The following is a 72,089-nucleotide window of genomic DNA, read 5'->3' on the forward strand; positions in this document are numbered from 1 at the left end:
ATTTACACTGTGGATGTGGTAAATAATGTGTTTTACCAAGCAGCTCCAACTGATACAATTGTGTGATTCTGTGATTCTGCGATTGAAACAGAGCTCATACTTTGGAATGCTTTTCAGCCTACATGCTTAAGTGGCTCAGGAAACCTAAACCTTACTCCCTTCACTCTATGTTGATAATAATAATTCAGGGGTTACAGCACTAAAAATAGAAAGGAAAATACCTGAATGAAGGAACTTGAAAAGCTGGTTCAGTAACAGCAAACTGTGCTTTTTAGTAATCCTTGCCCAAAACCTAAAGAACATTAAATATGAACTCTTGGAAGCAGAGTTTCAGCCCCTCATAGTTAATGCACCTCACAATAATTTCACTTTTAAATTAGAAATAGAAGTAGTGACAAATAACATAAAACAGCCTTCATCTGATGATGTTACTAACCTCACAAACAGAAATTACTGGAAGTTGCAGTACAAAACCTCACCTAGGAAAGGTTCAGGAAACTTCACTGAGTTTCAGTTTACTGTTAGATAGCTGTTTGCAAGTTGAACAAACTTGAATATTAGGTCTCTGAATTTTCTTTTATTCATGAAAACATTATTTTTAGATATTTTTATATATATCTTCTAATATGCTATGTATGTATTTAAATAACTGAATCATTGTTTAAGCACAAATTCAGGTAACATGGTAAGTCTATCTTGTTAAAAGGTCACAAAAACAAAAATTGTGTTTACCAGCTCTGGGCAGAATTGAAGGTTTTTCCCTTTGGGGCTTCAATGCTGTTTTCCACACTGTAGAAGAGCGAAACCTCAAAGTACTTCTATAAGGGTCACAAGCCAGCTGTTCCTTTCTATGACATATAAGCTGAAAACATTGGCATGCTCCGCTACTTCAGTAAAACTCTTCTTTCCTCTCTATCATCTGCTTTACTTCTACACGAATTCTCCATATTCCCTAGCCAGAGGTTACATCCAGCTGAGTTCGGTGATAGACATTCACCCACTGGCAAACACAGTCTGCTTGACTGGGATACATTCTGTGAGGTGAGCAGTAAAATACGGTTTTCTTTCTTGTGGTGAAAACTTTGTGTGAGTCTTTTTTGCAGGACTAAGCCCATTAAGAATACAAACTAGAGTCACAATAGCTAATGGGTTTGTAAGCTTGCCTGCATAATGAAAAAAATGTTCTAATGTTGACTAATTAACTTGAAAAAATGCATTAATCCCTTTGGAAATAGTATAATACATAAAAATTCATGTAACTATTGCCAAAAGCAGATGATTATTGGGCCCAAGTTGGAGGAAAAAATTTGCATTTTTTGCGAAGAAATTCTGTAATTCAAAAGAAAAACACAGGTCAAATATCAGGAAACTTTTTCAAAGGATCCAGTAGTATTGTGAATTCTTTATGCAGCAACTTCTATGTTACTGATTTGCATTCAAACACGTCAGAGCTGCAGCTATCAGTTGTGGAGAGAATTCAGCTCACTCAGGAGCAAATGCTGGAAGGGGGAGGTTTCTAAAGATGGATGATGCACAGAGCAAGCACTGATGATGGGCGGGACAGGACAACAGCTTTGATCCCTGCTCCAGACACCTGCCAGCCTCAGTATCTCTACGGGGGGGCCTTAACACGAGTGCCCTGCTGCTTTCCTCCATAAACATAAGTTACACACTGCTAATCAGTGGAGTAATAGCTGCCATGGTACTTGTCCATGAGGACAAAGGTGAGATAATGACAAAATTAGAGGACTCAGAAAGGGCAAAACCAGAAAGGAGGAGTTCAAGCAGCTTTGGAGTGGTTCATTCCAAAATATCCTACTCTTACTGCCCTCTGCCCATGTTAGCTGTGCCTGAAGCTGGCAGACGTGGTCCTTGGCAGCTCCTGGTTGTGCAAAGGAAAGTTCAAAGAGCAAACATCCTTTTCCCCCCACCCAGGGGCAGGCAGCCAGTGTGGCTGCGAGAGAGATGCTCCCATTTGTGGCTTCAGGCATTTTGCTGCCTGACGCATCTCATCTTCTACTGACCTAAATTCACATTTTTGCAGTTCCTTCAGGGCATTCACAGCAGACTGACTTTGCTTTGATGATAGAAATGTAATAAATGTCAAACACTGCTGTGAGTATTTACATGCAAATGTGCATTGAATCAGTCATTTACATTGTAGCAATCAAAAGGAGAAGGTCGGAATTCAGCAAAAAGTCAAAAGTCAGCATTTTCTGCTTGAAAATAATGTGCTACTGAAAAACAACTCACCAGCTCTTAAAATGAGCTCAGGTAGAACAGCTGGTAGATGCCACCCATTCTTTCCTCAGATGTGGGACATGCAACTCGATCAAGTTGTTACACACTGCCTTCCTGTGGCTCTTGAAAATATTTTCACTCCAAGTTTCACCACAGAAAGGCATCACTGCATCACTGTTCCTGTCATCCATTCACAAAGCGATCCTCCTGCCCAGCTCACAGCCACCTGGGCAGTCCCAGCCCACTGAATTCTCTAGATCCTAATGCTTTGTGTAGCTATAAAGCCTGGTCCTACTCATATTAAGCTCAGTGAAAAAAAGTACATTAGTTTTGATGGCACAAGGTCAAGCAGTCAACAGAAATTTATTCTCTTGTGTTTGTACCTTTCTGTTATCAACTTGTATTTTTCACCATTTGGCTGTCTCTTTTTACCCTCCATCCTATTTCTGAATCGTTCCTCAAATCATCCCATATAAAGCCTTGATCTCTTCCTCTTCCCCTTTATTTAAGAAATATGTTGTATCAGAAAATTAGAGGAATCAGACAGTGCTGGTTCTTTTTAGCCTATGTTTCTGTTCTTCAGTATTTAAATTTCCACTGCAAGAATAAAGTCAGAGTTATTCACAAATTAAGCAAGAAAAGCTCTCTCTCTGCTTGGAGACAGTAAGAGCCATTGAATTAAGTAAAATGTATTCACTGGGCACAGGAGTGCATTTTCAGAGTTAGTAGCTGCTCTCAGGGATTTGTTGTAGTAAATTGCTTAAGTTTCATAGGCCAATGGGCATAAGAAGGTAAACTTAGTGGTAACAATCGCAGAAGAAAAAATCTTTCTCCCCCAAGGAACGAAAGATGGTTGAAGGAAAATAATATACAGCACTGGCTCAATAAATATGACTGGAGTCATATTTAAGGAAGAAAATATTTAAAAAAGAATAACAAATATAAGTGGATGACAAAATAGAGGCTTTATCTACACGCACAAAGAAAAAAAATCTGATATTTATGTAGCAGTGTGACCCCAGGAAGCGGCATCCCAGCACCTGTAATATTGCCCACTGTTCTGAGCAGGACTCTCCCTCAAAAATGTGTTAAGCATTATGATCAGTTTAGGGGAAAAGAACATGAACAGGAATTGAAGAGATCACAGTTTACATTAAAAAAAAAAAAAAAAGATAAAAACGACTGATTACACAACGACTACTGGCAAAAAAGGACAAAATCCCAGACTGCTAAAAAAATCCTTGTAGATGCAAGGAAAGGGAGGATCCATGTTGTATGGAGTCAAAGGTTGTTAAAAAAGCCAACAATGCAAAACACTAAGAAAGGAGAGAATGTCTGATGAATTGTAGGCTAAAGAGAAAGTTATAAGCTGTAGTTTGCTCTATGAGAATTATCTGTAAAGAATATGGCAAGTAGGGGATATACATATGTTGTTATTTCCTTGGCCTTAAGACTGTTGATACTCTGAGCAACAGAGGTTGACCTTGTTCCTGTAAAAGTAAAATGCGTAATATTTTGTTTAATATGTAAATTGTCATTGCTTGAATTATTTTGGATGCTTAGGAAAAGAACTGATGCATTTTAGGCCATCACAATTCATTCTGCAATTTTCTGATCCCTGCAGAGTGATGCAGACATTCCCTTGCAGCTGTGGTTCTATTATCTGCACAAAGATGCCAGGTTGTTTTGTGTCATCCATCTGAATCCTCCCATCCTCCCGTTGCAGAACCGATGGGAGAATGATGTGCACTGTCAAACACACTTCCATGTGCTGGGCCAAAGTTAATTACACAGGACTTAGGCTGGCTTAGACCTGCTTACTATCCAGCACGTGACAGCTTTCGCTGTGTTGGGAAATGAATGACTGGCGCTATCCCACTAATGCATGATGTAACCATTAACTCAAGGGCAGTCACAGAGAAAGCTACAAGGGACTTAAAATCAGTAGAGCATACACACTGTTTACTAAGTGCCAGCTGGTAACCCAGGGTAGAGAGTTAATTTTTAAAGGAAGAATTTGCTGTCAGAGTGGTGTGTGCTCCAACAGCTCCCAGACAGATTGCACCTTGCTGGGTCCCAGCACCCAGTCTAGGAGCACTGGGGACAGTGCAAGCATTTTTTCTTCCTGAGCTTGCCTGCTGTCACTACCCTCTTTCCTACATTTTGTGAGTCTGACTTCAGATGACAATTTATAGCTTAGCTGAACAATAAAAAAATCAGGATATTTTTTCTCAATGTTTTGCAGATACATTCTTTCACTGTGATATACAACAGTGTATAACAGTACAGTAAATGTATGTTTGTCTCTACGCTGCTGAGAAGGCGTAGGTAATAGACCAAGGTGATTTCTCCCAGACACACTTCCATAGGCGGTGGTGCAGAGCAAGGACAGAAGAATTCCTGGTTCCCTTCCTGTTCCTCCTGTATTATGAGGGGTTGTCCTCATGTGTGCCCCTTCACATCTCACAGCCAGGCATTTGGAAGCCATCCAAATGGACAAGGGTGATACGTGCTGCTGGGTTTCTGCTGAGAGGCTTCTTTACTTTGGTTTGCTTTGACATTTGTTTTTGAAAGCAATTTAATTTGAGAGGGCGGCTCCTTTGCTTGCAAAATATTTTAGGACTGTCTTTGGGTAATCTGTCTGTAATGTGAACTAGTTTTCAGCTGTTCCATTACTCTGTGGTATGAGGCAGTGAACATGTGCTTGGGAATGGCACTCATGAGCACTCAGGACTCCTGAGCCTTCCTGGTTTTCTTGAATATTTCTAGTTCCACTGCTGCAGCTAATAAAACTGAGGGGCTTACATGTTGCCTCAAGTTGTGGCAGGGGAGGTTTAGGTTGGATATCAGGAAAAACTTCTCTATAGAAAGGGTGGTTAAGCACTGGAATAGGCTCCCCAGGGAGGTGGTTGAGTCACCATCCCTGAATGTGTTTAAAAACCATTTGGATGTGGTGCTCGGGGACATGATTTAGCTGAGGGTTGTTAGAGTTAGGGCAGCATGGTTAGGTTGTGGTTCGACTTAAGCTCTTTTCCAACCTGAGCAATTCTATGATTCTATGATTCTATGTATGTGTGAACTCCTGAAGCTAAAGGTGTCTGCATTGATTATCTGAGTCACTCCTTACCGAAATTGCTGTGGCTGTTGCTCAGATCCCAATGATGATGGCTACATCTCACATGTATTGTTAACTGAATTACCTCATGCAGTGTATTACTGCAGCAAGTTGATAATAATTGCTTATACAGTAGGCATCCTTAGAACTAACCTGGAACAGGCAGTGCTTTGATTAAACTGTCTAATGCTGTCTGTATTTTGGAAAAGTAATTAGTATCCATGGTTATTTTCCTTCTTGTAGCTTTTCCCTTCCTAAGGGAGTAATTATTAGAATTTATAGAATTTTAATGAAATTTAGGCTACACATCAAGTATTCAGTCACGCTGTATAAGAAAAAATGTTGGTGAGCTTTTAAAATTCACAGTTCTGCCACAGTGGGTCCCTAGAACACCTTCAGACCATGCACTAATTCTCAAATTGAGTAACTTTTTTATGATGATATTCAGAGCGTCCTTTATTACATGCAGAGCACTGTAATGTAGTGCAGAAAGTGCTTCCATCCCTAAGGGAGAGAAATTCTGTGAAATTACATTTTCTCTAAATTTCATTTTCTCTATGAATAACTGACTGTTTTGGTTTGAATTTATCTACATACTTAGCCTCTCCTGCACTAATTAGAGGCCCATTCTCATTAGGCCTCATATGCAGCCAATGGAGAGAGACAGGCACTTCTGCAGGGTGATTCCTCCCACATCACCCACTGTCTGGGCCTGGAAAAGAATGTGAGAGGTGCCTGCCTGGGATAGCTGCATTCCTCCAAAAATGCTAAATGCCCAGAGCTACCTGGGTAAACTGCATAGTATTCAATTCCTGCAATTTTAGCCATTTATTTTAACCATTTATGTTAAGTCTGTGGATTTGCTTTGTATCCATTTTTTATTCAGTCATCAGAGGGAGAAGGGCAAAGATAAGTCTACTAGATTATATCATATAGAGATGGGATGAATTATGCTCTAGCAGTTTGTGTCCTTTTTTGTCAGTGACAAAGTGTTTGTAGCTACTATCTTGAAGCAGTCACCTAACTTTTAGATGGCTGACAGAAATCCCTTCATAAGTGATAAAAGAAAGTATTAGTTTGGCAGCTCAAAAGACTGTAGTAATCTTTTAGTTCCCAATAGGATGGAAAAAAACAGCAGGATGCTGACTTCCCTGTAAGCTTCTGTGAGCACCATTCAGAGCTAAAGATGGGAAAATAGCTCAGTCCTCATTGCCATTGACTTAATCACTTCCATATGGATGGTAAATTTTATGTCAGAGAGATCAATAGCCACTATACTAATTTTTTTAGCAGGTAGCTGAGATATTAGGACAGAGTGGAGCTGAGCTTTCAACGTTGTTGTGATGATGTAATAGAGGAAAAAATAGATTTCATTGTAGAATACTTTGAATCCTTAAAGAGGATTAAATATGAGATGAAGATTACAAGTTTAATGAAGATTTTAAATTTCTCAAGCCTTGATCACCTATTTTTTGTAATAATGGCAGCAATGGATTTTTACTGCTTTTTATGTCTTTGTTTACATAGCATTTAAAGTCCTTTAAAATCTTTGTGATTTTGTTATCATATTTCATGCAAGTTTGAGCAGCTGGCTGCTACACTGAGAAATTCCTCACAAGGCTGCACACACCAGAGTTAGAGAAGTGGCTTAATGCTGGCTGGTGCAGCCTGGGATGCATTCTGCACTGCAGAAGGAAGATCAAGAGTGAACTGCAAGTTTACTACATTCTGGTGTTACTGGCTGCAGTGTGCAGAAACTCAGTTTGGTTTTGCACAAGGAGGAAATAAATGACATTAAAGGTGATGGTTTAATCCAGGCAATTGGAAAAAAAATAATAATGGGCCTATTTTTTTAAACATAGTTATTAATTCTGGTTGATGCAGGCAGGTATATACCTCCAGGCAGGGATATAATAACCTGTCTTGAGGTAAAATTTCTGAATGGCTGAGGCATTGTAAAGGGCTTGTAATGCTTCTAGAAAAAATATGAGGCACCAGAAAGTGGTGGGCAGCTTTGTAAATGGGGACTTCAGTCCCTGTATCTCCGTGCTGACTTCTAATGGAAAAAGTGTACAGCCTTTAAAGGCTTTATCCAGCAGATACTCCTGCTGTTTGTCTCATCTCTTCAGTTATTATGTTGTCTGATGTATCTGTAGCCAAAAGGCATTTCGGTCCATCTATAAAGAAATAATTTTAAGTCAGAGATGTTTAAATACTGCAGAATTCAAAAAACAGTCCTGAAAGGGCTCCTTGGAGACTGTCTGATTATCCCCTGCTTTACAAAGGTAGGATTAATTACACATTTCTTGAAGGATTTCCCAACTCTTCCCAACTCTTCAAGGCAAGGCATTCTATGTTTTATCTACCCTTACTGTTAAGAAGATTTCTAATATTTAATTTAAGTCTTTGTTAATTTGATTGAAATTCATTAATCCTTGTCTAATTCCTAGTAGACATGGACAACAGGGGCTTTTAAGTACTTCCCCGCAATCATGCCTATTACAACCATTACAGCACTTTCCTAATATTCTCTTGTAAAGACTAAAGAAATGTTCTTCATTCCCTCAATGTGGGGGGCTTTATTACATCTTTCTAGTACCAGTCTGCTTGTCTGATCATTTTCTAGTGTGGAGTTGTGAGGGATTTTTTGGCAACAAATTACTCCAGCACAATCCTTTTGCTCATATTAATCAGCATGGAAATATTTACAAGCAATAATGCTGTAGGCCAAAGGAAAGCTGCAAATTAATAATTTCATACTCCAAATGAGTGGCACATTTTGGTTTCAGAACTGTTACTGTAGCCCAAAGAGCCTCAACTGACAAAAATTGAATTGGTAGCTCCAGACCATTTCTTACCAAGTGACATTGAGTTTTGGCTCTCCTATCTGCACCACCTGCTGCTGTGGATGAAGTGCTGTATGCTTTAGCATCCTCCAAGGAAGCACCTCCTCCTGTGCAAAGCTTCAGTGGGCATTCAAGGCAGACGGAGCATCAGAGTAAGGAATATAATAATTGATTGTAAATCCATTCCTGAGGTATCCTGCATTGGGTTATAGATAATTATGAGTTACAAAACTTTGAAGTAATGACTAAATGGTTGACTGCCAAAAATACAGTGAAATGGCTGTGTAAATTCTATGGAAATAGAAAGTGATTGACATTTATGGTACTTCGGATGGAGAAGGGTCTAGAGGAACAGCTCAGAACAGGGAGGCAAATGTTCCGGTTACACAAAAACATTCCTATAGCAGTCTTCATTTTATTGGGCTCAGATGTCTGTGAAATAACTTTGAAAATGAATGATAATTTCCCTTATCTTTCCTGGAAAAACTATTACAATAAAGTCCCACTGTAAAGAAACAGGAGCCTTTAATGATCTTGAACATCGAGGTGCTGGAGCAGGTCCAAAGAAGGGCAACAAGGCTTGTGAAGGACCTGGAGAATATGCCCTATGAGGAGAGACTGAAAGAACTGGAGCTGTTCAGGCTGGGGAAGAGGAGGCTGAGGGGAGACCTTATTGCACTTTTCAAATACCTGAAATTTGCTTACAGCGAGGCAGGGTTGGTTTCTTCTCACTGGTGATAGGTGACAGAACAAGGGGAACTGGCCTAACGTTGGGCCAGGGGAGGTTTAGGTTGGATATCAGAAAAACTGTTTGAATGTGGTGCTTAGGGACATGAATTAGTGGAGGGTTGTTAGATTTAGGGTAGTATGGTTAGGTTGTGGTTGGACTTGATGATCTTTGAGGTCTTTTCCAACTTGAACAATTCTATGGTTCTGTGATCTTCTAATCCATCATCAGGTTCTTCCTTTATCTGGCAACAGATGAATTTGGCAATAACGTGACGAGAGAAAAAGAGATGTTTGTCTAACATACATGCACTGCTGATGTAACACCGCCTTAGTTTCTGCTGGGAGGGAATTGTTTTCTTCACGGTGCCTGGTATAATGCTGTGTTATTGGTTCTAGGAGAAAAACACTGTTGATACCACACCAATGTTTATAGTTGCTGCTAAGCAGTGTTGTACAGAGCCAAGGCCATTCTCAGCAAAGGGTCAAGGAGCTAGGAGGAAACAGGATTAGGACAGCTGATTGAAACTGGCCGAAGGATATTCCATAGCATATGACATCATGTGGAAGGAGTTTTGAAGGAGGTGGGGAAATTCCTGCAGTTTGCAAAATCTTCCCTTTTTCAGTAAATTGATCATTTCCTTTATATTCACTGAAACATCTGTTGAAGATTATTTACTCAGTGTTTCATTAACAGAAAGAAGAAAACAGCAAGAAATCCACCATCTACACAACTCTGCAGATTAATAAGTTTGAAAGCTTCATCTTGCTTTCACATTCTGTTTGTTTCATAATGACTGAATTACAGATAGTTTTCTTAGCAAGTTCAGATCTCTGTAGTTGGGATCTGAAAGACTGAACTGGAATAATGGATTCATTCCATTTTATACAAGTGATCCAGAAGTTTATATATCATCTTTATATAAGTAACAGCAGAGCAAAGTAGAGCATAGAAAAAAACTGTAATGGTGCTCAAATGGTGTACTGAATAGCAAAAATACACTTCAGAAAATACGTTTTTATATTGCAAAGAATTAAACTATTGGAAAAAGACACGCAGTCTGGTTATGGAAGTGCCATTTCCTAAAGCTATTTCTTCAGGGCCTATAAACTATGGGCAATGCCATGTCGAATTGTGGTGTAATTTTTATATTCTACAACAGTATTTTAGGACCATGTATGAGAAATAACCCCTGATTGCTGACACTGCTGCCCAAAACCACCATTTCACTTGCCGTGGGTCTTCCTGAATTTGTTTTGGTGCTGGTCTTTATGACACAAAGCAGTCTTTTTATGTCTTTAATATGTAGATAGGTAGCCTGAGAAGACACTTACTGCTTCTATCCTGCTTTGCAATCCAAATGCACTGCTACCTTTGCATGTTTCAGAAGTCGTTTAAATTCGTTTCACAGGCAGGTGAAAGACTTCAGAGGCATTTTATAATGCAGATTCTCTTTAAGGCCACATTCCAGCTGTGTTCGAAGGTGTGGAAAGTCACTGCTGTTCCAACAGCTTCTCCTAGCTGGTAAGCAACTTCCTGTTCCAGCCGCTGTGAAAAGCCTCGCGGTTCCTTTCTTTCTTTAATTCAAATTCAGGTAGTCATCCAGACACAGAACATTTATGACCTGCTTTAATTAGCACTTTTCTCAGCAGGCTCAGTAAATTGGACTTTTTCTTTTATTTTTTTATTTTTTTATTTTTTTTTCAAGGTAACAGCTGGATCTGTTTCTTCAAGCCTCCTAGTAAACGGAAGTTCCTAATAATTGAAATAATTCTTTTTTTTTTTCTTTTTCCAAAGTTATTTTACAAGTGCTTAAAGGCCTAATCAGGCTGAATTTGTAATTGCTTGTGGTATTGTTCTGAATATAGAAATTACAAGGAAAAGATCCCTGGGTCTGATTCCTCTTTCCTGGCAGAAACAAATCAGGAATATCCTCTGGTGAACTTCCGCCAGACAGATCCCTTCCATATTAATTCAGTCAGAAATGGATCTGATTTCTGCAGAAGTTATGTGTGAAATAAAACCGTAAGAGAAGCCTGTGAAGCACCTGAACTTCTCTTAAAGCAGGGCAAATATTAATTAGGACCTCTTAGTATCTACGTCTCAGAACTCCTTTCCAATGCATGAATAGTTATGGCAAAGCTTTAATGAGTTTTTACTCTCCTTAACTTCAGGCAGGGTGGTAAAAAAGCAGACTCAGCAGGGAAGTTCTGAATGCTCAGGAGAAAGAGCTAATTTAACTGCAGGAAACTCTTGGAAGAAAATCCTTGAGATCAAACTCCTAATCAAGTTCAATACATACCAATGTGAAAAGAACAAAAACCTATCAGTCAAACACGCTGTATAGCACTGCTGAATGGGAATTGTTTGATGATTTTTTTTAAAGAATATTCCAGTCTGTTCAAAAAATAAACCGCAACCATAGATTTCTTAAAGAAATTTGTGCATGTGCACATTACCTCGGCAAATGTTCTCACAGCTTGAAATATGCCATGGAAAGCACTCATGTGCCTCTTTCTGGCTGCTGCAGCCTATGGGCCTGCTGTGTTATGGTGAGATGGTGCTGACAGTGATTTTTGGCTGAGGAATGCTACCCACATCTGCATTTCCCATCTCTGCTGCTTTCTTTGCCTGGGGCAGTGTTGTCACTGTGTTTGGGGTGGAGGTCAGTATTACTCAACAAAGATGGTTTGCTCCTGGCCAGGATCACAGGCGATACATTCTACTCCATGGCATTCTCAGTAATTATTGCATGGTTAGCAAGAACATTAATATTTTAGAAAAATGAGAATAGAGAATATTAATTTGGATTTTGCACGACTTCCACATAAATGATTTTCATATGGGTTGTATTTTTATAACAGGGGAAACGTTCTGGCCTGCAAGATGTGTGTTGGCACCAAAAAGTAAAGTCTGGCAAATGACAGTGAGAAGTGGGATTTACTGGGATCCAGAGATGTGTGTATCCCAAATGGCAAGGATCTAGGAGCATAGGGAAGACTATAAAGTTCTCTTTTGCACTCTTCATTCTTTTCAATTGAAAGGATCCATAGGGGTTTATTTCATTTTCTCTGCAAGGGTGATGAGGATGTCTGCTTCTCTTTCTTTCCACATATACTTTGAGCCAGTCTGTATGCAAAGGATCACTTCCTGCATGCTCATGCTAATGTGCAGGCCAGTGGGTTTATTCATGCTAAAGACAGGATCCCAAGCATCCATTATATACTGGTGAGTGTTGGCACACTGACATCAATTCTCATAGGTGCATGAGAGCTATATGCACTGCGGTGAACTTCAGCAGAGAGAATGTGGGACTGGATGCACTTCAGAAGGATACTGTGCTAATGCTGTTGCTGTAAGCTGCAGCTGAGTTTCCTAACCCTTTTTGCAGTTGGAATGGAAAGGGAAGAGTGTCAATGTCTACTATTCTTTATTAAAACTGCAGCTTTCAGTATGTACACAGGGTACATGGGAATATATATTTCTTGACATAAAACCATTTCATTTAGATTGCTTTTAGCTTCCACATCTGAGGATATAACTTGAAAGTGGCTTCGCATAGAATGACATAAAAGACAATGAGACATGAAAGGCAATCAGGTAAATAAGAAAATTCTTATTTACTAATTTTTGTAGTGCCTTCTGTCATGGCAACTTTGCAAGGTTTTAGAAAGATGTATATTAGAAATGTCATTCCAAAAGGAAAGTTATAATGCAAGACTGAGAAAAAGAAGCAAAATAGCCTTCTCTACAGCCTTCAAAAGCTTACATCTGAGTCCAGGAAGACATTAAGGCAAACCACTGACGCTGTGCTGCCCATCAGCCTGCACAGAGGAACACGAGGCAGGCTGGCTGTGCAAACCTACCAGCCCCAGAACAGGAAAAACCCAAACTCTAGAAGTGTGGTGCTGTTCCCAAATAAAAGTTCTATGGAGGCAGCAACAGGATAGCTGCCCTGCAGCGCTGAATGTGGGACAACAATCTGCCAGTTCAGTCATGGGGCCTTTAGGATCAGAAGGTGCAGTGCTGAGCTGTTGCATGAAGGGAGCTGCTCAGGCCCTAAAAGTACTCCAGACAAATTAAACAGATCTGTACCAAACAGAACAGTGCTACACATGAAAAGGTGACATGTTGATCTGCTCTGCTGCTTTCAGGGCCCTTGCTCATGTTTCTGCACTGGATTGTGCTGTGTAGGTAAGCCGTTTCATTTGGAGATTACAGAAGAAAATCTTCCCTGGGCTGCATTACATAAAGCAGACAGACAAATGGTGAGAGTTTTCAAAATGACTATAACTGCTGTAATACAATAGAGGGCTCTGTGCTTAGACAACCTGACTTGCCAACATTCAAGAGGCATTTCCGCCTGGAGATTTTATGCATGCATAGGAAGGAAAATATTGCCTCAGTTTAAATCACAGTGAGCTCTCAACATTCCTGCTTTTGTTATATGTGTCACCTACAACCTGGGGCAAGGTATGGAGGTGCACTGCTTTCTATGGCTCTTCCCCAGCGCCCTGGTTTCTGTCACAGGGAAACGTGTGACAAAGGCCAGAAAGAGACCATATGAATGCAGGTCAAATTTCTAACCTGGATGGTCAGAAAGTGAGATTTCAGGATGTTCATATGATACACCTGTTGGTCAGATCTCATGCACCTCATTACACCTCTAGGTCCTAGATAATTTTAAAACTACAGCTTCCCTCGAACTTGCAGTGGTTTTGTTGCAGAGCAACAGAGAAGGCAGTTGGCAGTAGCTATGATGGATGGCCCAGCTCAATGAGCAGCTACATACGTGCTGGGGGCCTGGGCAACAGGCACAGTTCTTCAAAAAGCAGTGGCCTTCCAGGCTGCAAGTGCACACTTTTGGCTATATGCAGCTTTTTGTCCTATGGTTTGTTCTTAAGGCAGCAGAGTTCAGTTTTGCTTACACTGTTTAAAAGCTTTGGGCCACTTTTGCCTTTGCACACTACATGTCTGGACTTCTGCAAGGCCTTTGACATGGTTCTACACCACATCCTTTATTTCTAAATTTGAGAGAATTTTTTACTGAGAATGTGGCTCTGATAGAGGTTTCCCAGAGAATCTGTGGATGCCCTATTCCTGTGTTCAAGGTTAGGCTGAATGTGGCCCTGGGCAGCCTGATGCAGCATGTGGCAACACTGAGCACAGCAAGGGTTGCAACTAGGTGGTCTTTAGGGTGCCTTCCAGCTCAAGTCATTTTATGACTCTGTACTTCTATGATATTCCATTATTTTATTTGTAGCATTCAATGATACAGACTGTGTGGTAGATTTCTGTATCTTTACCAGTTTTTCTTCCCATCTGGCTTCAGACATCTCCACCCTTATTAGTTACCAGCTGTTGCTTTTCTGCTTTTTATTCTTTTTCCACTGTCCCTCAGCCAGCACATACACCTTCCAATTTGTGTCGTATCAAATTGAAATCAAGAGCCACCTAACAGCCACGCTCTTACAATTTGGAGGGGCACAGAGACATTTACCACCAGATTATTGGGTTGAATCCAGCTCATTCAGTAGCAACTGGAAATGGTGACTGTCTGCATACTGGTTGGCATCTGTGGGGCGTGACACTGGTGGCTCTTCTCCAGTTGCTAATGGACAGATGTTCACATTATATGACAGAAAAAGCATTAGCACTTCTTCTGGCAGCCTCAGCAGGGGGGCTGACATGTTCAGCGGCCATGGGGCTGTTTGTAACTCCCAGAAGTGGCCACAGAGAAGCCCTACAGTACTGCAGAAAATAATTTGCTGACCCCTGTAGGGGATGGGAACCTTCTGTATTGGCAGCTGAGCCTCTTGCTTTGGAAGAGTTTGATGGTAAAAGTCAGAGAGGATGTAAGTGAATGTCTTAAAAACAAACTGGTAAGTTAATGAGGCATGAAGAATGGTTTGGTCAAGGTTCCCTGCAGCTCTTCTTTAAATTTTGTTTCCCATAGTCCTGCAGAACCATTACCATGTCTCCTCAGCTTCCTCAATTTTCATTCTATTCCATAAGACCACTTCCACCATGCATACCAATGCTTCCTTCCCATTTTAGGAACTGCCTGGTATTTAACTTCTTTATTTAAAACTTCTGCCAGCAAAAGCCCTGTTCTGGGAGCAAATTCTTATTTGATACAAGTAATGGATGGCAGATGACAGGTGGTAAATGTGCAAGCTAGGATTCTGGCTGTTAGACCCCTGTGAGGTGGATCCTGTACCAAAAAGATGAAGTGTTAGAGGAAAGAAAACCACTTCTACAGGTGAAGTGGCAGAGCCTTGCAATCTGTAGCTTGGGCTGAAATAGCAGCGGGTTTCCGAAAACAGCAACCACGAGTTTCTCAACAGTAAATCGACCTATGAGGTCTCATTATTGTGTATCTCTCTTTTCCTTGCTCATCTCACACATCAAGCTAAAACATAAAAGATAAAACAAATGTATACATACATATAAAAATTCTATTCCAACTTGTTCCTTCACCACAGAAAACTCTTTGCTTTAAAATATTTTTTATCATAATTTTAGAATGGTGTTAAAAACTATTATTTTCTAAATAATAATTTCTAGATTATTTTTCTATACATTTATTTAAAATCAGTGTAAAAAATGTAAGTACTAAATAGTGGCTGATTTTAATGATTGTAGAAAATAATGGACTATTTTGACTCTTATCATTTGGGGATTTATCATTAGATCTATTTACTCACACATTTAAGAAGGATGTGTCATGTAGTACAGAAAACAGTAAACGACAGTACACTAAGAAACCAGTATGTGTGATGTTTGAAAGGTTTTAATATTGTAACAAAAATCTTGACACTAAAGTCAACTCCAAAGACAAAGCTGTTTTTCTGCTGAGGGAGAAATGTATCCATTAATGAACTTCCACATTACAGGCATAAGTGAAGTTCTGCAGCTCAAAACACGGCTCCAACCCATGGCTACCTGCCACCCCACTGTTGTGGGAAGCCCTCAATCTACAGGGCTATGTGAGTGTCATCACAGTGAGGAGTTTAATGACATAGTGGGAGGTTGTTTCAGTACCTCCATATGGCTGGTAACACGCTCTGCATCAGCATCCACCAGAAATGCTCCAGTGCTCCTGCCTGAATATGAGAACAATCAGAGGGCACCGTGCTGCTCAGTTGGCAATCCCCAACCTAGCAACCTCGGTCTCTGCTCCCCAGTGAGTAATTCCCCCTGCTGCCTTGTTTGGCACACAGCACGCATGCAGCTCCTGTTGGCTTTTTATGCTTGAGCACCAGAGAAGGCAGTTCTCTTCCCCCACCTCATAGCAAACCCATGACAAATATTTTACCTCCACTGGTCAAACCACTGGTGCATCAAAAAGTAAAAGCTGAAATATAAAGTATTTCTTACTTTAGGAAAAAAAAAAGTTTCAATTTGTTTTTGGAAATTTTATATGACAAAACTAGTTGTAAGACCTTTGACGGATAATGTTTTGTCACAGTAATTACTGTGATCAGCTAAGGCAGAAGACACCTTTAATCAACTACCCTGTAATTATGCTAAGGTTTACACCAAATGACAAATCCCAATTGGCTGGGCCAGAGCCCTGCCTTTCCAGACAAGGCTAATTATATTGTCAACTCACTTGTTCATTCATTCCAGCAAGTCCTGACCTGTGGTACCATATAGGTGAGTATTTACTGTTTATTTCTATGATGTTTGGTTTTTACTATTTTGAAATTTAAATCTCCATAAAGGAAAGGTAAATTTCAGCAGTAATTTCCAGCAAGATTGTGAATACTCATGACACATAGAAACCTATCTCTGCTGTGATGAACCATGTGTTGAACTTCTGCTGTGTGATACTATCAGCTTCTTCTCTCTCACTGTTCCTGATTTTTTTTTTTTCATTCCAAGTGATTCCTTGACTGTTACAAACACAAAAGATTGCTTACAAGCAGTAAATATACAGTTGTCACAGTTAAATCTATGTGTGCATATCAACAAAACTGCTAAAACCATCTCATTTTAAATTTCAAACCCTTTAGGTTACATTGCTAGTCTGGGCGATTTTTTGAGGTGGTGGTGAGAATAGATTTCATTTACAGGCAGGGGTATGCTGAAAGGGAATGTTGAGTCAACTGAAATAAACTGACATTTGGGGAAGTTTAGTAAGAATCTATTTGTCCATAGTGAATGTTTCTACTCAGAGGTAAAAGAGATGAGACCTTAATGTGTTTAACCACTCAACTCAGGTAAATGATACGCTGCAGTGTAATAGTTATTTTTTATATGCAGCTACAGGAGGGCGAAGCAAACCACAAAATATCAAAGGCAACAGGTTTGAGTCAGAGCTGCTTAAGGGCAATAGAGCCAGTGACAGGCAGCTCCTGCACAGGTACAGGCTGTCTTGGGTTTCCCTGAAGCCATCCGAGAGTAGAAAGCCTAGAGAGGGAGGTGTGGATGTGAGGCATCTCCACACTGAGAGCAAAGCCTGCGTGGCCTGTGCCATCCAGGGCAGAGAACCTGTGGCAAATGGTCCAAGTTGACTTTCTCAGCATGTGAGACATTAGATCTTTCGTCCTAAAAAGCAGTGACATTGTCTCTCAAATTGTCCGCTTAGCCAGGATTTTAAGAGTTTGCAGGTTATTTCAGCTAGAAGAAAAGCTGATGCTGAGCTTAGGTACCCTAGCTGTTTGGTTCCAAGAATCACACATGTTTTAACCTCCTTAGCACTGGCAGATCAACAAATTGCTGTCTATGGAGAGCTGCAAGCCTCTGCTTTCCAGCTCCCTTACTGTAAATCCTTCTTCGTAGGCTTTCTTTAAGGCTTATGCTAATGTGCTTGCTCAGGCAGGTCCAACTGCCTTCTCTTTCTTTTCAGATAAAATTGTTAATTCTTTGCATAACCATTTCCCCAAACAGTGCTCGATAATGCTAATTTCTCCTTTATAAAATCACCGGTGTTCTGCATAGCTTTGTACTCACCTTTGTTTTGAGACTTTGACATCTGCTTACCATCTCTCTCACTTATCTCCAGGGATGGGTGGCAATTATGCTGGCTCTTTGGTATTAGGAGGTTTATCAAAATAACAAAAGACCAGGGGGACTGGATAGAAAAAGAGTGAATGGAGACACAGTACGAAACAGCAGGAAAGAAATTATTCTTGTGGGAAGGTTTATTTCTTTACTTCAGTTTCACATTTTCCTCAGATTATATATAGTCATATGGAATAAAAGAATACAGAATGAATTACAGTCCCAGAAGAGGAAGTTTTGAAAGACAGAACATTAAGGTATAGCACAAAAGATCTTGAAATCACATACTGTGAAGACAGATACTAATATATAAACTGGTGCTGAGGTTTATAATATTTATTTCCAAGGCTAATTCCCACTTGAGGACCCCCTTACCTCTCCCTCCTGTGGCTCTAGTTATAAAGCATTGTTACTAAAAGCTGGGAACGATTTCATCCATTCAGGTAGGGTTCACTCCAGCGGTACATCTGCTCCCTTGCTTTCAAAAAAGAATGCTGCTATTGTCTCTCCTGTTGCATCCCCTCCTTTAAAAAAGAGGGCATGATTTTGTGACTAAAACTGCTTCACATTCTGAATGTGTTAATTTTAATTTTTCTGCTGCGTTAATTTTAATACTGCATTACTTAACACCAACTAAATGAAAGCCTATACTGACTCTTCCTGAGATGTCTACAACAGTACATTCCACCTACAAACACCTATTTCAAAGGCACAGATACTTTTGTACAGCGCAGATCATTTTTTCGTATTAATTACTAGGACAGCGTAATGATTTGCTAGAGGGAAAATATTCTTAACACAGATGTGAAATGCCATCTGCTTTGACCGAAAGTGTACTGTAGTTATATTTCCATGCTGCATGCAATACGTAAGAGGAAAGAATATCACGTGTTTTTCTGCCCAGTTCAGATGTCTGGTTTTCAAAAGAATATTCCTATGAGAGATGATAAACATACATGTTAATGGCATATTATAATCCTCTAGATTGTTGTCTCCCTCTGAGACTAGCCATGAACTTGCAGACATAATGTTGTCTTGTTTGGAAGAGCTCACCTGCAACATCCAGTAAGCTGCTTTGAAAGCCTATTTATGAACTGCAGCTCCAAGTACATGGAAAGCTCTCTTGCAAAGACTGCTGTCCAAAAGAGTTCAAAATGATACTGGAATACAAACAGGATTCAGCTGCAAAGCAAAAGATATTAGACATCTTAGGTGGAATTGCAAAGCATTATTTTGATGAAAGTATTCAAAGATTATTTGATTTACTCAGTTGTGTCCCCATAGGATAGGAGGAAAATCAATGAAAATTACACATACAACCTTGTCATGTAGTTAGAGGGAAGAACAGGTAGAATATGTGAACTAAAACAGAGAAAATGTGTTGACCTTTTATTCTGAAGGCTCCTAATTAGAGTTATTCAGTAGGGTTCAGTGGGATGTGTGGGATGCAGCAAAGAATATTCAACTAAAAATTGGCCAAATGTAACCACTTGTTGCATTTTGAAATGGAGCTGTGACTTGCCCAATATTCTATATATTTTTTTCATACAACATTGATTAGTATTGCACATCTTTAATTATTTTAAATTCCGCTACAGGGTTCTCCACAGAGTGACAAGTGACAGATTCTTATTTCGTCTTTGATTTCCCTGCAATAGAAACTGTCATTACAGAATCTGAGTTCTGACAAGTCTAATTATACACAATACAGCAAACAAAATGTTCCAGCTAGTCTTGAAAATGTGTTCAGGCAGCTTATTCGGCTACCTCACTAAACAAACTCAACAAATCAGAACATTAGTAAAAAAAAAAAAGCTGCTAGAATATTAGAGAACTTTACAGAGTTGGGAATTAGAACTTTCAAGAGAAGAAACTGAGAAATTAAGAGGAGAAAAGAATTTTTCTAATATTTTCAATTAGTCAGGGAACACAGGAGCAGTGATAGTAAGACTTTGAAAACCAATTGGAAAGATTAGCAAAAACATATAGTGGAGTCACAGATAAATAATCAAATATTATAAGACTTTTTAAGGCACATTTTTAAGGCAGGCTTTCCAGAGCTTGGATGCTAAGCTACTGACCTTTAACAATATCGACATATTTTGATTTCTTCCGTGGGCAAATTAACTTCTCTCAGCTGGGAATGTCTGTATAGAAATTTGTCTGGAGGTTTTCTCAGGTTAGAGGTCCTCATGCAACCATTGCCCTATACTCAAAACCAGAACTCAAGAATGAGAGCAAGCAATCACATAAGAGCTGGTTTGTCAGTCACTGCTGATAAGGACAGCTGCAGCACTGGGGCGTAGTCTGACAAGCACTTCTGAAATCATTGGTGCTGGCTAAACTAGCCAGTTTTGCTGGTTTGTGTACTTGGAAAAAAAACCTTCCTCTCTTCACTTCTGGCTGAGGCATTTTTTAACCTCAACGACTCATTGCGTGGCCCCAAAAATGGTTGTAGTAGTTCAGATGAGAAGATTATATGGAAGTGAGGGTGGAGTTTTAGAAACTATTATGCAAATAAATGCTTACCAAATTCTGACTTTACAAACAAGTGTATTTCAGTACATTTCTGACAAGGCTAAATCCTACTATGCAAAGGCTTCGTGCTTAATGTCTGATCTTGTTCAATTTCCCATCAGCTGTGCACACATATAGCTCATGTTTGCACCTTCTTTCTGAGAGGCTACCTAATCCTCACAAGTGTTATTTTCACAGCTCCTACGTATGTGTTAATTGAGTATCACCGTCTTGAATTTTAGAAAACAATTCACCTTGGGAGTGCAATGCAGCTGCACGATTATTCTTCCCTTTCTTCTGTGGCTGTTGTATGTCTCTATCTATGCCTGTGATACCATGGTCTAGTATTAGATATGGAGGTTGGTGGCCCTGCATGTGGTAGAGGGGGTTGGAACTTGATGATCTTTGAGGTCCTTTCAACCATTCTATGATAAGCAAACAGCCTCCTGCCCAGGTTCCTTCCCTTTAGAAGTGTTTAAATCATCTCTAGGTCACAGTTCCAGCAAAGCAGGTGCTTTCATACACATCAGTAGCACTTTTCCCTTCTTTCAGACTCCTCCAGACTAGAGAATAAGACAACAGGGCCATTTTTCACATCACTACCTGAGGCAGCCAAGAACAGAGCAGAAGGAATTTCAAATACATTCAGTATTTTCTATCAATCCCTCAAAAGTAGAGGTGTCCAGCAGTGTGAACTGCTAACAGTATGAACTGCTTTGATCCTATTTGGGGAACCATGAGTCAATGGACTGCATTGGTATTGCTGATACTTTCTGGTTTGTCAACAAAAAAAAAACAAAAAAAAAAATCCACAACAAAGTCCTCTGTACTCTACTTCAAGTTCTGAGTTTAAATACATTAACACACAATTAAACATATTCTTAGCACTTCTTAGTTCCTCTGCTACTTGGGAATCATGGAAATTTCCTTCTACTTAAGTGTTACTCAATGGTGCTTTCTTTCCTGAAGATAAGTCTTTAGACAACTTCATATTTTCCTAGTGTTGAGATAAGGAAGATGCAAAGCAAATTGTCCCAGGCACTTATAAAGCTATGGTGTCAAGATCTCTATCTTCTCTATACTGTTTGGAGTCATCTATTTTAAGTAATTCTTATAATGCAAATGAAAGAATAGGAACTAAGTATACAATACTCTGGTCTCATTTGTGTATTTGACCACATTTTTTCCACCACAGCCTCACAGTGATTTAAAGACAAGCACTGCTCTATCAGGAGCAATCAGTTCCATGTGCAGACTTCTAGCTGTATTTTCCTCAGCACAGTGAAAATACTGATTTTCATTATCAATAATTTGTTATTATTTTATATCATTAATAAGTATGAATATTATACATGTTTGCAAGGCAAGAAACAGATAATAAGCTCTTGAAAACTATTATAATTAAATTGATGATCTCAGGCTTACTCTTACACACTGTTGTAGAAGTGTAGATATTGTATTCCTATTCTTTTCTAACTGTCTTTGGCCAAGAGGGGCATTTTTAAACAGGACTGTGTAGCTTGACCCAAATCTATGACAGTGCAGCTACCAAAATATGGGAGCACACTTGTATTTTCAACAATGTGTGTTTCTGCAGTCCAGTTTATGCTGTGGAAAAAAAAAAAAAATAAAAAAAATTAAGAAAATTCCCATGATTCTCTCTAATATGTAACCTTTACAAATGCCAAATTCAGGAAAATCTAAAGCAGAAATTATTTCCCTAGACTATGGGCATTTAGCTCCATCAGTATGTATTTCTAGTACATAGCTCTAGCCCCAGAGCAATTAGTGTTAATATATTGTAAAGATATTGACTTTTTGACAAAGACAAGAACAGCTTTATTATTCAGCTCACTTAGGCTGATATTCAAGGAGACTGAAAAGAGTAACATTTATTAGAGCTGTCATCGTTAGGCTGGACCAAAGACAATTCCTTTAACTGGAAGCCATCACATAAACTAATCTATCAGTTTATACTCAGCAGAGTACATTACAGCAGGATTTGCAGGAGAACTATTTCCCAACAATGTTAAATCAAACTTTTTAAGATAAGTCAGTAATAAATGTGTTCCAGCTGAACCAGTAAATACAGTATTCAAAGTGATAACTTCCTCTTTATCAATGGCTTGCTATTGAAATCCACTCATGAAAAAGCTTACAGGAACAAAAATTTCAGTCCTGTAGTTCTGACTTCTGCGGAGTCAAGAAATCTTTCATAAGCAAAATAGAGGCACACTGAAAACTTAACTCCACCCTACAACTCCTTTATTTAGATGACCCCTATTATATGAAGGATCCACTGTCTTGGCAAATGCCAATGTAGATCAGCTTCTATGTGTGATCATTCCATTAAGTTGTATTTGCATAAGTCAAAAATACTTTTTTTAAGTGTTTCTCCATGGAATTATTTTATTTTGTCCTGAAGTCTCAGTTTGTACCGTATCAGGAAACGTAACTACATTTGATAATGTAAGAGTCAGCAATGAGAGACAATGTTGGACATAGTTACAAACAAGGAAGGTGAAGACTGAGGTTTGCAGCCGCTACACAGGGACTGGCTGCAGTGACCATGAGATGATAGAATTTAGAATCCTGAAAAGCAGGAACAAGGCAAACGACAGGACTGACTTAAGGACAACTAACTTCACTTACACTTTATAAGAAACTGGCTTGGAAACTTTCATTTGAGACAGCCTTAGGTGGAAGACAGATCCATGACAGCTATTTAATCTTTAAGAATCACCTTCTCATGAATGGTCCATCTCAACACATAGAAAAATAAGCTAAGAGACACCCTGTATGAATAAATAGGGAACTTCACAAAGCTAAATCCCCAAACGAAGCACACATCAGTATGATGTCATATGGTATGGAAAATCCCTTTGGCCAGTTTGGGTCAGCTGTTTTGGTTCTGTCCCCTCCCAGCTCCTTGCATATCTCCAGTCCCCTCACTTGCAGGACAGTGAAAAGCTAAAACATTCTTCTCTTTGTGCAGTGCCACTCAGCAGCAACTAAAACATTGGTGTGTTATTAACACTGTTTTTCTCCTAAAGCCAAAACATAGCATCATACCAGATACTATGAAGAAATAAAATCTATCCCAGCTGAAACCAAGACAACCACCACTGCTACCATTATGTTCTTGACTAGAAGTAAGTGTGACTGCTCACTGCATGCGTGACCTCAGGTTTCCTAATGCATTATGTTCCTGGGCACACTTGGCCTTTTGGACACTTAATCTGTAAATGTGAACCAGCCTCAGGAAAAATATAGATAGCCATATGCCAAGATGATACACAGCTTTTGAATCTGTTTAAGAACTTCTGGACAGAAGATAGAGTGCCTTTCATATTTCAGATACCTCACTGAATTAAATGAGTTCATATGGATTGTTTTCTTTGATGTGTGCCAACATTCTGGTTCCAATTTTGTGTCATCTTGGATCTTTCCTTAAGAGCTCTGTAAAAATTAATCAATTAGGACCTAAAACTGTTTGAGGCAGATGAGAAGTATTACTTACAGGTTACTGTTGATTAAAAGAAGACATTGTGAGAACGCTCATGTTTACAGACACCAGTCACAGCCACAATCAGAACTACTATCGAGCATATTCATTCTAATCCATGACTCATTCGGTACCACTTCATTGACAATTTTGTATCTGTTCTTATGAAGCTTATTTCTTCTATGATTGCACATTGTGCTTTTCCTTCAAGAGAGTTTTACTCAAAGATAACAATATATTCAAAACCAAAAATAGTATTTGTTTCACAGTTAGAAAAGAAAGATTTATCACCTCTTATTTATCTTTTTTTTTTTTTCCCTCTTTTTTTTTCTGCATTAGGTCTTAGAAATTGTTGAGAAATTTCCTGCAGTCAGAAATGGTAGAGAGAGTCACATAAAGGACACGTCCATTCTGCACCTCAGAAATACTGCTTAATGGCTTTAACCTGAAGAACATTATTGTATGGTACAGCTTCTAACAGGCTACCAAACTTCTCAGCAACCCAGAGAACATTTAATTTTTGTCTGATCACAATCACCTAATGCCACTGCACATGCTACAATGGAAACTCTAAGACAAATACAAAATTTTGGTATCTGTGTTACTTGTACATATCCCATAGCCTCTGGCATGGTGTTCACCATTCTTCTAGTTTCTTGCTGCTCATCTCTGAACATGAGAGCTCGTCCACTTCTTTCTAATTCACCTTTCCTTTCCATCTGGAATGCTCCTACAGAACTTTGTACTGAAAGGACTGGAGTGCAGCTGGACATGTCATTTTTTTCTCTCATTGGAAGCACACTGAAGACATCCATTGGGCAAAACATCACTCTATTCTATCCAGACAGGCTTGGTTACTATCCATACAAAAATGAAGTCACAGGAGAAGCATTCAATGGAGGACTCCCTCAACTCGCGCTGCTGGAAAATCATTTAAAAAAAGCCAGAGAGGATATCCAGTTCTATATTCCTTCAGATGAACAGTTTGGATTGGCTGTCATTGACTGGGAAAATTGGAGACCTGTGTGGATAAGGAATTGGGGATCAAAAGACATTTATAGGCAGGAATCTATTGAACTGGTTCAGCAGAGAGACGTAAGTCTATCAGAAGCTGAAGCCAGGACTATTGCTAAAAAGGAATTTGAAGCTGCAGCAAGATCTCTTATGTTGGAATCTTTAAAACTGGGCATAGCAATGAAGCCAAATCGTCTTTGGGGCTACTACCTTTACCCAGACTGTTATAACTATGATTACAAACAAAATCCACATAATTATACAGGAACCTGTTTAGATATTGAAATAGCAAGAAATAATGAGCTTAATTGGTTGTGGGAGAAGAGCACAGCACTTTATCCATCTGTCTATCTAGAAACAGCCTTAAGGTCTTCCAGAAATGCCCAACTCTTTGTTCGCAACAGAGTTCAAGAAGCCATCAGAGTTTCCTATGTCTCTAATTCTACTCATCCCCTTCCAGTTTTTGTATATACACGACCAGTATTCACAGATCTCTATGAGGAATACCTCTCTCAGGTGAGTGGAGCTACGCCTTCAGTATTTCAAACTTAAATGGAAAGTAATTATCACAGGATGCTTTAGAAAAGATATCACTTTGTATCAGAAGTATATAAAAAAAAGCTACCAACTACATTTGAGCAAACTGAACAGAAAGAAGTCTATTTTCAATCCTACCTCGTATTTATCAACTTATGTTTTACTCTCTGAGCAGTCCTCACCTGCAGCAAAATATTAGCATCTAGAGAGCATATTACATTATGCTCTCTAGTACATTAGTACATAGTACATTAATCCAGAAGAAAGAATAACCTTTTCCAAAGAGAATTAATAAAACTAGGCTGGTCTAACATCTACTTCTTAACAGAAAAAACAATAAAAGAGAGTTTTTCTTTTTGTTTTACAATAAGCGTTTCCTTCTCCTCGCTTTTCTCTTTGGTAAATGTGAGGTGTATCCCTCCTGATTTTGTTAGAGGAGGCGGAGGTACCTATGGGTGACTATTGTAAGATCTTATACTTTCATACCTCTCCCATTCCTCAGCCTCCAGTTGAAAAATGAGAGGTCATTCAACCATCACTTCTTTGTCCAAAATGTTCACTTTTTCCTTCTTTTGGAATTCTGTAGTACATATTAAACTAAATAATTCCTGTTGCAGAAATTCTTAAATGGTAAATCACCATTTTTCCACTCCCAGTTATCTGATTTTTATGATGATATAATCTAATTAGTTTCTGGAATTGAAGAACTTTCTTGCCTGTTTAGGATTTGAAGTACTGATGCAAAAAAATCAGTTTGTAAAAACCAAAACAAGGACAGAAGACTGCTTTGAATTCTTTCTTCGGTTGACGGGTTTTAAGGCTAGTGAAGAAATTCTGTCCTTAGGTACACTATGCTAGCTTCCTAAATGTCATTTCAGCAAATCACGGGTTTGCCACGGTTAGGATCTAAGTTCTAATCATCTTATTACAGTTCTGGCTACCTTTTTCTGAATGTTCTTCATTTACCTGTACTATCTTACATACCACCAAACTGATGAATCTCCTCCAGGGCACAGGGAGGGGGAGGTTAGTAACTATCTGGTAACTATAACTGTGTTTTGTACCCTCCCAAATACTGGACAGAGCACTACTGAGCATGGCTCCCAGCTCTGTGCATACCTGTGAGGAGCAGGAGGTTCTGTCAGTTCTCCTGGGTTCCTGGTTACTCTCTTTAAATCCTCCAACACTCACATATTGCCTTCTCATGTTGTGCCTCTCACAAAGATTTTTTTTCCCCCTGTTCTTTTTCTGTCTATAGCCCTCTCCCATTCCAGATGGGCTTAAATGCTTTATTAGGACTGGGCTAATAGCTGACCCTTAGAAAGAGAAGTGAACAGAAACAAATTTCCCTGATCAATCTATGTAAAAGGTCAGAGGCATTCTCTTGAGAAAAGAGATTCCTGTTGGTGAAAGCTCTGCTCTTGCTACTTTTCTGCTCCAGTACTTTCTGAGAAATGAAATTAAATTCAGTTTAAAAAGATCATACATCTGTGCTTTCTAGCTTGCACTTCAGGCAGCATTACTGAAACTGGTTCTCACCAGCTCCAAGCAGTCAGAAAACAATACAGCAGAATAAAAATTAAAATGGTTGGTGGGGTATATGGGCTTTCTAACCATATACATAGGTTGCTCCAAAAGCAATGCTTCCTGTTTATTTCCATGGAAGCCACAACAGCTGTAAAGAGCACAAAAACACTATTTGGTAGACCAAATTCTTAGCTACAAAACATTATTTTTTCAACATAATCACCACCAGTATTTGTGCATTTGAATGAATAAGAGCCTGCATGCTGAGCTCATAAATACATGCACCAGCAGAGGTGACCCACTGTCACTGTTGCCACTGCTGAAACACACCACCCTCCACCTCACTGTGCTCACATCCACTGTTTGGTCTCCATAAATGCTTAGCAAGCATCAGTGAATGTCAGTGGGTACAATTTTTTTCTGTGTGGGGAAATCCAGTGACACACCTTTGCTTCACATGCACTTCAGTGTCAGACAGCACTTTGTCAGACTGCCCGTCTGCTGCCATCCGTCACACAGCAACAACATCTAATGGAATATTACTGGGAAGGTGCAAGCTCTGCTGCCATACCACCAGCATCTGCCTCTGATATCATGGGCCACCATAATAAAGTAAGAGGCATTACTTTCAGAGCAGAATCTTGTATAAACTGGTAACAGTTGCCAATATTTTCCAGTATTGCCTGCTCAACTCCATCCCAGAACAAAACAGTGTTATTGTGAGCAGAATGTTTGCATAGTGTATAATTGCTAGCTGTCTTCAGAGTAGTTATTTTGGCTATGTAATTTACTACATGGATTTTATCTTCAGCCTGTATGTTATAGCTTACATACACTGGTATGATTCTTTCCTCATTTATTCTCAGGATGACCTGGTAAATACCATTGGCGAGTCTGCTGCACTGGGTGCTTCTGGAATTGTGATTTGGGGTGATATGAATTTAACACAAAGTAAGGTATGCGAGGTTAGTTATTATGTGGTATTTTTAAAGAGCAATAAAGTGAAAAGGATACAGAAAAGGATTACAATTATTTACATCATATCTTCTACTTTAAAAGCGATGACTTCATATTGTCAGCAGATCTACTGTCTTCACTAACCAAAAACCAAGCCCATCTGAGGCTAATGAAGATTGCCACTGACTACTGAGAATAAGGCTTCAGTTTTTTGTACTTTTTGTGTTCTAAGATGTCAAGCAAAATTTTCTAGGCAGGCTTTTCATCTAAAAGAAAAACAAACAACTGCATATACCTCAGATTCACTGAGATGATGTCTATCAGTGTAAATATTAGCTTTATCTGTCTGCTGATGTGTTGTATTAGACAAATGCCCTAAGAGCATACAGCTTCAGAAACAAACAGTTCCCCAAACCTCTGGTTTGACAAGCATATACAGCATACATGCCAGCTTCGTGGTCAATTAGATGTTCTCTTAGTATACATTTAATTTGACCATACTCCCAAAATCCTTTCCATTCAAAAATGCAATGAGAGCTCCCCATTCCTGCAGCCCAGCTATTCAGAAGAAAACTGAAGATTATCACAAAGTGAATTAACAGAAAAATTATTTGCTTAGGCTGAAGGACTGTTTTGTGAGTTGGTTTTATTGTTTATTTTTCCCTCAAGATATTCAAAACACATAAAAAGGGACATTGATCCTTCATACAGCTTTTTAAAATGCATCTGATTCAAAAGGCCACAGGGAATCTCACACAGATAAAATGAAAGCTTAAAGGCATCTACTGTCTTCTAGAAGTAATATCTCCAATAACCACCTAAGATAAATTTATTGTGATCCTTGGATTATACAGCAACTTCTCTGATAAATCTGCTTCCAGAAACCAGTTACAACTGTTTTTAAAACCTCAGGAAAACATATTTACTCATATCCACTACAGTACTCTTACTATAAAGACAGCATTCTAATAGTTCCTGTACTAAACTTTTCAGATATGATGCTCTTTTTACAGAACACCTGTAGGACTCTGGACAACTACCTTAGGAAAACTTTGACTCCTTACCTCATCAACGTCACAATGGCAGCCAGAATCTGCAGCCAGGTAGTATGCCAAGACTCTGGTGCCTGTGCACGGAAAAAATGGAATTCCAATGACTATCTTCACTTGAATCCAGAGAATATTGTCATTCAAATGACAAAGGACGGAAAATACACTCTGCAAGGGCAACCAGCATTTCAGGATCTGAAGACATTTGTAGAAAAATTTGACTGCCACTGTTATGCAGGGCACAGCTGTGAACCCAGGGTTGATATCAATGACATCCATTACCTTCGTGCTTGTATTTCAGAAGAAATTTGCATTCAGATATCCTCAAATTCATTTTCTAATATAGACTCTTCTAAAGAAAAGAACCTATCTAACAGAACTGTATTTCCACTTGCCTCTCAGAGTAAGGTGACATTATCCACACATCCTGAAATAGGTGATTTCCAGCCTGCCACTGGAAGTAATATACTGCATTTAACAACTGCAGAATATAACACTGTCACAGCAGCCACTAGATATGATGTAGAAGCAAATGATACTTGTAGTTTTGGTAGTTCTACATCCTATAGGATAAATATATTTAATCTTTTTTTTTTAATTCTAATTCTGAGAACCTTAATATAAATGACTTAAAGAAGTGTGAATATTTTTTTCTTGGCTGTGTTTAATTTGCACAGAAAAACAATTCCTAAAAGGTGTAAAACAGCTGCAACTCTGTGGTCTTATCTGTATCAGGTACCTCTTCTATTCCTTGTGTAACACTTCAGTTTGAATGTAATTCTTCAGTTTAGTTCTATAAACTACTATTTGTGCCAAAAATATACTGGTCTGTATACACTGATTATACCTGCTAAAATGATATGCTGAAATGAGGAACACTTTTAACACTTTTTTTTTTGTTGTTTTTTAATAGTTGACATTTTTAACAGTTGCATTTGAAGAACACATCTGTGAATAGTACCACTTTGTATACTTCAAGTTAAGTCAGCTAAATCCATCTTAACCTGGATTTTATTCTCAACAGTTAATGCTCTGTGTTCATTCCCTCTCAACACTAGCTATTAAAAATATTTGGCTTAACTTTATATTGTGGATCTTTGCAACATAAGGTTTTTATGATGAAGATACCCACCACCCCAATTTTTTTTAAAAAAAACTTTTTACAATATCTGCAAGCACACTGTGGTTCATCTTTTAATTGAATATACTCCTAACTCTTCAGAAGTTAAGGTAAATATTGACTTCTAACTAATGCAACTTCATTATGTAAAATTGGAGCTGTAGCAGTTAATCTTTCCTTCTTTCTTCTCCTCTTCTTCTGCCGAGCTCTCTCTTTTTCTTATTGGCTCTCAGTTGTTTTGCCTGGCCAATACTCAAAACTCATCAGATCTGCTTCCTCAGTCCCTAATGGCACAGGTTATTAGTCCTGGTTTCTCTGGTCAGCAAGTCCTGGAAAGTGCATGCGACTGTCTCCGTGCCATGTGGACAGCAGCCTGAGTGCATAGGACATTTTCTACACTGATTTATTTCCTATTCAGTCTATTTTGTGGAAAACAGTTTGCTCCTTATGAAAACTGAACAGTGACAGATGTGATGCTGGGTTTCAGGGATTCTCATTATTCATTTCCAGTGCCTATGATCAATCATGTCAGATTTTTTATCCATTCTGCTCACAAAACCCCAAACTACCTCCCCTGGCATGTAGAAAGTTTTGTGCCCCAAATGCTTTCTTGGCAAGAGCAGTCCATGTGTGCCATCAAGAAAGAAAAGCAGACTGCAGTTGACAGGAAAGATAGTAATAGAGGCAATACGCCTATCTGGAGAAGCACATCATCCAAAAAGCACATCATCCAGGACACTACTGTGAAGGCCACGGTGTGAAACCACTTTCTTTCAGCTCTGAACAGAAACAGCAAACAATGAGAACTATGGGTTGCAATTTATGATTTCACTGCAGATGCTCAGCTGTCATGCAGAGGCTAGGCAGTTTGTGTTTTCCTCAAGAGACAGGAAAGAACTTGGTATATTCAGAAGGAATTCAGAGAAAATCAGTTATTCAAGCCTATGATCTGCCAAAAGCCACTCCGTGTAGCTACAATAGCATCTGTGTAGTTACAGTAAGACTATTTACTTACTATTATTTTATTGAAGACACATATAAACCTCAGAAGAAAATCACTCCCAGTTTCACATCAAGAATCTAGTTACGATTTCTGTACAGCCAGTTGAAGCATTCAGAAGCAACTAACTGCAGTTCATTTGATAAAATAATATTTCCAAATTATTAACTCAGATGCTTAATAGAAGGCTTGACTTCTAATGGCTAAAGAGTGGCTGCTGGCGCTGGTAGATTAAAAATGTCTCCATAGAGCAAGGCATGATCTGCATAAATAAATCATCATCTCACATAGATACAACATAACAGAATGATTTGTCATTTCAATATAGCAGCCCTTTACTTGCAAAAACCTAATGCCTAAATCTAGCAGAAAATGTGTATTGGATCTAATGCTTTCAAATGTTCGTGTTGTCAGTCATAATGTGCAGAAAAATAGATGAAGACTTCAGATTTAAGAAGAAGAAATAATGTTTAATGGCTTTTGGACAGCAAGTTATCAGGAGGACGTAATGATTTTCTCACTGCACTTACACTGTTGAGCCCACAAGTCAAAGTTACTCCTGCCATCAATGTCACAAGTAGACTAAAAAGTAAAAAAATGTATTTGTAGCAAACTGTCCAGAACAAAAGCAGCCAGCAGGTTTTTAATTACTTCTGTAAAAATATAGTTTTGTCCCTCCAGCTTTTAATGGATGTTTGACCTTGGGTAAACAAAAGCCATGGTGCCCTACTGCATTATTGCCGCACCTGAAGTCCCTCTGCTTCATGCTGAGCTTGATATAATTATCAAAGAATTTCTAAGACCTGGAATCTTCACTGGTAATGTCTTAGCATACTTTGTATGACTTATACAAAGTATTTTTTGGTTTGTTTTAGCAGAATCCTTTAACATGGATAACACTTTCTGCTGGCATATAGAGTTTTAGTTCAAAGGCTGCATTGCGTTGTGGAATCACATACTGAAAAGTTTCTTGAGGTCAGGCTTCTTTTTAAATATCTAGCTCGCTTCAAGACACTGAATTTGTATTACTTTGTGATAAGTGAGCTTGCAGCATCACAAAATCTACAAGTCCTGCCCAAAATATTACCGACTATCAGCCAAGTAATAGCAAACAGAGCATTTGTTGTGAAATCCCAACGGAAGAAGTAGGAAAGAGAAGATAATAAGAGTTAGGACAAATCATCTGAACTTCCCAGTGGGTAAAGAGGAAGTGAACTGCAGAAGTGAAAGGGTACATCAGAAGGGAATATGGACAGTCTTTCTGTACCACAGTTTTTATCTACTTGTATTTAATATAGACAGCCTTTTCCCAATGCCCACTATAAAGATAAAAGAACACAGTAACTGATATGTTAGATTAGATACATTTATCTGATCTCACTTAATTTTTTCTTGAGAGCAGCTAGAATTACAAAAGTATGAGACAAGTGAGAAGAAAGCAAACCATCATAAAAACTCTCCACAGAAACGTATCTTCCTAAGCTCCATCATAAGCAATTATCTTGTGCTCTGAAGGATAATGCTTTACCAAGCATTTTGAATCTATGTGTTACTCAAACGTACCTGAAACTCATGCTTAAATCCTACAGACTTCTTACAATAAGGAAATTTGTGTATACTGACATGTATAGTTATTTTCCAAGCATATTATTGTGTTCTGCATTATATTTGTCTTTCCTCTTTCTATGTCAAAGAGTCACCATGGAGTCAGCAAGAGTTTTCATGGAGTAAGGATGGAGAAAAGAAAGAAAAGTAGAGCTACTCCTGTTGCTGGGGATTACTTTATGTTCCAAGCCAAACTTGTATTCTCCTACAGCAAACAAACAAACAAAAAAACCAATCACTCTCCATTAATTGCATTTCCTGTAATCACTGTTGTCTCTGTAGCCTTATAGTTTCAGTTTCTTATGTTCTTGTGTTTTTCAAAAGATTAAATACTAGATGAGCATTTGTCCACTTTGATTACCATTCATCATTTTGTACCTCTTCCTTCCAGGCATAACTCAGGCTGGTTATATTCAAGGAATGGGGTACTCTAAACCGGGTTTGATGAAAAGATATTCAACCACCTTCAGTGCCCTTCTTCAATGTGTACAAATTTGGCTAGTATTTTCATTAAAATTCTGTTTCTCTATCTGAAGGATCTGGATCTGGCTTATTGTGTTGCTTATTGTTGGGCAGACAAAGATAATGGCACTTTCACAGGAGATGACTGTTGGATTTCACAGAATCTGAACACAAGTGAAGCCACAGACTAGTCCCTGCCTTACAGTTCCTTGCTTCTCTGTTTGAAAACTAAGAATGTGCAGGGAGATTCTGAGAGACGGGCCAGTAGGACCACTTTGCAAGCAGCCTAGGATGTGATAGCATCCCAAGCATCCAGGAAAATTTGTTAATCCTTGAAACATACTGGAATGTACTGCTGTATATATATATAAGAAAGGAATTGTGACAAAGATTTCAAGCCAGTACAATGCAGACTATGCAACTCCTAGACACTCCTAGACTCCTACTACGTATGTACCGGTATCTCTATCCGTCACAGTATTAATACCAGCAACAAGACAGCAGACAGTCACATAATTTTGAAATATATTCAGTTACAGAGCACCAATGAGCAACTAAATTCTTTCCTTCAGGCATACAGAATACAAATATTTGACCTGAGATTTCAGGGCAGAATCATGAGTTTGTTTAATTCCAAAGTAATGTAAAATCCAAAGCATTTAAAAATGTGCAACTTTATTAAACTGTGACTTCATTTTTCTTAAAGAAAAAATAATCTCATTATTACTATCCTTTTGTTGTGTTTTTTTTTGTTTTTGTTTTTGTTTTTGTTTTTAAACATCTTACTCAAAAGCAGTGTACAGGTGGCTAGAAACAAATTCAAAAGGTTAACTGATCTGACTTCATGCCTTATCACATCTAAATATTTCCTGCAATGTGGCTATTGCAAATCCTTTTAATTTGCTGGAAATACTTCATTGAAATGATATTTTTCTTTAGGAAAAATTATGTAAACATGAAGAATTCAAGACAGTCCTCAGCTTTTGTGTCTGTCAATCAAGGATCTAGGTCTTTAGAGAACAGTTATTTTCTGTAGGTGTTCTGAACCTTTAGCAGCTACTTTTCCTCTTCGTTGTCAGTAGTACTCAGAACTGCAAAAACTTCCTGCATCTGTTTTCCCATCATCATGTATGCGAAAGAAAAGGACAGAGACATAAAGGACACCTATCAATATTAGCATCCTTAAGGGATTAACTTCGGATATCATTATGTTCACTAATGTGTTCCTACCATCACTATTTATTGATTATAGTTCTTCTTTGCCAGTAGTAATTAGATAACATTTTCCAGTGTATGCTTGTATATCCCTTAGTTTATAACTGATAAGGTATTTATTGATTAGTAATCAGACCCAAACAGTCAGTATGAAGATTAATGTGAACCACTGCTTTGAATACTAAATATTTTGTTTCTGCTCCACAGTTGGACATCAAACAATATGCAGTCACCTTTCTCTGACTTTGTTTCCATCTCAGAAAATATATTTATGCAACAGAATTTCAAGATCCTGCAGAAGAAATATGCCATATGTTGGCAATCTCCTTCTGGAGCAAGCTGCTCCCCCAGGCTAGTAACAGGTTGAGACAAGATGACAGCTTGCCAGTGTATAGTGATGATTTCCTGAGGCAGGCACCTTACAACCACCCATTTAAAGGGAGGTAATGGAAGTCTGCAGTCACATAACAACAATATTAATGCCACAACAAAATATGAAGCACCTCAGTGGCACCAACAAGTTCTTAAAGGCACTGGACTAATAATGTTCAGAGTTGGGCTGCCTGTCTGTAAATCCATTGCACTGTTTCAGTTATCATGCTAAATATACCAAACATAGGTATCCAAAACACAGAGTTTTTCAGTTAAAAATCTCAATCTGCCCTACTCTGCTAGTGTAACAACCCAGACCTAATTTTTTTTTTTACGTTTTTCTTCCCTGGAGTGAGAAAAACTATAGAGGCACACTCATTTCTGAGGCTGCGGCCAGCAGAGGGCACAAGTAATGCCCATGGACACAACGGGGGCTACAGTGCTTTTACAGAGACCTTCAGTACAGTCTTTCTCTCATCCTCAAAGCAGCTGCTTGACTCTGGTTTACAAAGGGAAGACCAGCGTCTTACCAATGCAGTGCCTCAGAAGCAGAAAAGATGCATAGTTTATTCTACTTCCCTCCCCACCCCCCTCAAAGAGCTAGTATATCAGGACAAACTTGAAAATACCAAAGGCAGACATCACTTCATTCTCTCCTCTCTAAACATTTCACTCAGCTGAAAGCTTCTTTTCATTAAGATCTACAGCTGTCACTAAAAACCAGGCTTAAGCTACAGACAACCTGATCTCTTTGGTAATATTCAGAACTAGACTTGTGAGTCCCCATCATCTTGTACTGATCAAATGTTTGTATCTGATGCATTCATTCAGATCAAATTTTTCTGTATCATTATCATCATCTGAAACATAGTATCAGTTATTATCATTTTTATAACACAAGGAAGTCTCCACAATAAAGTAAGCTGCTTTATTATCACTTCACAGACAGAGAACTTGAAAAACTCAATATAGCACATACTATGCATTGCCATAACATAGCTAAGCCGGTCCCAAAGTGTGTAAATCTCTACAGGCAAGAAAGAAAAATGAAATGTTTTATCAGCAGTTAAATGTTTCCTGGAGAGATTAAGTGGCCTGCCTACAGTCACAGGGGATAATGAATGGTGGCCTTCTGTGTCTTGGGTCAGGCTTTCAATAGCAAGAACAAATATCCTTGAAGACGCTAACTGTAACAAGGTAGTAATACTTTCACATACAATATTCTCATGCAATGTGCTATCATCAAGCAGCTTGTAAATTAAAGAATTGCTGGTCATGGTCCCATAGTTTGTCACAAAAATAAGGGCATTACAGAAGATTTCAAATATAACAGAACTTTGAACTTGGGCAAACACACCAAGAATTTTTAATACATTATATTTTGATGCTCTAGACACCATGAAAGACTTCAGTTAGTGTGTAACTGAATTAGTCTGAAAATTTACCTGCCTTTCCTCTGCTGTCTTTTATGAGGATACTTTTTTCCAGAATACGCCACTGTATCTGTAACATATTGCTTATGTAAGCTTAACTGTGAGCTGTAAGCACTATTCCCAAATTTAGCATTCCTGAAAAATATTGACTGATTTTATTTTATGTGCATTTTTCCCCATTCAGTAATCAGAACCACTTCACTCTCAGAAACTACTTGTACAAATGGCCTATCTTTATTCCACACATTGTGAGCTGAGTGATACGTAGATATGGGAGAAATCCTTACATTTCCAGTTTTGATGCTGCCAGAAGCATTTAATCTAGTCATTCAAAAAATCAATAGTTGCTTTGGCTGAAACAAGTTTTTTAAAATAACAAAATACATGGCAGAAAAGTAAAGAAGAGTTGTTTTTCTATGAAATATTTCCTGAAATACTTTTACCCATCCAACCAGAATAATCTATTTCCTATCCTAGCTTTTTCACTCATGCCTCCAGTTCCCACTGAATGGCCAATTGGAGGCTACCAAGAAGCAAGCAAAATAGCTGACTTCTGGTAACCTCTTATCTAATACAGGACTTGATCAAACGCCTCCCTTTCTATCATGCCACCAATTTTCAAGATCCGTACCATGCCCTGAAATAAGACACAATCAATGTTTCAGTTTTAAGAGTGACATCTGCAGTTCTACCTTTAATCAAAAACACCAAAGCTTTTTATCTTTTCAGTTTTAAAATTAACTGTTCACCACTTTATAACTTAATTCCTTACTTAAGAAAAAAACAGTCATGAATTTTTTTTGTCTTCTGATTTTGTCTTGACATCCATTTTCACAGTGTTTTTAAAACTGCAGGGGGATTTCAATTAGCATGGGCTGAAGCTTTCACCTGTCCAGTTTCTACGGACTTAAGAGGAGGCGGTGGCTTGAAAAGAGGGAGGAACACGAATTAGACCTTCCACTGAGGGAACAACAAGCCACTACATTGAGCCAACCACTTGGACGCCATGCATTCAACTTGATGAAGGCGGTTTGCTTTGGGTGCATGTATAACTCTGGATGAGAAAGGTAACACAGGGGACGTAAAGAGGAAAATAAGGGTTACTGCAGAAGAGAAGCAAATTTTATGGTTCTTAGCTAGTTATGAAACTAAATTCACTAGTTGTTTTGCTTAGAACATAACTCCATTTAAGAAAAATAATTAGTTATATATTTGTTGGTTGTTGCAGTTCAACTTTGCTTCTATTCTGTAAGCTTCTTTCATGACTTCCATATTGTTCATTTATATTCATGAATCTTTATGGCTAACGCTCTACCATTTTACCTTGATCTTTTATCTAGCATAAAAGATTTAGACCATAAGAAAAAGAAATAGAAATAATTAGCGCGACTGCCAAATCTCTAATAAAAACTCCAAAATTCAGGAAAATACTAAATTATACAACCCTTAGCAGGAGTCAGGTAAGAGCAAACAATTGCTTCAGTTGCTGAAACAAATCTCCTGTTTGATAATTTAGTTCATAAATATACAAAGCAATGAAAATATCATTAAAATAATCATTAGAAATAGCAACTCCCATTGACATAAGCAAGATTGTAGCAGATTTAATGATTGCTTTTCCTAGCAGAGCACCTTGCCCCCAAAGTGGCTGTTCAACAGAAACTAGGGGATAGCTTTGAACCGAAGAGATTACCTGTATCAAAGGCAGCAACTTAGGTTAGTTGGGGGAAAAAAAAAAAAAGCCACTAGTTGTTTGCTAGGGACTCATCACTTAATAAATGTCTGCACTCCTCCAGACTTTTAATACAAAGAAGCAATGAAAAACAACTCCCTAGCATCAACAAATCCCTAGCTGGGAGGCAAGGCCAGTTCTCCATTCCATTTTCTTTTTCAGATGTTTAATTAATTTTACAAGGATAAATAAGCATCTAAATAAATAAATCACAGAAATACATTATGAGTCATTTTGGCTGTATATACAACCAGAGCATGAAAAAGCATAAAGATCTGTCACCTTTATAGATAGTCCAGACCAGTTGCTCTTGACAGTAATGCCACAAGAGCTTCCAAGGTTTTGTGGTTGGGCAGATGTAACCAGTGAGCTTCGTCACACATTGCATTTTCTAAAATGATGAAATCAGCCTCCACAAGGAGCATGGAAAAAAAATAATCTGAACAGTTTGATGAAAATACTAGGTTTCAAAATAGAAATATCCATATAAAATTTGTAAGTGCATAGTTTATATATGCATGAACCCAGAACTGGAACCTCCTCAAGCATCATGTGGAATTTAAATGACAACTTCTGAGCTTGGCAGAGGGATTCCGACTAAGTGTTAGCTCTGTATATTTGGGGAAAACAAACCTGTCTAAGTGTCTTAGATATCACTTACCCAGCGCAGGCAAAAGACAATTCCCTGCAGTGCTGCACATCCTGTCATTGACAACTACACAGAGCAACCAACCAAACATCTCCTGATGAAACAAGAAAGTGCGCGAAGGGAGCTGACAGAGAAGAACCAAACAAAGACGTGGTAAGCCTTGGAACTTAAAAGTCTGTCCCAATACAAAGGACAAGGAACAGACTTCCACAGGAAAAGTGGGAGTACTGAGGCTGTGAGAACTGTCATCCTAAGAGGCGGACCTACAGCATGGAATCTCTGAGGAGATGAGTCCATCAGCTCTCATGCCGTGCCCTCGGATGGTCCCGGGCGGACAACCCGCAGCCTGCAACAGCCCCTCCGTTGAACCCGCCGCCCGTAACCCACGCAGCCAACCGCGCCCGCACCTTCACCCTCCCACGGCCCGGCCCGGCCCCGCCGCCATCTCGCGGCACGGCCACGCCCTCGCCGCGGGCGGGATCCGTCACACCACGCCGCAAACACCTCCCCGGCCGCCGGCCCAGCCGCGGCCACCGCCTCCTCCTCCTCCTCCTCCCCGCCGACCCCCTTGGGCCGGGCCAAACCCCTCCCACATCTGCGGCGAGTGGCAGCGGCAGAAGGGCGGCGGCGCCGCCGTCACGTGAGACACCGCCGAGCGCTCCGTGCCCGCGCCGCTTCGTCCGCCGCCGACCCTGGCCTCGCCCCGCGCCGCCATGCCCAGCAGCGAGGCGGTGCCGCTGGGGCTGGGCGCCTGCCGCAGGTCGGGGGCGCTGGCCGGGATGCTGGCGCTTGTGGCGCGGGTGCTGGAGTGGCTGCGCTCGCTGTTCTGGAAGGAGGAGATGGAGCTCACGCTGGTGGGGCTGCAGTACTCGGGGAAGACCACGCTGCTCACCGTGCTGGCGGTACGCTCCACGCCGCCGCCGGGCAGGGGCTGGGGCGGCGGCAGGGGCAGGGGCTGGGGCGGGCGGGCGCGGCGGGTGGCGGCCGGGGGGCAGCGGGCTGCGGCCGCCGCCCAGTCGCAGCGAGCGGAGGTCTGGCCGCACGGCCCGACTCGGCCGGCCCCTTCGCTCCGTTTTCCCCAGCAACAAGTGCGGGCTGCGCCTCCGCCGCGGAGCCGTCTGCTGTCATGACATTCCCGCAGCCGTGCGCGGCGGGACGGGTGGGGCCGTCAGGGACCGCGGGCCTTCTGCAGCTTCGAGCGTGGCCTCCGGGCTCGGATGGGGCTGGCATTTTACCCAGGAGAGGAAGAAGATACCTCGTGTGTCGCGACTGCACAACGTGACCGTCGCAAACCAGGTTCCTAAATTCTCACCCGTCAGTGAGAGCTTACCGCTCACGTCAGTGTATTCCAAATTAATCAGTAATACATTGTGCTTCCACCAGGGCCTTAACTTTCCCTTTACTGTTTTCTCCCGCCAGCTGCATCACATCCCACAGTTCCCTGATGGCCAGCCCTTCCCTAGCATTCAAGGCCGGCACACCATTCCCTTCCCATGTAACAATGGGATGGCCTTGCTGCCTTGTTCAGCGTCTGCACTGACATCTACCATGACATTTTCCATTCTTTCTCCATGCTGAAATACTCTCTCATCTTTGGGTCATGTGTTGCCCACCCTTCTCGTGCACTTTTTTATCTGCCCCAAAGGTTTCCATCAGAAGGTTGCAAAAGAATGCACGTTACATAGGGTTTGTGCTGATCATGAAGCTTGTCAATGGTGCCGTTTTCTCCGAGGTCATCAGCTCTGCACTGTATTGCAGCTTCACCTGTCACGAGGTGGGAGCATGCAGATGTTGGACAGAAGCAGGAGTAGGGCCTGTAGTCATAGATAGGGAGACAGTGATGAACGTGAGCATAGGGCATTTGTTGTTTCCTTCGTGTGCGTTACAGGCACTAAAAGGATATGGTGAATTAGTGTGAGTGAAGAAGTTGAGAGAAAGGATAAAAAGGAATGGAGTGGCGAAAGTGCAGCTAGCAAGGATAGTGTGCTTTGAGGCACATCTGTCAGTAAACAGAAAACAGATTAAATACGCATTTTTGTTAGTTTCAGGTGGTCATAGTAGCATAGATCTCTGTACTCTTGTAATCCATTGGAAGCGTGCTTCCTGCAGCAGGCTTTGCTGAAGGAGGAGACATAATAGATTGTATTGTTTTTGAATTGATTTAATAAAGGGAGCAGGAGAGAGCGCAGCATTTCAGAGACCTCAGTGCTCTAACAGTAGTGTGCAATGTCAGACTTTATGCTTGTAAATGCGCACTCATTCAGACTACACCTGTAGAATAACATACATGTTTGTCTTTCTCATGCTAACCCAGATGTGATAACACTCCCTTTTTCTGCAGGTCTACTTTTGTCAGCATCTCTTTAAAGAGTATTCTGCAAGGCATCCATGTTTTCTGATCTGAGAAATGTCACAGATTACAGTTTATGTAGCTTTTGGATTTTTTTATCTGGAGATCACGTGCCCTGATAAACACCAAGGAAGGGTGGTTGAAGAATTTGGGAGTAAATGATTTAGGATAAGGCAGTAGGTGTCAGTTGATAAGAGGATGGCGAACAGACTGATGATAGGCATCTGTGTGTGATTAGCATGCAACAGGGGGAAAATAGCAATTACAAAACAGAATACTTGAACTCATTGCATACTTCAGTGGATCATAAAAACAAATGGTAGGAAATAATTATTTTTCCCACTGTGCAGTAATGTTCTGAGTCTCTCTTACGCTACCATCCAATAAGCATGCTTTAGAACAGTCTCCTCCCTGATGGAGCCTTATTTAGTTCTTGGTTAACAGTGGAAACCTTGGATAAATTCACTGCCTCTTACTGTGGATGCACACTGATGTATTGAAGTGAATCTGCACCATTGTTTTTGATTGTGTAAGGTGTAATGACTGTATTCATTTTCAGTTCGATATTCACCAGCATTTAGAAAGGACATTACAATCTTCTTGCATTCGTTATTTTCATTTCTGTTAAGATACAATCTCTTTTACTGAAGTGTAACAATGAAATTGTACATCATGAATATTCAGGATTCGTTTGTCATGTAAAACTTTGCCACTAAGCAAAACTGAACTTTTTACTTTATGGTGCTGACAGCAATTGAAACAAGACAGTAATCTGAGTTTTTGTGCTAATATGGGTGAAAGATTAAAAATACTCATTTCCTTTTTTCATTTTGTGGGAAAATAAAGAGCTGTAAACATAGTGCATAGTTTGTAGCTGGATCCACTCAACGAGAACTGAAAATTTTAGAAGGTTAAAACTGTTGAAGGAGAAGACATTCATATACTGTATTCTATCCTCCAAACTGGATTGTTTTCTGTTTTTATCTTCCAGTTTAGTGTATTGAATGTGGTGTATGTTTTGTGATCAAAATGGAATCCAGACTTCTTATGCTTTGCCTAAACAGTAACTTACTAAGTTGGGTATCTGTTTTTTCCAGGCTTTCTTGTTGCTAAATAGTGATATTACATCCCCATGGTTTATGTGCTAGGAGGTGTGTATATGTCCACACAAATTTTGTCCTCCGCAAGTACATATACTATATATTTTACCAAATAGGCTAGAACCCACTGCAGCAGGTTGGTAGTGATTGGCTTTGTCTTATTGCATCCTATTAGAAACTTCTGTCACTGCTGAGTGTGTGGATCTGTAGGAGAGTGCTGGTGCATTTGTCTTCACTTCTGCTGCTGCTGACAAGTCACCGAAGCAAGGAAGAAGAAAAAGAGACTTCCAGCAATAGAAGATGGGGATGATGTGTAGTACAGAATTTCGCAGTGCTAAGATCAAACAAGTAATTGATGGAATTTGGTTCTTGCCTAAGCGATCAAATTCCAAACCCCCAAATCATTGAGAAGAGCACATAGCTGACAAAGGCTATATAAGTTTTTAATCCCAAATTAAAAGTACTAGTTTAATGGACACAAAGCAGAGGTGCAGTGTGTTCTCAATTTGACATGAGTGAGGAAAGCAGTTGCAGAAAGCATGTAGTGATCAGCAGTAGCACTAAGGATAGCTGGTGGCACTATGGGGCTATGAGTTGCTGCTGTGCTGCACCTTGCAGCTCTGATCATCTGCTTCATGAGTGGGAGGGCCCTGCTGGAGGATGTTTGCTTCCCTCATTTGTATACCTGTATGCTGAAAAAATTAAGATTATAAAGGATGATGAGGTGAATGAAGGGAATGTGGGAAGATAGAGACAAAAGGGTGGTGGCAATTCCAGGAAGCGCCATGCTCCTTCTCTCTGGGTGGTTAGAAAACCAGGACTACTGTGTGCATTGCAGACAGCAGGGCCTGGACCTCTGCATAGAAAGAGTTATTAAGTAACCTTGGTCATGTCCTAATGCACCACTGGTGTTGAGATTCAGTCCCTTATAAGTCATGCATTTTGAATGAGTGTCACCTTTCTCGTGAAAAGCTATCTTCTGCAGTAGGTAAATTTTTGTAAGGTTTCTTTGTTGTACTGATGAGTATCTATCTTGTAGAAGTACTTGTCTTTGCTGCAGGTTGGAGGTAGGCATTCAGCATTTTGTTGTGGTTTATGGTATACTGAATTGTTCCTTGACTTTTCCTGTCTCAGTGACATTCTTTCAGGTTTCTATTCAGGTTCTTTCAGGTTCACCTATTCAGAAGCTCAGAGTGCTCTTTAAATGAATACTTCACCATTTGTTACATCTGACGTTAAACCTTTGGCAATAGCGGTGAAAATCACAGAATCACAGAATTGTAGGGGTTGGAAGGGACCTCCAGAGAGCATCGAGTCCAACCCCCTCCCCCCCCCATCCAAAATGGGGAAAAATTCGAGTAAAGTCAGTTTTATTATATTTTGACACCCCTGCTTTCTGGTTTGCTCAAGAATCAGATGAGGAATTATCTGAAGTCTCGTGGTTTCTGGGGTGATCTTAGTCACTGAGGAGAATAAAAGATCATTTAAAGGGACTGAAATGAACAGTCTTCCTTGGCGTGACAATGCATTAATTGAAGTTCTGGCCAATGCTCTCTTGTGGAAAATTAATGTGGTGTTTTACTGTGTTTTAAAATAAAAATTTTATTTCGCAAATGAGAAATTCAGCTGCTTTGTATCAGTTATTTTATAATATGTATAATTTTTTTTTGCATTCCAGTCAGGGCAGTTCACAGAAGATATGATTCCCACAGTAGGCTTCAATATGAGAAAAATAACAAAAGGAAACGTTACCATAAAGGTAGGTGTGCATGGTTGCATTAATATGGAATGTATAATTAAAAGAGAGTGCGATAAGAATTTGTAATGAAGCTGTATGCAAAGTTGTTTTTTTCGGGTGATAAAGGATCACATATCTGTTTTTGTAGTTCAGAAATTCTTTTAAGAGCACATAGCTATACATTTCTGTGTTACATTAATATATATTATTTCATGATATCCATGCCAGGTGGAACCTGGCTCTCCTTTGGATTAGAAAGGTCATAAAACTCTGAGATACTTGGGGAGCCATGTGAACAACCTGGAGCTGCCACTCTTGTACTCTCTTCTCATTTCTCACAAATCTAGAGCAACTTTCCTGTTAACTTTAGAAGCTCAGTGGAGAATGCATTTTAGCTCACACTGTGTTAGCTATCAAGTAATAGTACTTATAATCTAAGTCAGTTGTGTCTGCACCATCTCTTAGTGCCCCTTTTCTTTCAAGATGTGGAGAGATATGGATGCTGCCAGTTTGATTGTAATTCATAGCATAGGCATCAAAATACAGATAAATCACTAGCATTAAGGCTCTCTCTGTTGTTTGATAATAAAAGGAATCAGATTGATTAGTCTAGCTCAAATTCATGACTTTTATCTAAAATTAGGTGAAGAGAATGTAGGTTTTTGCTTTTACCTTGACTTTTCCCTTCTTTTCCTTCATTTTCTCTCCTTTCTTGCTCAGTTCTAAAGGTGTTCTTATTCCTCTGGGTTGACATGACTCTTGTACCTAGGAATGATTTTCTAAAAGCACCTGTAATGTGAAAATAAGCAGTTGCAAATTATCTACCCGCTCACTTTAAACAATGAGCAAGTGCGGGCTGATAAAACGGAAAACTGACTTCTGTTGCTTGGGAGATACTAAAGCTGAAGTATAATCATCATCCAAAACCTAAAATGATCGTAGGAATGTAGATACTGTGACTGCCTTTTTCTGGTGTTACTCTCATGGTATGCTTTTTCAAAATCTTTCGTGACTGTAGGGAGTTTCAGCTGAACATTAAATTGAGTATCTGCTTCTATGTTCAATGGATGTAAGATAATCACTAGATGCACTACAAACACCTGTATATTATAGTGCCTAGTAAAGTCAGACTTTTGAAATACATTGAAAAGGATCCAATGTTAGAGCCAGTTGTTTACTTGCAGCACTCCAACCCTCTTTCTAGTAAGCTCTCTTTCAGATTCACATCAGGTTTGGATGAAATAACAACTCTTAATATTGTTCATGATTTAACCTGATTTTAATTTTACAGGAAATTTTGGCGGAATATAAAAAATAAATGATGATGAATATCTAAAAACTAGGTCCACAGTAAAGGCTGTTAAGGCTTAAAAATGATGTGGGGTAAAATATAAAACAAAATAGAATGTGAAATGGAGGAGAATCATTACTTCTATGATGACCTAAGTTCTGTGTCTTTGTAAACAATCACTATGGTATGTGAATACAGCCTGCTTTGAGGGAGAATCTGACCATACTTTTATCACAGAGTTGGCAGAGCAGGAAGACAAAGTAGAATTATAGAAGTATTTTTAAGTCTGATATTTCCTGAAGAGTAGATGGTTGATAGAAGCCTAAATTTTTGTTTGTTTGTTTGTTTCAGTAAAGATGGTTTTTGTGTATCTGTGGGCTTAAAAAAATCTGTTGTGTGATGAGCACTGCAAAAGTCAGTGTTGGGTGGCCAAACCCTTTGAAGAATGTCATCACAGGACAAAAAAATATTTGATGGCAGTGTCCAATTTAATAAAGTAAATACAAATTATCATGCCTTTATCATGTTTCTATTAAAATATATTGTAGCACAAAAAGCAGGAATTACGTGAGTAATTTTCTGAAATTTTGATAGAAAACCTTCAAAAGAGTTTTTGACTCAAAGAATTTATGTAAGTAAGAAATCAGGTGTGAGTTGAGAGCTCTAGAAATTGAAGTGTGCAGTGGCTCTCAGTTTAGTGGTTTATTCCTAAAGATAAAATTTCTCATTATTTTCATGTAGTTCAGTATTAGTCATGTGTGTAGCAAACCCTTATATTCATGTATCTGCTTGTATATCCAGGGTTGCCTTGTCCCTTATGCAGAATCTGGCACTTGCTCTTGTTAAACTTCACGCTGTTGGTGATTATCCAGCTCTCTCAGTTTGTCAAGATCTTTCTTCAAGGCCTCTCTACTCTCAAGGGAGCCAACAGCTCCTCCTCTAATTTACTGCTGTCTGCAAATTTACTTAAAATGTATGCATTAGAGTCCTACATCCAGGTAATTTATGAGAATATTAAAAGAGAACTGGCCCTGAAGTTGAGCCTGCTGAACTCTATTAGTGATTGGCTTTAAGCTTGATGTAACCCCATTTACTGATACCGTTTGGACGTGACCCATCAGCCAATTGTTCACCCACTGCATTATGTTTTTGTCAGCTGTGTGCTGAATTTTTATTGTCTGGAAGAATGCTGTGAAAATGAGTGTCAAAATTTTTGCTGAAACTCAGAAATAGCACACATAACACATAGCTGGTTTCACTTGGTGCACTAGGCGGGTAACGTCATAAAAGGAGATTAAGTTTATCGAACAGGACTTTACCCTTGTGTTGGCTGTGACCAGTGACTGTGCTGTCTTTTGGGCATTTTTCAGTGACTCCCAGAACAACTTTCCCTCCAAATCTTATCGCAGTCATTATCTTAGTTAGACACGCTCCCTTCTTTCACTGCCTTGTTTCTTTATGACTCATCCCATGGTGCATACACATGAAGGTCAGTCCATAAACTCCTCATTCCTCTAAGTAACGGCTCCTGTGAATTCAAGAGAAAGCAGCAGATGTCCAGGAGTGGATGTCAGTGAATGATAGGGGGGAAAAAAGAAATACTAGTTTTGAGTGCCTCTGTTAATTAAATGTCTTCCAATAGCTATGTCTTCCATCTGCTATTGCTGATCAGAGATTTGAACTTGGATGTAGAAAGAACGTGTTCAAATGTAATAGCAGCTTGATGCATTCCTGTTTGTTTGTCTTCTCCCTAAGGAGAAAAAAAACCTCACCTTTTTAATCAAAATCAGAGCTTCTAAATAGCTTTCATTTAGGCTCCAAATTCTTTCCAAACTATATTTCTTGTAGAGAGAGGTAAAGTCAGTCCCTTATCAAAAAATAAAAAAAAATCTTTTATCACACCTGCTCTTCTGCCTACTTCTAAACCTGAAAGTGATGTTCCTTACAGTGAGGACAAACCAGACTTACTTCTGGGAAAACTGAGGGAGTCAGGTGAGGGTGGTGGAGGTTAAAGGTCACCTTTTACAATCAGCTTTAGTAGATCCTAGTGTGAGGCTTTACATTCTACTTTAAGCCTATTCATACACCCTAGTGCTCCATTCTATCTGCGCTAGCGATCACATGGCAAAGCATTATCAGTGTACCTGAGGTAGTTGGAAGCTACCTCTTCAAAACAAAAGCAGCGCAACTTTACTAGTTTGCCCCCAGTCAAGTTATTGAAGAAGTATAGTCCCAGCTATGTGGCTGCCACTGTGATGTGGGAAAGCAGGGTACAGATGTGCATTCTGGGGGCAATCTGGGTAGATTATCTTAGTTGCAGAGCTCCATATTTAGAGACAGAATGTGGAGAGGAGTAAAGCAGTTTTTCAGTTGCTGAGGAAAGTTGCATTTTCCTTCATTCTTCCACCCTGACACCTATAAACTCGTAAGTACATTTGACACAGACTATGGCTAGAGGGCTGGCAGAATTATGTGTTCAATTTGCATACGTAGACTGATTGTGAATATGTATGATTGTGACAGTATTTTTTTAAACTAAATGTTGAATGCTGTAGTGTTAGAATTTATGAACTTTGAATGATTTTAAACTTTTCTAATCCTTGGAATTTATTCATAATTCATATTAGCTATAAAAGAGAATTTATGAAAAAGTCATTGGCCGTCAATACCAAAAGTCTGATTGATGTGCTAATTGTATAGATTTTCTCCTTTATTATTCTATTTATTATACACAAATGAACTTGTGCTAGCTATGACAGCAAATAAAGATAATGTATTTGCAACAGCAACCAGAGGTACTTGCCTTACAAGTGTAGATGCATCCTAAGGCATTCTTAGTCTCTTAACCATCAATGGCCAATGTCTGTGAGAACTAGACCAGTGGCAGAATTGTGATTGATACTGTGATATGAAGCCGCAAATGCAGACTCACAAGAAAAAGCTATTTGTTCTAGTTTAGGAAGTCAAACTGTCTTTTAAGTTATCATTTATTTGGACAGGAAATTTTTTCTTACTGTTCTTTCAGGCATGCAGGAATTTTGTCTTCCTAAGTGAACTTTCCCTCTGTTTCAGAAGACTAAGCACGTTTATAGTGAATCGTAGAATCATAGAATTGGTCAGGTTGGAAAAGACCTTAAAGATCATCAAGTCCAACCACAACCTAACCATACTACCCTAACTCTAACAGCCCTCCACTAAATCATGTCCTTGAGCATCACATCCAAACAGTTTTTAAACACATTCAGGGATGGTGACTCAATCACCTCCCTGGGGAGCCTATTCCAGTGCTTAACAACCCTTTCTGTGAAGAAGTTTTTCCTGATATCCAATCTAAACCTGGCACAACTCGAGGCCATTTCCCCTTGTTCTGTCACCTGTCACCAGTGAGAACAGATCAACCCTGCTCTCACTATAAGCACATTTCAGGTATTGGAAGAGAGCAATAAGGTCTCCTCTTGGCCTCCTTTTCCCCCCACTAAACAGCCCCAGTTCCTTCAGTCTCTCCTCATAGGCCATATTCTCCAAGCCCTTCACAAGCCCTGTTGCCCTTCTTTGGGCCTGTTGCCAGCACCTCAGTGTCCTTTCTGTACTGAGGTACCCAAAACTGAACACAGTACTTGAGGTGAGGCCTCACCAATGCCGAGTACAGGGGCAGGATGACTTCCCTAGTCCTGCTCTCCACTCCATTCCTGATACAAGCTGGGATGCCATTGGCGTTCTTGTCCACCTGAGCACACTGCTGGCTCATATTCAGCCAACTGTCCATGAGTACACGAAGGTCCCTTTCCGTCAGGCAGCTTTCAGCCACTCCTTGCCAAGCCTGTGCAAAAATAAAGACTAATAATTTGTGCCAGAATTGATATTCCAAGATGAACATCATGCAAGCATGAGATATCTGTGAGCTTCTGTACAACTGTGTCCGATTCCAAAAGTCATAGAATAGGTTTTACAGTACAGTTGGTAAGAATAAAAGGATAATTCTAACGTTATTATAAATTAACTGGATTTGAAAACAGTATTTAGTTTGGAAACCAGTATGCACAGGAAAATAATTGATCCCAACAAGTTCTAATTGTCTCTCAGCGACAGTAGTATATAGTAAAAAGAGGATATGGCTGTTCCCTGTAAAAGCTTACTTCCCTAAAAGCCTGTCAAGAAGTACTTCCAAGTCACTATTGTTGTGTTCAGATAAATTGTTAAAATCTTACCAATTGCTAGATACAATTTCTAAAAATTATTTTACTGTGAGAAGAGTGATGTAATTTGTTGATATGTTGATGACTGGAGAATACTGAGGGGGTTGTGTCAGCAATAAAGCGTGATTTTTTCTCAAGTACCAAATGGCTACGATAATACAGCCATCAGCTACTATGAACATTCTTGGATAAAGCATTATTTTACTGAACTTGTGAAGTCCTTGAAATGTGTCAGGAACAATGTTCATGGTATGCGGATAGATTGTTGCATTTGACCTTTTTTGGAGATCTTGGTATGCTGCATAGAAGAAGAAATTAAACCTAGTATAAGAGTGAGACTGAGTAACAATCTGTGTCAAAAAGTCATCATGGGGGAAAAAAAAAGGCATTGTGGAAGACTAGGACTGATCACTTTAGGAAGAGAAAGTTACACCACCAAAAAGAGAGTGGTAATAATCCTTCTTGTGTTTTTTTGACATATTTTTTGACATATTTTCATTTAGGCCACTAAGAAGTAAATACTGTGCTGGTGCAGCATCGTTGTCTGGTTTCTTGACTGCAGTTCTGTCTCTAGATTCTATACTATTCAAAAAAAAACAACAAAAACAACAGTCTATTTTATTTCTGTTTTGACAGCCTTTTCCAGAAGCCAGTGGATTTACTCTTGTATTTAGTCTATCATCCTAGAGTGTAAAAGTATGGTGACCGGCATACTTAGGTATAAGCATTTATCTGAACCACATGGGAAGAAAAATACTGATTTATGTTGGCCTAAAGAATGGAGATTGCCAATTTTATGTGGTCTGTAACGTGGCTCATGTGGTTGAGAGTGATAAAAATCATAAAGCTCTCAGCTCTAACCATGTACTGCCAAACTTTAGTACCTTTTGTTTCCAAAACAAAATGGGAGAAAAAGAGCAAATGTTTGAGCAGACACCATTTAGAGTCCAAGCAGGAAGCTTAGTGGATTTTAAGGCTGTGGTCAAAGTATTAAATTACAGGATTCCAATATCAAAATGCTTAATGTACTTCAACTTATAGATCTATTAAGGCTCTTATGAAGTTCATAGTGAAACTGATGGCTATTTATTTATTTATTCATTCATTTGTTTATTTATTTAGTTATGATGAAGCTGTATGATTGAAATAATTTGAGGTTTTAATTCAAAAAAATGTTTGTCATTTGCAGAGTGATTTGATTTTGTGGTATTGCTCTGTTTTTGGATCAGCACTTTACTGATACTTTTACTCTGGTGAGGTTTACTGTTCAGTAAGCTAGAGAATAGATAGAACATTTAACATACCATGTTTTGGGAGACTCAGAAGACGCACATTGCTAACTGTTCTCTGAAATGTTTGTGAAACTCAAACTAATCAACCTTTGATTCTAACGAATCTTAGAATGAGTTCTAGAATAAGAAATAAAAAAAAGAAATATTGTAACACAAGAAATGTCTACAGAAAAAAGCAACTTCCAATTTCCTTGGTGTTTCAATGTGCTTTAAACTTACTGTCTTAAAGTTGTACCACCAGTTGGTTTCTGCATTCCACTGGGTAGTGCAGCCTGGTGAGAACTGGAGCCGAGAAGGTCGGACTGCAGTTACCCCAGCTGCCACCACTAGAGGCCAGCCTCTTCCCATGGCAGCTGCAGCCTGGGCAAGTGCCTGAGGGCCAAGCCAGGTATCTTGCTGCTTGCTGTTTGCTCTGATGTGATGGAGAAGGATCCTAGCTCAGTGTGTTCCTCTCTTGCTTCCTTCATTGCTGCATTCCTTCCTCCTCTAAATAATTGTTTTCAAGTTTTGGCAGATATGCATAATCCTCCTGCTTTTTAATGTTTCATCCTACAATTAAAAAACAGCTGCTGCTCCACCATCTCACGTGTCATGTTATAATATAACCCTGTGACTGTACTGCTGATACAGCTCCAGCAGATTCTCTGCAAGTACTGGAGTATTCCAGTTTGGGTCCATTTGAAAAGGCCATACTATCTCTGGTCTAATGTCAAATCAATCAGGATCACATCACATTAGAAAGTCCAGTCACTAGTCAGTGAGTAGGAGGTATTTAACATCTTCATTGATGTCTCACGGGACATATTGCAGCCTGTGCATGTTTGCCAGTGCTGCCAAACTGAGCAGAGCTATAGATACACCATGTGGTTGTTCTGTCATGTACAAGGACCTCAGCAGGCTGGAGAAATGGGCTGACAGGAGCCTCAAGCACTTCAACAAAGGGAAGTCCCAAGCCTGCATCTGGGGAGGAACAACCCCAGGCACCAGGACATGCTGGGAACCAGACAACTGGAAAGCAGCTTTGTGGAAAAGGACATGGGGGGTCCTGTAGTCATCAACTTGACCATGAATCAGCAAAGAAGGCCAGTGGTTCATGAACTGCATGAGGAGAAATACTGCCAGGAGGTTGAGGAAGGGGAAACCTTCATCTCCTCTTCATTGGTGAAGCCATGCCTGGACTACAGTGTCTCAGTCTACCAGTACTAGTGGGATGTGAAGCTGCTGGATTCCAGTAAAGGGCAGGGAAAATATTAAATCACCATGCAATCAGAGAATTCTTGGAGGCTGTGTATGTGCACAATTGTGTTCAGAAAGTAATGTGAGTTAGGATCATGTGTTTGGCAGAAAGGTCTTCAATGGTTGGGCAAATGCATGTGACCAGAAGGCAGAGTCCTCAGATATCTCACTGGCCATTCAAAGTAACTGTTAGGACTCCTAAAAATGAGAACAGTTGATCTCAAGGAGCTGACTCAATTGTCTAAACCAGCCTTGTGCTCTGAAATGAACCAGGTATTTACCCAAATATCTCTAAATAGCTGTTTCTTAAAATTTGGTGTTCCACAAAGAGGGTTCCACAGTATGCCTTGTTTTATGCTATGCACTTTCACTCTCAGAGTTAAAAAAAGCTTCTAGAATGATTTGTCATCATAATAGATTGAGCTGCTTTGTTCTTCTGTGTCTGGCAGCCGTAAAAAACACTGCTCATTTTTCTGTTCGTGGGAAACGTTATAATAATCTACTGGATTATCATCTATTTTGTGTTGGTGTATTTGGTTCCTTCTTTCTGAATATGGATGTTGAACTTGCACATTTTAAATCTCAGCTGCTGTATTTCAGACTGTCTCTCAAGTTGGTCCAGGTAATTTAGGATTCTGATCTTCTTTTATCCATTCCCAGCTTGAAGTTTTCTGTAACTTATATAAACATGTATTCTATTCCAACATATTGTTGGAATGCCTGGGGACCATAAATGCTGCTTCTGATTAGTTATTTCCTCAGCAGCTTTGTCTCACTGATGCATGCTGAGAATCTGTCATAATTGCTCATTCCAGAGGTAAGAGAACAAGGGGGACAGACAGTGGGAGTTCAGTGGAGTTAAAGCTGGCATCGGAGAATGTCCTATTGTTGTCTAGTCTACCAGTATTAGAGTATGTTTTCTCAGCATATGCTCTGTTGCACATTCCACTAGTTTTTGCTACTGAGCACGTACTCATTTTGCTTTCATGGTTGTATGTTCCTCAAGAGCAAGTAAAATTAATAATTACTGCAGTAGTTATCGATCGGCTGTTAGGAGCTAGCAGTGACCTTGTCTCTGGTCTCCTTGCTGTCTTCCAAACGCAGGTTCTGCTCATAGCTTATCATAGAATCATAGAATCATAGAATCACCAAGGTTGGAAAAGACCGAAAAGATCATCCAGTCCAACCGTTCACCTATTCCCAATAGCTCCTACTAAACCATGTCCCTCAATACAACATCCAGTCTTTCCTTGAACACCCCCAGGGTCGGTGACTCCACCACCTCCCTGGGCAGTCCGTTCCAGTGCCTGACCACCCTTTCTGAAAAGTAATACTTCCTAGTGTCCAGCCTGAATCTCCCCTGCCGTAGCTTGAAGCCATTCCCCCTGGTCCTATCTCTAATGACACGAGAGAAGAGGCCGACCCCCAGCTCACTACAGCCTCCCTTCAGGAAGTTATAGAGAGCAATGACTTCTGTATGCTGACCTTCACCAGAATCTCTTGGATTTTGATGTCTGGAGTTTGTCTTGTGATTATGTGAGGATTGTTCATGACCACCCACCTTTAATCAAGGCTTTCTGCCTGGCAGAGAACACAGTTTTTAGGCCAGGATGGATTGGCTTCTTGTGTTTAGTAATGTGTTACATCTTCATTAAGGGGGCTGCAGTCTTATCTCTAAACCGAAGCTTCCTGGTGCATTCCTGCCTTAGAACACATCGTGGCTGTAAGCAGCACTAAATTCAGAAAATGGTTGCTGAGAACAGACTTTGCTTCCGTGTCCTATTTAAAGTCCAGCAGACATTGTGCCTTGTGTCTCTTCAGCCATTTTGTGCTGTTTCTAGTTCTCCGCTGACAATGCAGTGCCACGATTAAATTAATTATGAACGGTGTGAACTGTGCATACAGTACATTTTTTTTCTGACTGGCATGACTAAAATAAATTACCTAATTGCAAAAATGTTAAAAAGTTGGGCATTATCACCATGGAGGGGTGACAGGGTTCTTTGAAGGACCAAGGCTGTTTTCAGAGAACAGGGTGTTCTGGGAAGTATTGCCTGCAGAAACTGTAGCCGAGTGCCTTTTTTTTTTCAGCTCTAAGGCAACTGCTAATATGTTTGCAAAATACGTAGTAGACAGATATTAACTACAATTAATGGAACTATGAGTGTGTTCTCGCTTTCATAATGAACTACATGGTTAGTATTCTACAAGTAAGGCTCCATACTTTTGTAACCACAAGGCAATTTATTAAAAAGTGTACTTGATTTAGCTCTTTTTATTCTTCCCATTTATTAGGCAAGAAAGGAGAATGTTACATAGTGAACATTCCACTCTAGAATAGGTGACTTTTTAGGATTTGTCTCCCCTAATCTTGGCCAGGAAGCCAACTGGAGCCATTTGCCTAAACTCAGTGGAAGGCAGTGGGTGCTTTGCAAGAGTGGTTCACCTGGTAGGTGAGGTGGGTAAGACAGATGACATCTTTTTCTGCTTTGGGTGCCCTCAGGGAGCTTCAGATTGCTAGTAACTTGGATGAGATGCCTACATTTTAGCAGGCTGAAATTGCAGGAAATGAATTCCCTGCTTTCCAGTTACTCTTTGCCGTTCCACAGTGAGTTGGCTATGAATGCTGTCACTGTGCTTGCTGTACATGTGTGAGCTCTTTAAGTCACGTGTCAGTATACCCGGATTTGTCTATGTACAACATGTTGCTGAATGTTGCTCGTGCTACCTTATTCTGCCCAAATATTTTTCTGTATTTAAAGCTTTCTCATCTATTTGTTTAGGTTAGATTTTATGGCTAGTGGTTTCTGACTACATCCAATCAAATATATATTTCTATGTTCAGGTACTTATTGTGTCAGATTCAGCTTGCAAATCAGGATGGTTCAATGCCATCAACTTCATATCTGCATGAAGATTAAGCTCTTTTAATATTGAAAGAAGCTCTAGTCACTACTGGCAAGCCTAGAGTGAAATACTATCATCATAAAGAAAACATTGCTTCTGGTCAGCTGAATAGATGAACAGCTGTCAGCCTGCAGTGAGGTCTTAGGTATTGTGCCCGTGCATTAACATGAAGACAGAAATGTATCACTGTACTCATCTCTGTCTGCAAGATAAATCCCACCCAGCATGTCAGAAAAAAAAAAAAAGCTGCGAAAAACTGGCATTTAGAAAATACTACATATCCTTTCCTGCAACTTTCTCAATAACTGTCAAATTTTCCTACAGTATAAGCTAATTATAAGAAGCACGGCTAGAGTGTTAATGAGCCTCCCCATAAAGAAAAGCTTTTGAAAACCTTTGAATGTAATCCATAACTGCATTTTTTTCTCAACTGTCGTGATACACCTCTGTGCAAAAGGAAAATATTTGTTCCTTAAACATAGCTGATATCTGCAGTCTTAGCGAGGAGCCTTAAGGCCGTATGAACAAGAGACATACCCAGAGAGTTTCCTGTTCTAAAACAGGCTGACTGAACAGGTAGTTGTGGTATGGCAGATTATGGTAAATGGCGATTCTGAAGTACAGTGATTAATCTTGTTTACAAATTAAAACATTTCTTTATGAGAGTATAGACTTGCAAGCATGGTAGGAATTACTGTTCTACAGATGTAGATGAGAGCAAAAGAAGTAGTGATTTATAAAATGTTACAGGAATAGGAATATAGAAATGCATAGAAATGAGATTTAGCCTAAAGAACAACTTAAGATATTAATCTCCTCTGAGAGAATGGCAAAGGATATCAAAGAAACTTCTAATCTGTTTTGGTCATTCTGTAGGCATTTTGTGCTTAACATCAGCTGATCTGTGCATAAAACTACCTATTATACGTTGTGAAAATTTTATTCCTGAGGGATCAACAAAAACTATAGGAGAAATTGAAGTCCAGTCTCTTTTAAGACCATCAAGACAGAGTGAACTTTTCTTTTTACAGCTAACTTGATATTCTGTTGGTAGGGTGTAGTCTCCCTCTTCTCCCAGAATGTTTTATCTGAGTATTAGATACTCGGACAAAAAAATAAGTAACATACAAAGCATGCAGAGCTCAGGCACGAAAACATCTGTAATGCCAGCACATCTCTTTTTCCTGAATGTAAGAATGCCTCTTATAGTTCTGTCTGTTTGATTTACAGTGAAAATGGTTTAGGGCAGAGATTCAATGTAGTAAAGAGTATTAGAAAGTTACTCCTAGCAACATTTTAATTTCATAAATAAGTAGGTAATTTTTTACTTCATCAGTTAATTTTCATTTTCTGATTAAAGTAATTATAACGTAATGCAATGATAGAAAGCTGGTTTGCACATGTCGTTAAGAACACCTCATGTCCTTCGTGTTGTACTTTTAATGAATAACTGTAAGCCTTGTGAGGGAAACTAACTGGAAATGACTTATCTTTCTGTTGTTTCAAGGTGACTCTTTCTCCTAATGAGAATAACACTTGTTCTGCAGTGTGATTTAACACATTATACATATAGTATATCATCAAACAAGGACAGAACCAGTATTTCAATATCTTGTATTTGTTTTGAGATTAGTCCAGGCCACATCTTCTGGATTTTTCTGGCTACCAGGAGTAATGGCAATCAGTCTCCAGAAATCTAATCTTATTACTGGCCTTCTTTATCCTTTTGCCCCTTCTTTTCTCCTCTGATCTACCAAGAAAGTAATTTGTTCTTTTTCTCCAGACACACAGATGTCACCAGATGGCTACAGTTAGTTTCAAGGTCCTGAAGAGTTATTTGAGTAATTAGTGTTGATGAGAGGTTTGTCATCTAACTATAATATTGAACAGGGTACTTACCTCTTTCAAGCTTTAAAACGAAAAGGTTTATTTTATTAAGACTTCTGAAACAGCACCTCAGATGTCAGTGCAGATCATAATTGATACTCAGTTCATGTTCAGAAGTTCACCCAACTCTCTTTAATGTGTAAAATTCTTAATCTTATAAGAGGGATCAAAGACAATGTACATTTATGTGATGTACTAATGTTATGCCAAGAGGAATGGTAAGATTATCAGTCATAGAATGTGATCTATGGACTGTGGAAGGAAAAATACAGTCCACGTTAATTGAAAAAGTCCTTAATCCATGTCTGTTTTATATTGTCACAGCAGCTTTAATCTGTTTTGATTTAGAAAGCATAAATGTGAAAGCAACTCCTAAGGAAATTTGGAAGGCATAAACTTTTGCTTCTATGCATATTACTTGCAAATTCAGTTTGGGCTGTAATGGATACGCCTCCTAGTTTTGATGTATGGAACATATAACTTTGATAGCTAAATCATTTGAAATAAGGGGTAAGTCTTTTGTATAGGAACAAATCCACTCCTTTTATTTTTCGGTATTCATTAATATTTTAATAGGCATGCTGCATGTAATACAAGTTAGATGTTGCAGCCTTTAGATGTAGCTGCAGCAGCTGCATCAACATGTAGTCCTTGCATTCACAATTGTTCCTTCCCCTGCTGTTTTGATCTTGGATCTCTGAAGCTGTTTATTTGCATCCACCAGAAATACTAATTTTTTGTAAGCAAAGGAGAAGTAATTCCTGTATAGAAGAATAATGTGCTAGCCCTTTGATAAAGAATTCGCTGTGATTGTCCAGTGTTAATAGTAGGCATAAGCATTTGCAGGATTGGAGCTTTATAAAATCCCAAGCAGAAGTTAGGTTTCCTTTTCTTAAGATTCACGTATTAATCACTTCAGGCCTACCTTACCCTGCTGTTTGTTTTCTGGTTCTAATCAGCTAATTCCTGTGTCTTTTATGAACATCTAATGAACAAAAGGGAGAGCTGAGGTCCTGGAGTTCCCTATGATAAACAGTCCTTTACATGGGCTGGCTCTACTCTCTGACCAATTTTTTATTAGTATTCTCCTTTATCCCACTGAAGGCTTGGTGTGTTCTTATCTCAGGTCTCCCTAGCCCCATAAAAAATGCAGCTCAATAAATGTTTTCATTCAAGTAAGCCATCTTTTGTGGGTCATGGACCATGTATTTAAACAATTCAGACTTTTTTTTTCCCTATTAATGGAAAAAGGCAGAAGTGTCCTGTTAGACATTGGAACTCTTTCAGTCACAGAACTGAAGGAGCTGAGAATATCATTTTCTTGAGGACAGTCTAGGAACTACAGTCAGGCAGTGTAAACTCAATGTGCATGTTGCATGGAAGACTTCTTTTGTTACACTCTTTTCTGTTAGTGCTGTATAGTTCAAAAAGAGTTTTGGACTTGGTGTGTTTTTATCTTTTCCAGGTATGGGACATTGGAGGGCAGCCAAGGTTTCGAAGCATGTGGGAGCGTTACTGCAGGGGAGTCAATGCGGTTGTGTAAGTTTTTAATGTTAAAATACATAATATTTTTAACATTGAAATACAGATATGCTTGCACACTTGTCCATCTCCATCTCTTACCCATTTCTTAATTGTGCTGCTGTTCTCTTATGGTGAGATGTTTAACTGAGCCTGGTGATAACATGAAAACAAGAAAGAAGCATAAAACATGCAGCAGCCTTCTTTTTGGAAGCTGGCTACTACATCAGCATAAAGCAGAATTTAAGAAAAAAATGACTTGGACTGTAATAGAGAGTTACTTGACTTATTGCATTTAGAGTGACTTGTCTCGACTTTTCCAGCATCTGGATGAAAGATACACATTATGCAGCTGACAGAAAATTATTTCCTATGCTTGTCATATTCTTGTTGATTCCTAGCACTTGATATAGGTTCAGATAGAAGTGTATTTAATAGAGTCCATTGTCTCCATCCATTTATCCATTACTCTTTACTACTTTGCTGATGTTAGATTTTTTAATTGAAAAAAATATTGCTGCTGGAAACAGATGCTTCTAGAAAAGTCTATAATAGGATGCTTAAATCTGTCAAACCATTCAGTGAGAGGACCCAAGACAATACAAATAATGTTTTATACATCCTGTGTTCCAGATATATAAGAAATTGTATGTTCCAGTTTTGTATCTTCCAGTATTAATAACTGCAGGGTTTATACAAATGAGGAGTGGTTTAATGCTGTTGGCAATGTGAACACATTTGTCAAATTATACTGAACTTTTAATGCAGCTTTCTGTAAGTGAAGGACAATACCATAAATATCTGTTTTCCTATTGCAGTTACATGGTGGATGCAGCAGACTTGGAAAAAGTAGAAGCATCAAAGAATGAGCTGCACAGTTTGATAGATAAACCACAATTGCATGGAATTCCAGTACGTATTTTGATTTTTATTGTTCTTACCGGACCATAGATGGTGTAGTCTTAAATCTTTGTGAATGTGCTCTCCTGGACTGTAGAAAATACTAGCTTAAGTCTGATGCAGCCTTGATACAACTTTGTAATATTTTTTCACAGGACTTAGCATCTTATCAGAGCTGCAATGTGTTTGTACATTTCTAGTCTAAAAGTCAGAAGAGATTTGGAACAAATTCATTTTCACATGTGGCATTATCAGAAAATAATTATTTCCAGACAGTCCCCTTGTCAACTGGGTTTAAACCTATGACCTAAATATGTTTGTGGCAGTATCTTAAGACATGTGAGATTTGTTTTTCTGTCAGATGCTAACATAGTCACCTCTGCTTCCTGAGATTGTGGAGGAACTTGATTTTTTCTATCTTGACTTCTATTCCCTGACTGTTTGGATTTTCAAAATAAAAATGTTTGAAAAAATGCAAAATTATAATGGTTCTCAAGTATGAGGTGTCAAATAATAATCCTGCTGAAATTCTGCTGAGGAATTATGGAGTTAGAGATTAATGTTGTTCAAAAATGAGGTTGAACCCCATGACAGAGCTTGGAACTACGTAGTCTATAAAGTCCCTTCTAACCCAGGACATCCTATGATTCTTTTATCAGTGATTCATTGAAATGTAATGTGTCATTTGAGACCTGATATAAATCAATCTAGCATTGACCTCAGTGCTGACATCACTGAATGAGTTATTATTTGATCATAAGAAAGAAACTAATAATACTTAAAAATTAGAGAGGACTTACTGACAGCTTAATGGCTTTTGCTTCAACCCTCTTTGCAAGCGTGTGGATGCTCAGCCCAGTACAAATGCTTGAAGTCATCTAAGGAGGAGTGGACAGAAAGTTCACATGAAGTCACTGAGAGAATAAAATTAGGCAAATGCATTTATCTGAGAGTTTTTCAAGTGGTTCTTAATCTTTATTATAAAGTTTGCTATTATTCTGTTTTTATGTGTTACTTAAATACTGAACAAATCCTACAGAAATCTACAGTCATGGTGGGTGATCCTGTTCTTCTGTACTCTCTGCATGGACTGTTTTAATTTTCACTGTCCCTTCCTTGACAGAATAGGTCACTATCTGAACTACCTAATTAAATTCCTTTGGCTTTATATGTTATGATGCCACATTTCATTTGCTCAGCTTGGCCAGCACAGTGCAGTAATGTACTTTTTACTTATTTTTATTTAATAGATAGTCACTAGTATTGAACTTTCTCCAGTTTATTTTAACTAGGCTTTGGCATTATAAATTTTAAGATAACTTTATTAATCTGAGAGTAAAAATAACGGGTTTCTTTGTGTTCCAGTTGCATGGGAATTAATGAGACAATCATTTATTTGTCTGGGAATTGAAACACATCTGTAAAACAGTGATGCAATTATAATTAAAAAAACCTTTGTTGCTTACTTTATCTTAGAATGTACTCAAACCATTCATCTGACTTTAACTTGTACTTGAGGCTTTAAGTCTGAGCATATGTTTAATAAATTTTCTGCATTTCTCAGACTTAATTTGTAATTGTTGCTGTTTGCATTTTTTTATAATGGGTGTTCAAAGGGAAGGGAAAGGAATCAGTTGTTTAGCTGGGATAGGGGTGAGCTGTGATTTGGCTGCCTGATTAGTATACCTTCATTATACCTACATTGAGAACCAGGGAAGCAGAACTGGAGAGAGAATTAGGTGATTTTGAGGATTCAATGTTTACTGGTGGGTTCATACATTTGATCTGGTCCTGTAGATTCAGTGTCTACTGGTGGCCTGAGTGCAGTGATTAATGCTATCTTCCAAGTTTATGTTTCATGCTAAAGGAGTCTGTGTAGGGAACTTCTGATACTGATGCACTCATTGATGATTGAATACATTCAGTTTTCCGAGGATATGTACCTGGCTGGGAAGGATGTTTCCAGGCTGCTCACACAGACATTGGTCAATCTGAATATGTCAGCTATTGCATTGTATGTATATATATATATATATATATATATATATATATATATATATATATTTGGCAACAAGATCCTATATATTGGCAATAGGTGACAGAATACAGAAATAAATTGTTATTGCCCATGGATTAATATAAATATTAATTATTTCTTTCAGGTATTAGTCCTTGGAAATAAAAGAGACCTCCCAGGTGCACTGGATGAAAAACAGCTGATTGAGAAATTGTAAGTAGCTGGTCAGTGTAAAAAGCTAAACCACTATGAAATAAGATATATAAAGGAAAGTGCTTGGTAGTCTGTGGCAATAGTGAACTGTAAGAGGTTCCATTTTGCATTCTCAGATGCTCCATTTCAGGTGCTCCTGGCAGTTGAAATAGCAATCTAGGCTGATAGCTGACTGTAGGAGACTTGAACCTCTCTTGGTTATGATTTCAGTTGTGCAGAGTTGTTTCAAATAATCTTGTTCTCTCATCGCTGAAGATAGAACTGCTAAAGATAGTAATAGGATCACTTCCCAAAGTACTTTGTAGTGGCAATTTAGTGCTCAAATGGCATTACAGCAGAATCTTTTCAAACTACTGTCTACAAATGTGAGCAATTTGGATATTTTTTACATGTATCCTAAGCATATATTCATGTATAACTGAAACTGACTTAAATTGTTGCATTGCAAGGGTAATTTTAAATGAAGTACACAATTTTGTAAAAATGGTTGGTATAGCAATAATTTTGCAGAATACATTTTTGTATCTCAGATCACTTAATTTTAATCAGTAGGAAGTGAAACAAAGCTTTCTGTTTAGAAGGATGATCCAAAGGCTGAGCAATGGAGAATTAGGAAACAGAATCACAAAATGTTTGGATGGAACCACTGCAGATCATCTAGTTGAGGTCCTCTACTCAAACTGGGCTCCTAAGGGCTAATTACACAGGACCATTTCCCTAAGCCTTATGTTCCTCAGGCTGAACAGCCTTGACTTTCTCAGCTTTTCCTCATAGGAAAGATGCTCTAGTTAATAATTTTGTAGTCTGTTTTTTGGAGCCTCTCCAGTGGCTCCTTGTCCTTCTCCTACTTGAGACACAAGAGCCAAACACTGAGCTCCAGATTTGGCCTCATCAGTGCTTAGTAGAGGGAAATGGTCACCTCCCTTGACTTACTGGCAACACTACTCCTAACGTAGTCCAGGGTATCTTTGGCTTTCTTTGTGGAAGGGTACATTGCTGATTCCTGTTCAGCTTGCACTTCCTGGTGCTTTTCTGCAAAACTTTAGACTCTTCTTTTCTCAGTGCTTCTACTTGCCATCTGTTCCATGAGCATCATCTGTTTCCTGCATGTTCCTTTCACTTGTGTGAGGATAAACAAATGAAAAAAAATAGAAAAGTGTTCAGAAATGCTGAGGAGGAATAGGGAGATTCCCATAATGAAACTGAAGTAAATTAAGAAACAATATCTTCCTAACTGAGAGGTGTCCTTTCAGTAGGAATTGGATCTATTACCTTTGTATATGATGTAGTAAGCTTTCTGAAGAATAATGCTGAATACTGTTGCTTGATTGTGCGTGTTAACAGAGCTAAAAGTTTTGAACACTAAAACAAGTGCTGTTATTTGGCGCAGACTGTTACTGTCAGTTCATTGAATTCTGCTTTTTTATTATTCATTATTCCATTAACTTAATGAGAAGCTTAAATGTTTGAAATAATTTAATAAGCTTAATGTGTTTATAATTAAAAAAATAATAATTTAACGTGCTATGGCATATTCTAAAAATTTAATATATGAGAGTAGAATTTAACCCAGTGAATAAAATGCAGGAAATTTCTGTTGCTCGTTCTTGTGACATTAAAATGTTTTTTTGTTCTGTAGAAACCTTTCAGCTATTCAAGACAGAGAAATCTGTTGCTATTCTATTTCCTGTAAAGAGAAGGATAACATCGGTAAGCTTTCTTTTAGCCCCGTCTTGTACACTTTGGATCAGATGTTTAGAAACATTAATGATATTTGAATATTTAGCTCCCACCTGTGCTTGAAAAGCTCAAATTACTTTGAAAGACTTTGTTGGAAATACCACCTTCAGTGGTGTATCTTTTAATATGTAATTATATTTAATTTAAAAATCACTTCCTAGGAAGTTGAGAAATAAATTTGGCAAAGGTCTTGGAAAAGTGGGTTTAAAAATGAAATGGACTCAACCCCTCACAAAGACTGTGCTGCTTTTGAAAGAAATAGTAACTGTGTATGAAGGCCTTCCATTTATTAGGTGGTACTTAATAAATTTTAATAAGTGTTTCTCTCCATATGTGATCTTTCTTTTAAAGCAGACCTTATATGCACATGTCTATAGGGTGTTCCTGAAATAGAGTGACTACTGCTTTTGTCCTACTGAAGATATGCTGAATTTACCCTAAAGTCTGTTGGGGACCTGTAAAAGCCACATGAAGTTGTCTCATATTTAGCCTTCGCTTTTTGCCCTTCTCAGTCTTTCTTCTTTTGTTCACTTTCCTGTTCCTGTCTTCTGTCATGTTCTCCCCTTTCTCCCCTTTCCTCTCTATCCTGTGTGACAGTTGAGCTTACTTGGCGACTGCAGTGAGCGGGAGGAAAGGTAGGGTGGGCCGGCCCTGGCAGCCATCTTCCTTGTGCAGAGAGTGACGTGTGGTGCTCACTGGGACACGTACAAACTAGTAGATATTTTAGCTGCTTCTTGAGGAAAACAGGCTCATTGGAAGAGCTGGTCAGCTCTGTAGGACTCGGCTGAGTGAGAGACAGTGGGAGTGAAAATTGATGGACAGCCAGCAGTAGCAGGGAAAATTTTCTCTTTGGGCAGGAAGAACCAGGTAGTGGAGTAGTGAGGTGACTGTGCTATCATACCTGATCTTCAGAGAGTTAGGGAGACTTCAGCCAAGTGCAGGAATGTATTCGGCAGTGTCAGGCAGACCACTCATCTCTTCCCTTGGATGAGGTGTGTAGGCTTTGGGGGCACTGGTTTGAAGGGGACCTGGTTTTGCTCCAGCTTGGGTTGTAACCATTATTTCTTAGTAAGGGGAATGCACAGAATGTATTGTTAAACTTGGGAAGAATAGGCTTAGGGATATCTGCAGATGTGAAGGACAGACTGAGTTTGGAGGCAGGCCTAAATTAGCAACAAAGTGAAGAAAGTAAAATACAGGTTAGGCAAGAAAAAACTGAGTGGAGGACACCAGAAACTGGATGGCTCCAGAAATTATGTGGCTCCCAGTTAAGTAAGCATGGGTTTGTTCAAAATTCGTAATGTATTCCCTGGTTCACCTAAGTACCATCTTCGCCTTCAAGTTTTATAAATGTGGTGTCTGAGCCTCATCAAATCATTAAGGCTTCAGTGAAGGATCTCAAAGCGATAATGTAGCTGGAAAATGTATCAGGCAGCATCATTTCTGGCAGCGTTCTGGAGAAAATAGGTTTTAATCTTTGTTCATTTATGTGAATGGCTGTGAGGAAAAAAGCGTGCAAAAAAAATTATGCTAAAATTTGCAAATGGGAAACTAATGAAAAGAATGATCACTAATGCAGAACAGTATAGATCGCTTACTTGTGGGAGTCCTGAGAGTAGAGATAGAAAAAAAAAAAAAAAAAAGCAAAAAAACCCGAAGTCCTGGCTGAGAATCAGTCAAGTATCTTCCAATGTAACATTGTGCCTAGGAAAGCTGATCTGGTTTCTGAATATTTGCACAGGGAAATTAAAAACAAAAAAGATTGGATGATGTATATCACGTGCATTTGGAATTGCATGAGCATTATTGGAACACAGTGTTCATTCTGTGCCATTTTTTGAGGAAGACCTGGGAAACTGAAAAGAGGTTGAACAATAACCTGGGGAGATCAAAGGACTAGTAGATATCATTTATGATGAAAAACTGTAATGAAAATGTATTTAGCTTATTAAAATGATGAAAATACAGTTCTGTTAAGGAGAAAAGTGGGAGCTGTCCTCTTGCTCCACATTTATGATTGATGTCAATGCAGTTGAACGAGAGAGTCATTTTTCAGTGCAAACTGTAACCTAACTAACGAGCCTCATCAAGGGGTGTTTGTTTGAGGCTGTCAATTTCTGTGTCCTGAGAGACTGGGGAAGATTAGTACATAGTTATTAGCTTTGGATGCCCTGGGATGCTTTTGTCTGCCTCAGTGCCTAAGCTGATCTTCCTGGAGTGCCATTTAGGATTTAGCACAAATAGGGCGAAAAAATTTAAAATTGAGGGCTACAGTTGTTCCTGCCTCCTGGCATCCTTCCTACCACCCTAACAGATGTTACTGCCTTGAGGCAAAAACAACTGATCTGCTCATGAATCAGTTTGTAAACTACTGCGGTCTTCAGCCCAGTGCATAAGTTAGTATCAGGAGGGGGATCAATTTCAGCTGTCAAATTTTACTCCAGTGTTCCATGTCTTTCAGGGACCTTGGGTTCCTAGAATCTACTCAAATGGCTTCTTAATGCCTTGTCAGATGCCTGTCCTTCTCTTTTCTTTTGGTCATGTGTTTCTGCCTTTGTTCTCATACTGCATTTCATTCCAGTTTGGATTTTACAGTACATTCTATGGTCATTTTAGATCTTTGCTTTTCCAACATTTCTTTATCTGTAACGTAGAAAATTTAATGCCAGTCATCGTATTTTAGGAATATAAAAATGCTCATGATTTAGAAACAAAAAACAACAGAAGAACCACGTGGTCTTGAGTGCTCAGTTTTTAATCAGGTGTGAATGAAGGCCTGTGGTTACTGAGTTTTCTTTATTTGCTTTTTTTTTTTTTAATTTGTATTAACCTGCTTGTGCTGTGTTGTCCCTCCAAGCTCTGCAGACAGACTGTTGAGTTTTTCATTTTGTTTTGTCTGTCCTGGCAGACATAACGTTGCAGTGGCTTATTCAGCACTCCAAATCAAGACACTGTTGAAGAAAACAAAACAAACTTGCTGAAGATAACTCTTCTTTCCCAATCACTTTGACTCCTATCAGCTATATACAACTGAAAAGATAAAAGAATACAGCTGCATACTGACAGGACTCACTTTGATCATATTTGTTAATGGAAATAAAACTAAACTATGGCTTGTCTCTCCATTCCGGTTCTGTTTTTTGTTTTTTTGTTGTTGTTGTTATTTTTTTAATAAATACAGATATTTGTTTGCCTAGATGAAATTCCTGAATGCCTTAATACAGGATGGAAAGAAATTGGTGCTTTTGGGGGCTGAGATGTTTGAGTTTATGCATGTGAATTATCAAACAGTGTTTTTTGTTTGGTTATTTTTTTTCTAATTTTAAACTGAATAAACTGCACAGTGGAAACAGATATGACTGGTTTTTCTTTTTGAAGGTGTCATTCAATTATTCAAACAGAATGTTTCTCCTATTAACGCCTGTAGTTAAATTTAAATAATCGAATAGAACCATATTTAAAAGTTTCTTAGTTGTCAAAATGCTGTTAATGAGAGCACTTTCAAATACTGTGATGGGTGAGAAGTTATTTCCAAAGCCACAAAAATAAATGATTCATCTGAATATACCTTGGGAAGTGAAAAACAAAATAAATTCCAGGCAATCTTATGCTCTCTTGGGAAAAGAAGGATTCAGGGGCTGCAGTGGAAGTTTTTGCCTCTCAGAGAGGTAAGAGTGCATACAGCAGGTGAGAGTATGCACTGTTTTTCTTTATGGATGTTAACTGATAACTGATGTTATTGCCCCCAAACTTATTGTATTTCGAAGCATTTGTATTGTGCTTGAATTGATTACTGCTTCCATTCTGAATCTAGCAGAATTTACCAGTGTATCTGGGTGCTGAAGTAGGATTAGTTTTCTCAAACAGATTAAAGGAACAATTCACTTCTTAAATTTTGCATTACTCACATCCTACAAATGCCTTCACTTACATGCACTGTTGAGAATTCAGAGTCTGAAAATTCTGTTAAATATGGAACATTCATATCAACAAATAACAGATAGACTTCAAGTCACACAAGATGGGTGCTCATTACCAGATGTTTCAAGGACACTTGAAGATGTAGGAGGGCAAAGTTCGGAGATACTGATCTGAAGATGTGATAGATGAATGAACAGCTATAAGCATTAAAAATTAGAGGTAGCTTATGCTGGTTTTTTGTAGTTAAAAACATAAAGTACAAACCTGGTAGCATGTTTTGTCGAGTCTGAAGATGCTTTTTGTATAGGTGACTCTGATAAGCTGCTTAAAAACAGAACAGCCTTGATAAAATCCTTCTTGAATGTGACAGGGTTGTGGTACTGTAAGCATGATAGGCAGGGCATAGCAGTTATTTGTAAATGTTTGCCTTACTGCAAGCGTGTGGACAGAAGGCCTATTTTTTCTCTACCGCTGGTCTCAGTGTCCTACCTGAGTTATGATTTTTGACAATAGTTTAATCCATTCACCTTACTAACGTGACATACCAGGTCCTTTCTGGCATAGAGAAGCTTGGTCTTTGCTGGTTGGTTGGAACAAGCACTGGTAATAAAGGCAGTGGTGGCTGCTGTGTTTCCCTTGCTTTGCTTCAAGTAGTGTTTCTGTGTGAAAGGACCAAAGAAGTAACTTCCTATGTGTGGTATACACATTACCTGAACCAGGGGAAACGCAAGGTAGACCATGGAGATCAGAGGTTACCTTTCAGGCTGATTGAATGTATCTCTGAATATGAGGTGAGAGTGAATTATTTTGTTATTAAAATCATCTCATTATGCAGCATATGCGGATTCTTCTTTTTTTTTCTCCTACTGTGTGACCTTGTATCTGAACCTAAGGCAAATGAGCACAGACGCCGGCCTCGCTGTTTGCATTTGAAACAGCCTGTGTGTTTTTCAGTGACTTGCCTTCAGATCATCTTTCAAAATGGGCTTAACTCAAGATGAGTTTTCTGTCACAGTCAATAGCTGTGCAGGAAGGATGGACTGTCAACTCTGACATCCTATTTCTGAAACTGCATATGGTCATAAAATGTTACAGCACTCTAGACTACTGGAGGCAGTATTGCAGAAAATCTGCACAGAAGGTCACAGATCTCAGAGGGGTCTCAGTGCCCGCTTGCAAGTGTCCACTTGCTCTGAGTGCAGTGTATGACATAGTGCTTTGTATAGGTACCATTTGAGGTGTGTTTCAGAAGGGAAGATTTGGTATGACCACGCTGGAATTGCTTTCTGCTTCTTGGTATTCTTGAGAAGCTGGCTGCAAGTTGGAGCAGTAGAGGCTGCTGTTGTGTTCTGGCTTTGCTGCGGGGTGGTGAGCAGCATGGTGTGCTGTACTCAGCTGTCCTGACCCCAGGGGTGGTGAGCAGCATGGTGTGCTGTACTCAGCTGTCCTGACCCCAGGCACGTGAGATGGCTGTAATCTGACCTACACAGACAGTGTCCTCCAGGCCATGGGAGCAAAGCTGGGGTGCGTAGGCAACAGTGAAATGAGAACTTATGTTTGGTTTAGACACATCTAATAGCTCCAGACCCCACAATCTCAGGAGCCCTAAAATAGTATGAGTGCAAGTGACACAGATGTGTTTTCCTTCCTTCCTGTATATAGGAATAATGTAACTGTCACCCAAGGCTATGCAGAGCCAGGTACCATCCATCTGTTCTACATCCAGCTCTTCATTTATTCATTATTTTTCCTGCTAGAGATCTAATTTTTCACATTTCCATTTGAATTTATTGTAGAGGGCAATTGTGAACATAACATGTTAGCTAAGTGATATTAAAAGAAAAATAAAAGTCAAGTTGGTGTTTTTTTGTTTGTTTGTTTTATGAAATGCACTATGAAACTATCTACATTTATTGCAGAGATCAGTGACACTCATATAATTTGTTCTCAATAAGCCATTTTGTGAAACATTGGTACTGCACTCACCTGAACAGCACACTAAACGGAGTGCCTTTTCTCTGTGTTGGGACAGAGTGTACATAGTGGCTGTTGAACAAGTTTTGTGCAGGCCCATGGAACAAATACTAGAACTGAGTATAATGACCTAAAGGCATTTTGAAGCTTGTGAAATAGAACAGGTTGTACCCTTGGTGGCATCTCCATCCAGGCTCTCCTGCCTCCTGATATGACACAGACCAGTCTGTAGCACACACAGTGATCCTGCAAGGCCCTAGAGAACAAACTTTGCCTGTCTCAGGCCATAACCTCACAGCTTAAAAGCACACATGGGAGTTGATATATAGGTGAGGGGCTGGTTCTGGTGATTAATTTTCTACTCCATGTTGTCAAGGCCAGTCCATGCGTTGAGTCTATACATGGCAGTCCATACAGCATGCAGATCTTTCTACAGACCTGTCTTACTCAAGTGTCTTCAGAGAGCAGGACACATTTGTATTTTTCCTTTCCAAACTTGTAGGGTACGCAGGTGGGAGGCTAGAGGCTCTGGTAGCTGCTGAGTGAATTTCTGTTTGCAGGCACACGTTGCTGGCATGGTAGTATGCTCCAGCTGCTGAAGGAATGTCATGGTTTTGTGATTTTTGGCTTTCGGTATTCCACATCATAACATCATGTGGGGCACTGGGACTTTAACTGTTAATGCTCAAGTCCTGGGTACCTGCCCTGAAGAGAAGAAGAACTACATTCCCCAGGGGACCTTGCGGTCAGGGAGAGGAGGTTTAACTCCTGGCAAGGTCACTTTAGTTCTCTTTCTCGCCTGCCCTTGGTCGTGGACACCGCTCCCGTCTCCCTGCTGCTCAACTGGACTGCGCATCTCACCTCAGCGTTGTGGTGAGGCCTATTCACCTTTCAGACATTCTCTCTCTCATTATATTTGATTTATTAGCTTCAATTCTGATTATATTGTATTATAGTATGTTATCTTGCATTCTGATAATATACTTAGTAATAGTTTGTTTCTCCTCAGATCGTTGCCGCTGTTTTAATTATTTTGGGGTCTCCTGTTTCCTTTTTTCTGGAGGCGCGGATCTGTGGATCCCTCCGCCCCGCTCGTCACTGAACTGGGCCGAACCAGCCCGTAAACCGTTGACAAGGAAGGATTTGGGATCACTGTAGTTGAGATTTACAGGACGGTTTTTAAGAGGGTGGACATCCAGCCCTGAGCCATTCCATGATCAGAAGAACGGCATCAAGAAGGATCTGTCCAGATTTTCCTAATGCCTCTCCAAGGCCATGACAGTGAGGACAAGGTATGGCATCTGGTAGTCATCCAAATATTTCTACCTAGTGTACCTAGTCCCTCAGTTAAGAACAGCTCTTCTGGGAGATTCTTCTTCTTATGGGATGTGTTATAGTGTCCAGCATGTGCTGTGGTGGAGATGGAGGCCTGCCCTCATTAGCTGAAGAAAGGTGTAGGTGATTTTTTTGTCATCTCTGAATACATAATCCTTGCTGCCAGAGACAACTCAACCCTGGGGCTCACAGTAATACCTTTAGAAAATGCTTTTTTTTTTTCTTTTTTTTCTTTTTTTTGGCAGTGAGTGAACTAGATTGTACCTAGAGCACATAATTTTACAAAATGGGCCCCAAAGAGGGTAGCTCATCTGCCTTCCAGATTCAAAAATTGAAGCATTATGATACATCTATGTGGTAGTACACTTATTCAAGAATAGGGTATTTACAGTTAAGTGCACTTTAAGTAAGTGGATTTGTTAAGCAGCATTGCCTGACTCTGCTCATTGTTACCTGTAAATTGTGCAGTAAGTGTTTTCAGTGAAGTGGAAAACAAGTCAATACATTTCCCTAATATATCCTTCAGTGTAAAAGCAGCCACGTGCACTGCTGGTATTTAAAGATATTTATCAATTAAAGAACAAAGAATTCGAGTTTGTGGCTTGTCACTTGTTGTGGAGACTGCATGGTACAGCCATATTGGACCAAGAACAGAGCCCTAGCATACAAGCATTCCATGTTTTGAATCAGTGTCCCTTCTAACACGAATAACATTGCAAAGAACTCCTAATGGAGGTTCTCCTCTCCCTGCATATTATGGAAAAGTTGTCCTGCAATTTGAAAAAGACATTAGAGTAGATACAGTGCCTGGCAACTCTGCCCATGGCAGCAGATTGGAACTAGATGATCTTTAAGGTCCTGTTCAATATAAGCCATGCTACGATTCTATGACCACAGGATATGTAAGCATCACCTTGCATATTCCTTCAGCTGTTTTTTTTCTTTTCTTTATGTCCCTCAAACTTAAATGCAGTGTTTTAAGGAGTTGATATAAATACTGTTGAGCTGTATTTTAGTTTTGTCTGGTGTGATTAAGCCTAGTGAGGGGATATCATGTGTCTGTTTTTCTTCCCCTTTCTACTCACATGGGGACACAGAAATCTTAGTGTTAAGTAGATTTCACATAGGGTAAAGAGCTGTTTCTGCACCCAGAAACTCAACTTTCTGGATAGTTGAAAGATGATCTTATGCTTCTTCAGCTCAAAAGCCAGCATAGGAGATTATATGTAAGTGCATGATATGGCACAAAAAGGATTCTTTGATATCCGTTGGTCAATATGTGAGTGTATTTTTCAAAACATAGCTTAAATGAGATTCACTTTCAGTCTCCAGAGAGGAGTGAACTGATTTTGAATATTATATTTTAAAATCCTTAACTTAAATCCACCCACTAAGTTTCAGTCCATGTACAACTCCAAACGCACACGCATCACATGCATCTAGTTTGGATGCACAAAAGTACATCCACGTACATTGTGTTCAGTTGTACATGCAGATGTCTAGCTGGCTACTTCCTTATTTGAATAAGGTAAAAATTAATCTGACTTGTAAAAGAACAGGTCATCAGCCACAAGCAAAAAAGAACACATCTCTTCTGTGGTGATTAATGCAGATTACCTGTATTTTTGCTGTATTCATGCCATATGGAGGTCTGTTAGTGCTCCATATAGAATGTATCAAGATGGCTCAGAAACATTTCAATATTATATACTGTGCAAAAAAAATTAAGCTTCCAGGTCAGATTAATTAAGAAACTGTGATACCACTCCACATCAGACAGCTTTCAGTATGTGCCAGCTCTGATCAGTGTTCCATTCCTGGATGTGCCAAAGGTCAGCT

General features: G+C 39.2%; 2 protein-coding genes across 3 annotated transcripts; both read left to right on the top strand.

Annotated features, from left to right (window-relative positions):
- The first annotated feature begins 24,521 nt into the window (after window positions 1-24,521).
- On the top strand, window positions 24,522-29,944 carry LOC128073203 (hyaluronidase PH-20-like). Its single transcript, XM_052667791.1, has 3 exons — window positions 24,522-25,490; window positions 27,905-27,994; window positions 29,009-29,944. Exons 1-3 carry the CDS (start codon window positions 24,522-24,524, stop codon window positions 29,666-29,668), a joined length of 1,719 nt encoding a protein of 572 aa, XP_052523751.1. The 3' UTR covers window positions 29,669-29,944.
- A 9,204-nt stretch (window positions 29,945-39,148) lies between these two features.
- Window positions 39,149-66,374, top strand: LOC128073213 (ADP-ribosylation factor-like protein 8B). 2 transcript variants are annotated; one of them, XM_052667807.1, is made up of 7 exons: window positions 39,162-39,534; window positions 43,761-43,841; window positions 58,095-58,168; window positions 58,969-59,062; window positions 61,213-61,280; window positions 62,920-62,990; window positions 65,929-66,374. In XM_052667807.1, exons 1-7 carry the CDS (start codon window positions 39,346-39,348, stop codon window positions 65,976-65,978), a joined length of 627 nt encoding a protein of 208 aa, XP_052523767.1. In that variant the 5' UTR covers window positions 39,162-39,345; the 3' UTR covers window positions 65,979-66,374. The 2 variants fall into 2 exon arrangements, with proteins under 2 accessions (XP_052523768.1, XP_052523767.1); XM_052667808.1 differs by lacking the exon at window positions 62,920-62,990 and having other exon boundaries at window positions 39,149-39,534.
- The last annotated feature ends 5,715 nt before the right edge of the window (window positions 66,375-72,089 follow it).

This window comes from Tympanuchus pallidicinctus, unplaced genomic scaffold (genome assembly GCF_026119805.1).
Source record: "Tympanuchus pallidicinctus isolate F22 unplaced genomic scaffold, pur_lepc_1.0 scaffold8, whole genome shotgun sequence".
NCBI lineage: Eukaryota > Metazoa > Chordata > Aves > Galliformes > Phasianidae > Tympanuchus > Tympanuchus pallidicinctus.

What these genes read in the sequence shown, in the direction of transcription:
- LOC128073203 (XM_052667791.1), top strand. Translation starts at nt 24,522, where the DNA reads ATGGAAACTCTAAGACAAATACAAAATTTTGGTATCTGTGTTACTTGT. An exon ending in ATGAGGAATACCTCTCTCAG is followed by an intron (nt 25,491 to 27,904) that starts GTGAGTGGAGCT and finishes ATTTATTCTCAG; the next exon opens with GATGACCTGGTAAATACCAT. An exon ending in TGAATTTAACACAAAGTAAG is followed by an intron (nt 27,995 to 29,008) that starts GTATGCGAGGTT and finishes CTCTTTTTACAG; the next exon opens with AACACCTGTAGGACTCTGGA.
- LOC128073213 (XM_052667807.1), top strand. Translation starts at nt 39,346, where the DNA reads ATGCCCAGCAGCGAGGCGGTGCCGCTGGGGCTGGGCGCCTGCCGCAGG. An exon ending in CACAATTGCATGGAATTCCA is followed by an intron (nt 59,063 to 61,212) that starts GTACGTATTTTG and finishes TATTTCTTTCAG; the next exon opens with GTATTAGTCCTTGGAAATAA. An exon ending in TAAAGAGAAGGATAACATCG is followed by an intron (nt 62,991 to 65,928) that starts GTAAGCTTTCTT and finishes CTGTCCTGGCAG; the next exon opens with ACATAACGTTGCAGTGGCTT.